We start from the raw sequence: 69,232 nt of genomic DNA, 5'->3' as shown, positions 1-69,232 counted from the left end.
TTTAAGATTTCTTGCTTTGTTGTAAAACATTTATTATTTATATTTTCTTCAAATGTTCTCTTATCTCCATATACAAATAATGGACTGTGCTACTGTCTGTAGTTAACGTGGAACCAGGCTAAAATTAAATCATACGTAAAAACGTTTTCATCTATAAATAGCAGAGCAACGTTATTAATAAACATTTTTTTAATTATTCGGATATTGCTGTGCGGCTTTAAAAATTTTAATAGCCGCCTTCTATATAGTAAAGCGATGTGACACGTGTGTGTTTTCATTTCTATTTTGGTTAGATTTGGTAACGGGTCTGATGCCTTTAATAACTTTGATACATACATACTGTACGTTTATGCTCAAATTTGATTTTTTTTGTTGGTCATTTGCTTATTAAAAGTTATCTTTTTAATTGGGATAAAAATAAAGATGTCCAGGGCATTAGGATAAACCATTACGAGCGTGTCAGCTCTGTCTTTTTATAAATAAGATACATGATGTCGGATTCCTGGTACAGTACGACATTGACTAAAGAGTATCCGTCATGTCACAGATAAAACGAACTACTGCATGGTACAACGTAAATCGTTATGCTCCCCCTTTAATAGTAATTTTATGTAGTAAAAGTATGCAGTGCACAGCCATTTTGCGCTACATCCGCGTGACTAAAGCCCAGAGAGACCAAATGAATTCAGTGGGTTGGTTCGAAACACTGTGGACCATTTTTCCTTTATCCTAAAGTATACCACACAGACTGTCATGCAGAAAATATGGACATAGACATAAAAGAACACATACCGGTAGATTAAACTAACAAGAACAGAACTAAGCCAAATTATCTAAGACTGTATCACGGTGTTTTCCATGCTTTTCCAACCTCTCATGTTGAACGTGCGTTCGTAATAAAAATGAAAAAGAATGTAACGGTCTTTAGCTTTCTGAAACACATTGCGACAATACTGATAATAGATGCCGATTAAAGGGCCAGCTGGTAAACCCAAAAATGTTATTACCCTTTTTTGTGTTTTTTTTTTCTGGTGCCTAGTTACGGTTTTCAATACTAGCAAATAACTCATTGATAATACAGCTAAACAGCTCTTTCTTTTTTTGTATTTAGAATTATTAAAGTCAGTTGTAGTGATTAGATATTTTGTATGGGAGTCAGAATACCACTTTGTATACATTTTACTACTTTTATGACAACATGTTGCTTCATTCATCAGGAAATAATCGTCAAAAAGCTCTAAAGCAATTATGAAACACACGTTTGCCCTTACTAAAGCAGAAAAAAGTACTCGTTTGTTAGAGTGAACGTGCCTTTAAGATTTTGTTTCCATAATACATAAAGAAGATAACTCTTAATAATTAACAAACTCCTCACAATGATTACCTTCCTTGGCAAATCTCTGTACTAACGAGGGGAGATCACTGCGTAGGAGATTGGATCATGAGATGCTTGAGTTGTTAACCTTGTCATACATGATGTGGGTGGTGACAACTTTAACGATAACTTTTCAAACATGAGTTAGAGCTATAAAGTTTATAAACCTTAATCACTTATGATATGTGACTGGTGTTATAAGAATAATATATTCCAATTAAATTCAAGGTAGTCAGTAAAAAGGAAAAGAAGACAAGGGGCAACATTTTAAATTCAAAGGGAAGATATTTTTTTTAGAAATATTTGAGGCAGTACTAGTGTTATGAACAATAACATTTATAATGTAGGTGATGATAAGGACAATGTACATTGTATTTGTTTTATGTAGATCACCTATGCATAATGAAGTTATAGTAAAACATATCAATTTAAAGGACTATCCTTAGAATAATGGGGGGGGGGTAATTCTAGAAATATAGGTGCTTTGATTATAAAAAAGAGAAAAATAGAATCCACAAAGAACGCCCAAAACGGGCAGAAATGAAAATGTTACAGGTTCTTTCCATATGTGCTTAATTTAAGTCGGCAGTCAAGGCGCCCAAAACCCTCCCTTTGCGGTAGTCCTGGACCACTCGGGCCCTATGGGGACATACATTATTGTCCGTTAAAATCAACTGATTGTCCACTGTCCCGGCATACAGCCTAACCTGGGTGTCTGATATCTCACCAATGTACCGCTGACCACACAATGTACCTCTATTTAGCACAAAGAGGACACTCCATTCGTCCATTCTAATGCCTCTTTAAGCCATAACTGACCTACCAACGTAGCGGCCGTGCTCAGCAATATCAAGATTTCCGTTTTGAAACCTTTCCAATGCAGGGTTTCTCTAGATGTTCACACGTCTGTCAGTAAAGTCTTAGCAACACTTAGACATCATTGAAGTGAGCATGAGTCCAGTTTTGTCTGATCCACTTGATATGCTTCATCGTTCATTCCAAACCGGCCCGGCAGTGACGACGAGTCAATGGAATTTTTATACAAGGTCTCCTTGATCGCAGATTAACCCCCGCGCACCCTTCTCTGCGCCGTTCGAGTGCAAACATTTACCCCAAACACATTAAAAAGGTCATTACGGAGATGCGTTGGTTTTTGCAAACCGTTCTCGACGAGACTGGATACTCAAGAATTGGTCTTGTCAACCTACGGCATGTATCTTGACAGGTATATCATACTGATGCCATGGCTCTGATGATAATGGTGTGGTGAACACTCAGCGCCACACTAACCTCACGGTATGTGTCCCTCTGCTTTACAATCCATACAGCCCTAACCATCTCTGCTTCACTCAAATGCCGTCGTCCTTTAATAGCATTTGTCATGTCAAAGTAACCAAATATAAAGTCTGACATTGAATTACCATACATTAACATATCGATTTATAAGGATCTCAGCTCCCACTGAAGAAAACAAGAGAAAACGAGGGGTACATGCTCTTAGTGGCCATGCACTTGGCGAGATCTACTCGATATCTAAACATCGTTCATTTAGGTTTGGCCCATTAGGATAGGCTGAATCAAAGTATGCAAAATAAGTAATGGAATCCCGTTTATACTTTTCATAATAAAGTGAGAAACTTTTGGTGCTTAGCAAAACTTGAGTTTCATAGTATAAATGTATTTAAATGGTCAAAAAGATTAAATTGAACCGTCCAATTAGCAAAGTAGGTAGAGCGTTGGACTGTGAATCGGAAAGTGCTAATACTTTTTTACAGTCATTCGCACAGTACCTCTGCTCTGGCATATACAGAAGTTGTCTGTTCCTTTCTAAATTGAAGGCACTCATACTAGTAAACTGCACGACAGCCTGTCCTGGAACTGTGCTCTAGTGAATCCAAAATGGTTTAATGCCGTGATCCGGAGGGTAAACGACCAACACCATCACCACCTGTCTTTGCAAAAATTGAAATATTTTAGCTTTGTGAGAATACGTATTTGTTGATTTTGTCTGTTCGTCTTATACAAAATATGATATATATTCTTTAAAATTTAAACTCCTGTTTTGGGATGAATGAGTGAGTCAAATGAATATCATAACCTGTATAATCAATTTCTGAAGAAAACTTAAGGAATTTTCTATCATCAGATTCCGATTTCATTGTCCTTTGTTTATCATTTTTACCACGGAGCTGTATTCGACAATGCGAATGCTTTTCGCCATATATTACATTTTTCCATTCACTGCTGTAATACAATGTTTTTTATGCAGGCGTCACACTGTCCCGAAATTGGCACCAGATAGACAAACTAATAAGGAAACGTTCAAATTCGGATCTGATCGTAATAACATCAGGGCAGTCGTGAGGGCATCTTGTGCCATTTTGTGAACCCCAGCTAAATTTTTCAGGCTTCGGCAGCAAATTTGTCGCAAAATATTTGCATGCCAAAAAAATTGCCGGAAGACATTTCGAAGGTTCATTTTCGTGTTGAATTCGTATGCCAATTTTGCGCTTCGTAAGGCCGTCGTGAAATCATCTTGTCAAATCGTGTAGTCTTCGTCTTTACTTCGTGTGATCATCGGTGCAATCTGGCATTTTACGCCTTACGAAGACAATACGAAGGAAACAAGAAGATGCCTGATTGTCTTAGGAAGACAACACGACTTGGTGAAGCCCTTGCAAGACCGTCGTGTCGCCATCGTATTTTGGTACGATGACATTAAAATAGTACTACGATGTGGACGAAGAAATCAAATTTGAGTGGCTCAAGCGTTGCAAATGTATCATGGGGAGACATGTGATATATAAATGGCCAACCTCGGACCATCTTCCTCATCAGTCAGTCCAACACATCTCTACAAAGACTACAAAAGCTACCGTTATTTGCAACTAATTAACAATTATTTTCACTTTATTTTCAGCAAAATGGCATACTTCGATGATGAGTCAACCAATAAAAAGAAGGAAGTACCATTGCTACTTCTGATACTCCTTAGAAAACATAATGAACAACTCTTACAGGCCCAGCACCGTCTCTTACAGGAAAAAATATAAATACTGTCTGATTTCCTTTAGTCATTTCTTGCTATTTGCCTTACCACCATTCGACAATGTACTTACCTTGTTTTGCTTTTTATTTCCTAAGGCAGGGGCAAACCAAGGCGAAGGAAGAAAACGAGGTCTATGTGGGTCAGGAAATGGCTGTCGTAGAAAAGGAGAGAAAAAAGTATGGCCTCTATATCACTCTATAAAATGAGTTGAAAACAGAAGATGAGAATTTCTTTAATAACTATACAAGACTTCCTAGAGACCTCTACGATGAGGTCCTGCAAAATATAGACGGCCTAATACAAAAGGACACATGTCTCCAGCTGTCAATATACGACACCTGGCCTGCGGTGACAGTTATCGAAGCCTCTCTTACAACTTTAGAGTAGCTCCAAACACCATCTCCCTTATAATACATGTTACTGAAGTTTGCGATGCCATCAAAGCCGAATGTCATTAAAGATCACCATGACCTTGATCTTTGACATACTGACCTAAATATTACAAGGGGACATTTACCTGTTACCTTTGTATGAACTTTGAAGAAGGAAGACTAAAGGGTTCTCAAGTCATTAAGTGACTACAAAAATGTTTACGGACAGATAGACGGAAAGACACAGTGATTACTATAGGATACAAGCACTTCCAGTGCGGGGCCCTAATAAAATCTGTGACATCAAATAAATGAATTTCCAATTGATGAAATTTCATATCCTTACTAGTTAAGAAAGGTGGTGATCTTGTCATACGCATGTTCCAGACAGGCATCATTCAGGCTATCAAATTCCGCTTCTAAGCAATTGCATTATTGCAGGAAGAAGTGGCTCTGCTAACTTGCTGTTTTCGAGTGATAAACTAAACCAGCCTATCTTGAAGATCATGGGATGTTCCGGTAACGCTCATCTCCATGGTAGTAGACTCAGGTCGGTCCTCATTACAGCTTTTTTTGTCCTGAAATTTTGCCGCGGTTGGCCGAAGGTTTTATACCACAAGGAGGTCTCGTGACGCCTTTGTGACCACGTTTGAACGCATAGTACTTACAATACGACGTCGTGTTCCCATCGCGTGGCTTTCGCGTGTCCTGCGGGTAAACTACTTGGAAAATTGCATCTTTGAGATGACTTCGTGTGTGGATCGGATGCCATCGCGTGACCTTTGGTAGCAATCGTTAGGGATCAGATGCAATCGCGTGATCTTCTGTAAAAATCGTACTTGCTTCGGTTGTTGATTGGCTGTTGACCAATTTCGATGCCATCTTCGTGCGAACTTCGAAAAGCCTTATTCGTTTGCCCGTCTGGTGTCAATTTCGGGAGAGTGTGACGCCTCCATTAAAATACACAGAAATTCAGAAGATAATTATATGTTAAAGACACAATTTACAACTGCACAATGTACAATTTGCACTGACTCGAGAAACATAATGTACATACACTTACATGTAGATGAATATTAATTTCCTACTTGGAATACAGTTAAAAAAGTTAAACTTAGGAATGCAAAAAAACAAGCCCATAAAAGCTTACTTCTAATTTGGTTCATTGATTTTTAATTACATAATTGTAGATGCCAATATATCAAAATATACCAATGATTAAAAAAAAGATATTAACAAAGTTTTTACAATGCTCTAGATACATATAGTATATGTATATACTAGTACGAGTTATCACGTCAATGAATACATATCGTCGCCCTAATTCCATAATGATGTAAGTCGTATTTTACCATTTTGAGAAAATCGACTTCAAAGTTTTAACAGGCTATATCTTCACACTAACTCAACCAATTTTAATATAAAATATATCATAGTATGCAGAATTATTTTAACTTTTACACTTTTAATTATGAAGAAGTTCCTGTAGATAGTTTTTTTGAAAATCAAAATAAAAAAAATGAAAAATCACTGAAAAATAAATTTTATTGACAAAAATACAAGAACCAGAATGCTGTATTCAGTTACAGCAATGTGACCCTAAAATATCATTACATTTAGGAGTTACAACAGTGTGAAATAACGACTTTTGAACTGTTTTATACTGAAATTATATTAAATTTAGAGGTAACTAGAAATTGAATTCTTTAACGAATAGTCTGAATCCACATTTATTTAGGCACCACAGAGCATGGAATGTGATCAGGATCAAAACAGTAAATTTAGTCTTAAAAGTCAATAATAGAAATCCAAACAATGCGGCGAAGTGTGAATAGCCACGAACAGGCAATTTAAGGTTGAAATAGATCTCGGGCTTCATTATCTTATAACCATTTACATGAAATAGTGAGCCTTGCAAATGAACAAAAAAAATAAGATGTTACTGATTTTGTAAATGTATCACATTGAGGTAAACAAAACGAAAACAAAATTTAGAAACATCGTCCTTGTATTGATATTTACCACATAAAATAGCAAACTTTTTATCATATGATATGCTATTTTTACAATAAGACTGTACAATATAAAATATTTGGAATTCAGATTTACTTTTGGTTTCGTTTATTATATCATTAATTCATTCCAAATTCAATTCTGAATACCTGTAGCTTGCAGACAAACAGCATGTTGAACATAATTTGACTTACAAAACACACAAAAATGTTTGAAAGATGTAACTGCTTAAGCTTTGAAAAACAACATCAACAATGAGTTCCTTTCTCTGTAACATAAAAAAGAATACTCCTATGTATTTTACTTTTCTAAGAACAGCATTACTTGATGTTTTGTTTTAAAAAAAATGAAAAATATGAGACACAACTCAAAGCTCACAAATGTTCAAAGATGCTACAGATCTGGATACGGTGTTTCAATGAACTACTGTGCTTCAATTACTACATGTATTTTTATATATAAAGTGGCATACAACTTCTTTACATACAATAACAATTAATTATACGTTTGCATTTAATGTTTTTATCTGAACTGTTAACATCAATAACTCATTCGTATAAAAACAATGCTCAATATCTAAGAGTTTCAGACAAATATTAATTCTATTTTACCTCAACAAACGTTTGATGAAACAAATATGACAATTTAAAGAGTTCTTAATGTTTTATATGGTCTTAAGACTTTGTAACATTTCTTCACAAAATCATTCTTTTTTACGTTTCAATCGAATGAAAATTTTTAACCACACATTTTTTTCTTTTTAAAAAATAGTTTTCGTAATTGATAATTTTCAGTTCAATGGTTCAAATCACTTGATAATTACAGGTAGTATTACCTTACGAGTTGGAAGTAGATGTACAATAATTATTTTTAACTTAGATTAATTTTGCTTTGCATGTTCCAATTACATAATAAATTTCAGCATAAGATTGAACATGATTATGTTGACAAAAAGGTATAGACTGACACCCTGTTGATGTTATGCAAAATAGCTGAGAAGGTGGCATTTTGTTTAATAAGTATTTGTTGTGCAAATGACGTCTCTTATTCAACGCTAAATGGTGCATCTGAGACACCTCTCAGCTTTTAAACTTTTTTTATAGGGATATTGTCAACTTTAACCCACCATATAGCCTTTGACGTTTGGATGTACTGTTTTAAGAACACAAACGAGTGATGTAGGACTGAACATTTTAAAAGTGTTTTGTCTTTCTTTCTATATGATAGTGGGTATTGTTAACCAGTCTAGATTTCATAATGCCTTGGACAGCAAAACTTTTCATATTTTTGTGATCGTTATATGAAAGTGCATTATTTTGAAATTATGAAAATAATGAAATTATGAGTTATGAAATAATCATGAAGTAAACACCACCTAATTTAACATCAGTTATGAGTTGTTAAGTTATATGTGTAAATTTTATTAGAATCACTTAGCACCAGTACGGTAATTTGTCTTATATAGTTAAAGACAAAATGTAACAATGGCAGTAGTATGTTTCCCATTTGATAAGTTTTGTTTGTAAGTTAAAAGTATAAACAATCTAATGCAAAACCTAATTGTACGTATTTAATCTGAATATGTACAAGTTAGCATTGATCAATCAATCATATAATCATTCACATATCAAGTTATGAACAGCTGATACTTGTGAATATTGAAAGTTTGTATCATTTTATCCGATTTCCATGCTATCCGAATTTCATAACACAGCATGGTGCTTTGAATTTAGCTAAAGTGTAAAGAGTAGTTATTATTTATTTTTAAGGTTTGAAACAGTTCATTAAAATATTAAGCTATAGATAATTAGATAACATCAAAAGCAAAACACTTACATGTTATCAAGAAATATAAAACGTAAAATGTCATTCCCGATACCTTGAAAAATCTGCCATTTTGTCAATACAGCATCACGTGACTAGAATCTCAACAAACTATTGGTTCAGAAGTTACGATATTATGGACTGTATTTTTATCACAATTTTTGGACTTACAGCACTCTGATCCATTCAATATATTGTTACAGGCATGAACCAGAGTGATGTTGTTCTTACCATTAGATAGAGCAAAAAATTACGAACATTTTGATACCAAACACTCATTTTTTTCAAAATTGGAGTTACGACACTCTGGAATTAGGGCGACGATATTATATTTTGGCCATGTTTAACAGCCATTTTGAATTCACATTGTTAATGTTTCTTAATCTATTTTCTTACTTGCATCTGGTAATAAATTCCAATCCCTAATTGCACTGTAGTGACATTCTCTTTTGTAAAAGGGACTTCATTGAGGCCGAAGAGCCTAAATCATGAAATTTTAATGTCCTACATAGATCACAAGGCGAATTTAAAACGGAAAGATCTACAAAAGATAAGTAAGAAATAAACGTGTTTTTCTGCTACACGTTTGCACTCAAATTATTGGTTAAGACCTATATCAAATGGAACATTCATCTAAAAAAAAATCCTAGTCACGTAATGTCAAAAAAACCTCAGTGAAGTCCCTATAAAACCAAAATAAATGCAAAAACTGTACGTTAACAGAGCTCTTCGTTTCTTTTTCGTGAGGCGAACATATTTAACAGAAAAAGAGTGTCAGCAAATGATCAAATTGAAATGGTGAGTACGAAACCTAAAGAATTGAGTATGGAATAAGCCTCACGTGCATTTTTTTACTGTTTCCATTGTTTGTTCTAGAAAGGAGACAACGAGTAAAAAAACATTATGCCGATTCTGGTCTTAATCCATTAGTAGTTCTAATAACTAATTGTTTACAAGAGCACTCCAAACGCTATCTTCCACACATTCATATTCACTAATATTGAAAAAGTAAATAATGTTTGTAAAAGTTTAAAAAATAAGAAATCCCGCGCGCGCCACTAATAAAAGCGTTTGCGGTACCACACCCTTATGTTTCAAAAAATACATGACATATATGTTTAACATTAAAAGTCTAAAAAATGTTTCAAGTATAACAATGATTTAAAAAAATGTTAGTCCCTTCATATACAAACCGGTATCAACAAATATCAAAACGTTATCCTCTTTACAACAACCGTTGTCAAGTAACAGAAGAGAAGGGTTGAGGTCACATAGATCCCCCTTGACCCTTTAGAGTTACAGAGATCTTCACTGCAAGCACACATTTGTGGAGTCTTGCATCCATCCCAAAGCGCCTCGTTTGATTTGTCACGATAATAGTCTGAAATTAAAGATGAATAAAAAATACAGTGTATCGCCAAATTTCATTTACTGAAGTAATAAGCCTATCAACTGCCCCTATAAATTTCCTCGGCAATGACTGCAAATCGTTGATCTGATTTTTTATTTGGGTTCTTATTTTTATTCGTTTGTCTGATGGATCTAATCATTTACAGAATTTCTACCCTTACAAAAGTAGGTTTTAAGTATTAGAAGCTGTAAACGTTGTCCTGTGTTTTATCTTGAAGTATTGTGATTTTTTTCTTACAGGTAACACTGGGGCGTTAAAGATTGAATACGGTAATGACGAGGGAGAAGCGCAAGGTATGTTACACCACACCACTTCCATTCACAAAGAGACTCTATAAATCTTTGCCTGTCACCAAATATATTCATTCCTTTCATGTGATCTCCATTGCCCGGAATGTTTGTTGCTCTTCATCAAATGAAAATAAAATCTAGAAATGGGAAGTTCCCACGGGAAGCATTCAAAAAGATTATATGAACTTTGAAGACTCGGTTTGATTGGGTCAATTTATGAGTGACAGTGTTAACGTGCAATAACTTTCCCGCCCCCTTTTACAGGTCAATCTACAAATGAATGTGTTGGAATCTATGATCTCAAACGACCAAAAAATATGATACAAAAGTGAAGAACAGGACAAAACGCTCGCATGCTGCTGAAACCCAAAGCGCTTAGTCCTGCCACCAGGATAAATCTATACCATTTACTTATTTTCATCTTAATATCACTTTCCAAAAATAGAAGCTAGAAAGGTTTATGTAAGAAGATCAGCAGCTCAATATTTTTTTAATTAAAACAAAAAACTTAATTTTAATTTTAACAATGTCGCCCGTCTTCAATAGGGATAAACTGGTGGAAACTCACACATTTGCTGCTTTGGTCGGTTTACCTAGAGCATCAGAAAAAAAAAGATCTTTATAAACTTTTAAAACTGTCTGTAAAATCCCGATTTTTATTTTATGCATCGTAATCTTTACAATGCATTTACTTATACATATGACGGAAAAAAAACTTTTTTCAAAACAAAAAATAATCACTTAGTACACATTAAAATTCGTTTATCAAAGAGAAAGAAAGAGAAATCAGAAGCATCATAATAGTACATTGTAAGCTGCTTACATATTCCCTTGTCGTTGACAGCATAGCCACGTATACAACTGGTTCCACCATTATGTGGAGAAATAATTATGGTGCTTCCGCTGACTGTAGTATCCTTGTGGGCATCAGCATTAAAGTTTTTCTCTCCACACGTAGTTGGGGAATCCTGAGAGTTACACTGATAACACTTCAAACGCCCACAACCTTCCACAACTTGCAAATATATTCCCAAGCATCTTCATCAAAAATCATTTATCTATAAAAATATGGTGTCATCAGATATAGAGGGTATTTGTTTGTGTGTAAGATGAAATTTGATTTCATCGAGTGGGCTTTAAAAACAGTATTCTTTAATATTAACTTTAATATAAAAAATCTGTTTTCCCCACTGGTAGCCCCTATTAGTCGAATTTGTCATAAAATACAAGAAGTCTTGGGCTGAAAATAAATTCGACAATCAAAGTTAAATGGCAGTGATATTATTCATTTTATTAGAAAAATATGAATGACCGCTTGTTTTAATAATAAAAACAACAATTCTAGTAGCAGAAAAGGTCACACCATCAAACCTCATTTCCGTTACATACTGCGAATTTATATTAGATCTGTCTTTGGGAAATGAAGCGGCCGCCATTTTTAAAAGTTGTGTAATTCAAGGGAAGAAAATAATTGTGTTTGATGTAGGGATATCGTTTGGATTTGTTAGTCATACATCCTTTTATAAGAAAGAAAACATATTTGAGGATTGTTACAGACAATAAATAAGTGTTAACAGATGTGCAAACATTAAAAAAGCGACTAGGAAATTGGAAAACATGGAATCTTGAAAGGCTGCCTTACGAACGCTGTGTTGTTTAACTTATTCTTCGGCTGTTGGCTGCCATTGCTTTTCAAGTTTTCATATTGCATTAGGCAGGTATTGCTCGTAGGATACTTTAAACATGCCAAAATGTCATCAAGAGTAGTTTTGCATGTGGAAGGAATTGTATTTTTCATACTGTGAAAATGAAACAAAAAATTAAGAGATGATATTTGGAGATTGATATTTAAATAAATTAAAGTGAATTTTCTTCATCTTATTACTTTTGAAATTCAAGTTTATTTATCAAGTTTAGCTTTGCATTTCTCTGAACAGTACTTACAATGTCAGAATTGTAAGCAAAAATAAAATTAAGGTACCACATGGGGAAACATTTTTAAAAAAGAAGTTTCGTCATTGAAAAGTGTGAAATTATATTTTTGTGAAATTATCAAATCTGACTTTCACGGATTAATCAGTAATCCACTGTAAAGCATAAAATAAAAGTATCTGTATAACTAAATAATTTTTCAGTTAACAGATAATTTGGAATGTTTCGGATTTAGTCCTTGCAATTGATAGTTTTAAACAGTTCAAAAAGAGCAAAGAAATCACTTTCAAATGCAGGGTAATAAAAAAGTAGTATTATTTTATCAATTATCAATTTGTTTCAATCAAGGTAATATTTTATCTTGAGAATAAGACGTTTCTAGATACGCTAGTTTAAATTTTGTAATTTTAGAAATACTATAATTTCCCATTAGGCTACAGTCGCATCTACGTCGCTCCTTTTTGAACTGTTTATATTGTTTGACTTTTTACTAGCCCCTTCTTAATTATGACATAAAAGTTAATTTTTCAATTTAGGTTTTTTTATTTTTATACGAAATATAAAAAGGTTGGAAGTATTCTGGTGGCTCCAATATCTGTTTAAATAAATTTATTTCACATTTCCAAAAAAGATTCCAAGTTTTTACCGATATATACAAAACTATTTAGTGATCTTGTACGTTCTCTCATGTAGACATTTACCTCAAAAAACTTAAAAATAAAGCATGATAAAATAAATCTTTAAGTCAACATTTAGATAACATTAAATTTTTAAATCTTTAAAAACAATAACAAGAATTGTGTAACTTTTTTACTTCTTACCTAAACAGGGGGGAAACGTGGAAAACAAATCAACCGAAAAAATACCTTTGTAAAAACCATTCCTATACGTTATACCGCTTCTTTTCTTATGACATCAAAAACTACCTCCGTCTCTGCCAAAATTTTAATCAAATAATCCCTGTTCAACAAATTGTTTATATACCCTAGTATGATACTTTGTAAAATTTAACACGGGATTTATTACAACATCATTTATGTTAATTAGGATCAACCCCCCCCCTTTTTCTATGGGGAATAACGTGTATTTAATTTATTTACTCAAAAACTTCAAAAATTGGCGTTCTGTGGTCAAAATGACGAGTTCGTCGAAAGTACATGGGACCGTCCCTCATTCTACATTGCTATTGAAAAAAAGTTAGAGGGTAGTTACAGTTCAACTCCGGCGTTGCCGTCCGCAAACTTTTTAACCTTGGTTCATTTAACTTTTTTTAAGTTCTTGGTGGTATTGCCTTCATACTTGGCCACAAAAAACCATTGGTTGAACTTCAAGTAGACCAGACTAACCCTTGACCTTCAGTTTTAATAAATTGGACATTGAAACCTTCATGTCAGATGTCTTAATTTTGCTTGTGTGTTTTGCTGATTTTTGCTATTAGCGGCTATAACTTTCTTATGTTTAAATGATTGTCTTCAAACTTCAGCATAATAATATTTGAGGATGGACCTTAATGATAAACCAAACAAACCTTGACCTAAAAATCCCTAGAATGACCTTGACCTTGAAAGCCAATTTATTGAAACTTCATTATTTTTTTTTGTTGTTACTAACTATAATTATAATTATAACACAACATTCTTTAGGATTAGACCTTCATATATATCAACTAGTCGACCTTGGCTTTGTTTTTTGACTTTGAAGACTAATTTATTGAATTTTAATTGATTTTTGCTATAATTGACTCTAACTTGGTAGTTAATAGATGGATTATCTTCATACTTTAATAAAACAACATTTTTGGACAAGACCTTCTAAAGGTTGAACTGACACTGAAGGTCAAATTATTTAATTTATTATTGTTATCATTATTGTTCTATATATGTTTTGTTTTGATTTATTTTATGGGCAAAACAACACTTTTGACCAAACAAACATTTTTGAATAAAATATAGTTATGACATTAATCTCCACATAATCTTGATTGTCCAATGAACTCTGCTGATATTTTTCTTAACTTTGTTTTATTAATGGGAATAATTCATATGGACAAAACAATGAGTGTAACTAGACAAGACCTTTTTTAAATTGCGTTATCCCAGCCCGTTGGTGGTTCTTGTTATATTATATATCTATATCAGTATATATTTAAAAGCAATAGTCTTTTTGCATGTATATAGTTACACAATTGATGTTATCAAGCTGCTATCAATGATATCTCCGACACATTGACACATTTGTTAGTTATAACAAAGGTTATCGGGGTAATATAGGGCGAGTTTTGTCGTATATTTGAAAAAATTATCTTTTTGCATGTATATAGTTATAGTTTTTAAACAATTCAAATTTGATATTATCTAGCTTTGGCTATCAATCATATCTGGACCCTCATTGACACCTCCCAAAATTGCCATTGTCAATACATGTACATTTGTGTATGTTCAAACGGTTTGTCACACGCGGACCTATATTCATGAATATGTAGCATCACATGATAAGAACTTTCTGAATGTCGGGTAAAAACATTCAGCCGAAACCTCATATTTCTTAAGAAATACAAACAGGACATGGTAATGCCAACGTGTTCTCACGTTTGTTTTTTGTATTGTTTGATATTGAGTCACGCCGACATTATAATGACCTTACAGCGCCGACGACGTTCGAGCTTTACAGGTGGAGGAAGACAAATGTTTATCAGACTTTCATTGTTGTTGTTGTTTTTTGTTTTTTGTCTCAAGACCAAGTCTGGCAAAAAAACTGTATTGTTTGTAATTATACCCCACAAAGGTAAGCGGGATATATAGGGGTGAGCCTGTCCTTATATCGGTAGGTCAATCTGTTTAATGATTTCCGGATGAACGAAAGAATAAAATGATTCAAAATTGACTTTAAGTTATAACCATCCTAATGCCTTACCTCCGCTTTGAAGAGTATTCAAATAGGCTAGAACTACTGTTAACTTCATCGAAACTGGGGGCCATGGGTTCAAACCTCAGGTGGGTTAACTTTTCTTTTTTTCGTTTTTTTTCTTTTAACATTATTAATATGTATCTCTCCATCCATTTTGGGTAGAAAATAGTGTTTATTTTTAATATTTAATTTATATAGGTATTTATTGGCTAAATAATGCTAAATCTAGTAATGAATATCGTACCATATATTTTCAAAGTGTAATGAAATCAAAACTAGACAGTAAAAGTATTTAATATTTTACAAGATCAACCAATATACTTTTCTAAAAAATCAGGCACTCATTTGGATAAATTTTAAGTTTTTCTTTAAATTAGGCTCCCTTAGTAGGAAAATAGTCAAACATGTGTTAAAAATGGATGGGGTAGGGCAACATTTTTATACATAATTTATCAATTTTAAATATAAACCATCATTTTGTGTATGTTGATTGTGAGCTAAATAGTACTACAATGCATTTGTTTCTTACCAAAAATTAATGGGAAAACGTTTTTCATTAGAATGTTATTGCATATTATTTAAAGGTTACTCATTTCTGAAAAAGGGCCCTCATACACCCTAGCTTCGGTTCATTAAAGTGGCCATAACTCAATTTCCGCAGTGTTAAGTTATGTTCGTGAAGTTAGCCAGACAGTTGGAGCAGCCGGAACAAAATTTTGTTTCGTCCGGCTGTTCCGGCTACTCCGGCTTGCCGAAATACGGTTCCGGCTGAATCGGCTAGCCAGAGAATATACAGTAAAACCTGTGCAATAGACAATTGGTTAATTCCATAATGTAGTTTCAAATTATTTATCAACTCGATCTCTGGCTATTCCGGCTGGCTAGAACAACCAAAATGAAGGCTATTTAAGGTGAAAAAATAATCCAGGAACAATTTTATGAATATTTGTGTCGTGCAAAGTGTGGCCGCGGGTCCGCTGGTAAAGCTTCGCCGTCGGGAATGCTGTAGCATTTTGCCAACGTTGAGCCGAAGATCGTACTATACATGGTCATTTTAACTTATATCTGGCCATTTGCGGCTAACCCCTGTGAGACCCGGCCTTAATTGCACAGAACCCCACATGGTCGGAAGGTTAGGGGGTTTAACCGTGTGTCCGCTGGCATAGGTGTGTTGGTCGGGAATTTTTGGTATTTTGCCGACGTTGAGCCGAAAATCGTACTATACCTGGTCATTTCAACTCATATCTGGCCATTTCCGGCTGACCCCTGTGAGGCCCGGCTTCAATCGCACAGAACCCCATATGGTGGGAAGGTTAGGGGGTTTAACCTTGTGTTCACTGCCAAAGGTGTGTCAGTCGGGAATACTTTGGTATTTTGCCGATGTTGAGCCGAAAATCGTACTATACATGGTCATTTCAACTCATATCTGGCCATTTCCGGCTGACCCCTGTGAGGTCCAGCCTCAGTTTCGCAGAATCTCATATATTTGGTAGGGTAGGGGGGGGGCGTGCGTTCGCTGGTTTATTTGTGTCTGCCAGAAATACTCTGGTATTTTGCTTACGTTTAGCCAAATATCAAAATATAAATGATCATTTTAGCTCATATTTTAACATTTTCCTTAAGTGGCCCATGTGATACCCAGAACCAATTCCACAGAATGCCATATAGTGGGGTTTTTATGGGACTGACAATACATGGTCATTTCAGCTCATATCTTGCCAATTCCGGCTGACCCCATTCTCTTGTTATCCCAAGGTTCAGTTCAACCGAAACCCATAAACTTTTATTCTTAGGTACGAAAGACCAGTGGGGACATTTCAACTACATGAATTCCCGATTATATCTTCGTCAATTCGTTTTCAACATACGGAAATCCCGAAAAATACGATTTAAACTTCAGGAATTCACAACTTCAACTTCATGAATTCACGATTTCAACTGCACGAGTTCATGATTTCATCTTTCAAATATCGAATTCACGATTTTAACTTCATGAATTCACAATTTCAGATTCATGGATTCACGATTTCAACTGCACGAATTCACAATTTTATCTTCTCTAATTCACGATTTCAACAACAGGAATTTTCACGAAAAGTATAAAGCGTTGCACGAATAAGTCAGGAATTACAAATAATTCATGTTATCCTTACGCAGCCATGTTAAGTTTTTTTTTAAATAACAAAGAGTTATTTCTGATGATAGTTTGAAATGTTTTCTTCTTAATTTGTATTTTTTTAATGTCTTTTTGCGGATGAAGAGTAAAGGTAAGGTGAATTCACGGTTTCAACTTTAGATGAATCCGACATTTCTTTTTAGATAGTGGTATGTTTTAAGTCATTTACATGAAGAAGTATGTGGCCAAATAATTATCAGCACAGTCAATGCCCAATCATTTTTATACAATTATATAGCATGCTCAACTTATTTATTGTGGTAAATCATATTTTCTGGGTTTTTTTTCACTATCAAGACATCCAACTGAAACTGTATATGGGAAATGTCTGTAAATACAAAGGCTTGTTATTTATTAGATTCTGGAGGGGGGGGGAAGGGGGTGGTTGACATTTAACAGTTAGTATATGTTTAGGTAAAGTATATCAATGATAACGAGTCTTGCTGTAAGATGAAGTTACAAACTTTTAAAATGAAATCAAATACATGTACGATGTAATTCTATTTATTTCAAGCTGATCTTATTAACGTTTTCTGTTTAGCTTTTTTCCTATAATTAATTGCTAATGTTCATTTTTTTAATATTATCAATAGAAATCATTACAGGCATATATTAAACGTGTACTTTGTTATTTGTGTAATTTTTCAATAATATTTTTTATGTGGTTTGTTACAATTTCGTCGAAGTCAAGAGCACCGTGAAGAAACTAAAAAGGAAAAATCAAGAATACAAAATCGATTTTTCAGAATTAAGAAAAATTCAAACGATGTTATATAGAGGACAGAAAGGGGTGGAGTGGAGATAAACTAAGGTAAAAACCCTCAATGAAGACAAACATAGAGACTGAACCAAAGTGGTCGTAATTCAGGGTTGGTCGCAATTGTGGATATTCTTAGCATTGCTTAAATACATTATGGACATGACTTTATAACCTACATATACAATATTAAAGTATGTTATAATATTTAATCTGATTAGAGCTAAACAAATTTTGAAGAAAAGCTAATACTTTAGACCACCATCGGGACTGGACCAAAGTGGTCTTAATTGCGGGGAGGTCTTAATTGTGAATATTTATTACACACTTTATGACAATGGTCTTTTTAGTCATTTTGTTTGAAAAAACAGTATGTATCTTAACCTGAAAATAAATTTAAAAGTTTATAATGTTACATCTGATGAGAAGAAAATATATTTCTTAAGAAATTAAATATCAAATTCTATTTAGCCTGATTTCAATATTAATTATTATATGATGTACAAAGTTCATTCATCAAATAAAAAAACACATTCTTCGAAAAATCGATATGCTTAAAGCAACATTAAACCACTTTTAAATCTACTTTCTCATCTTATTTCATACAATGTCCCCCAAAATATAAGGTGTTTTTGACACCTTGTGTAATCAAGTGTCATGCCCAAGAACATTCACGCAGATGGTTACAACATAACAAATTTTAGGTCTATGTGGGTGTTGATTTTAAATCGGTGCTCTCAATAGTAGTGGGGTCAAATAAAAAACAAAACAAATAATTTGGACTTAATTTGGAGGATCTTAAAAATGGATAAGCGGTCATAATGCTAGATTATGTAACCATTGACAGAAAGAACAGAAAATTCCGTTCTTATAAAAATGGTCTTAATAGCGGATTGGTCTTAATTCCGGGGTGGTCTTATGTAGAGATCCTACTGTATAATTTGGTCTGATTTAAATATTAATTGTGGTATGATGTGTATAAATTAACTTTCATATAAGAAATGAATTCTTTACACATATATTAATGTGCCGAAAGCAAACTTAAACCACAGTGACGCAAAACAATTACTTTCTCACCTTATTTTATATAATAAGCCAATAACAGTTGTTAACACCGTCATGCCAAACAGCATTCAAACAGAAAGTAAACTTATACCATATGGGGAGTATATTTTGAATATCATTGACGTGTATATTTGGATATCGTCGTTAATATTGATAAAATTTCAAGTTCCTGTGGAAAAAAAGTAATATTCTAATCTCTAGCATGTCTACCAAAGTTCATAATGAACAATGTCTTTCGTCCGCTCAATTATAAGTGATATATACAATTCTGGTAAAAACCAATTAACCATTGAAAAGTTTATAAGAATATATTGTCATCATATATATGTCTACTAGTTCATCGTCACTTGCTGCATTTCTTGCTTGGACGCCCTGTGATGCTTTGCATCAATGCTTTTCTTGTTCAGTATTTGTAGTATTTGACTTTTACTTAATATTAAGAGATTTTTAGTTTTCAACTTGGGCACATAAAAATATGTAGCCAAAAAAGATTATTTGACCTAGAGACATAAGATTGACAAATTGATAAAAGGTGGGGGCACTCGTGTCCTATGGACACACATCTAATCGTCAAAAACAATCAAGTTCCTTTTACGGGTATTGATGTACTCTTGACTATTCAAGTAGTCGTGGATACCTCGTACACATTCTATCCAGGGTATTCTATGTTGAAATTCTTCGTACAAAGGTTGCCATGGTCCATAACACCATATAATGCGCTCTGGTGGTGGATTTACTAGATTGAATAAAAGCAGTGGTTAAGTCCATTCAGTTTTTCCACTACTAGGCCCGGAAACGACTATGGAAAATGTGTGTTGAAAATTCATCTTTTCTGAAGTGTCCATATGAGTGATTTGTTGCGATAAAGAATCACTTTTAACAGTGTCATCACTCCCATGTACATAACGTTGATGTCTCAGCATGACGTCATGTCTTGAAAAAGACTGCTGTCAAACAGAACACTGATTCGTTATTAAAGTGGTTGCAGAAGTACACTGTGGTATTCTTCCATATATTGATATGATCATCCTTCTTATGATGTAGACAATTTTCTTTGTGATGGCGGCGGCGGCGCTGGTGATGGCGGCGGTGGGGTGGCGGTGGTGGCGGTGACTAAAAGAATTACACTCTTAATTCATGTTATCTCTCCATACATAATTAGCCTGATTGCACACTGTAGCATATAAATTGTCTTGAAGATGAAACTGCTTAATGTAAGTGCATACAGTTTGGTTCAAGTTTAGTTGTATGTCTTCATCGTTGGCTGGTACACCACAATCAGAGTACACGTAAATCAGGAAAACAGGTATAGTACATGTCAAGGCAATCACAATAATCCCTATCCATTTGATAAAGGTTAAATAATAACGCAGGGATGAGCTTCGAAAAGAAACACTTTCCTCAATGTCAACATCTTCCAATATTTGACGCATTGTCATAGCCAATCACTACGTGATTCTGGATGCCAATCACCGCTGCTAGAGTTGTAAAGTCAAAATAACAAAGAGGGCTAGAGCGTTCTCTTATAAACCCTCCGTTGCGCGAGTCATATCTATTTTTGGTAAGAACGTCATTGTTCTCCATTTTGATTGGTTGATGAAAAAGAGTGGGTTCAAAACGAGGCTGTCTATTTTTAGACGTCATGCTTCTCCACTTTTCATTGGTTCAAACCGACGCTGTCTAAGTTAAGTAAAAACGTCATCGTTATTTAATTTCATTGGCTGATCAAAAATTGCAATTCCGGTTTAAACCTGTCGTTACTGGACCGTTTAACGATAGGCTTTAGTGTATTGTCATAAACTGAAACTGAAACTGAAACTGTTCTATTTAATTAAACGCCTATTTCTATATACATATTCAATGGCGTTGTACAAAAGGATAATAAAAGTATGTACATATAGATAAAAAAACATATATGCATGGCAAATGAACTACAAAAAAAAATATGTTAAAGATATCAGCCGTGTAAAATATAAAGTATTAAAAACTTTAAAAAAAAAAAGAATATTTAAAAAATAACAATAAAAAATAATTTAAAAGAAAATAAAAATTAATGGTTATTTCAGTAAAATTTCAGACACATTTCCACATCTCTATTAGTTTACAGCCCAATCACAATCTTAAAACAATGCGTAAAAATCTCTAAAATAGTAGGTTTTGACATTTTTCTTGAACATGTCCAAAGTCGAAGACTGTCTTATATACAGAGGCAATTTATTCCAGAGAGTTGGACCAACGGTACTAAAACTTCTGTCGTTAAATGTTTTCCTTTTGTTAAAGGGGACAGCAAAACAATAATCCATATTATCAACAGATCTGAGATTTGGTCTTTTTATGACAGGCTTGTGTAACAGTTCTGTTAGATAAACCGGAGCATTGCCCATAAAACAGTTATACATTGTACATAGTATTTTAAAATTGATCCTAGCTATAATTGGTAACCAATGCAGTTCCAACAAAGATTCTTTGAAACTATCATATTTTCCGCGTTGCAAAACAAGTTTAGCGCACATATTCTGGATACGCTGTAATTTCTGTAACTCACTTTCTGAAATGCCAAACAATATAGCGTTGCAATAATCCAAATGTGAGATTACAAGCGACAATACTAGGATTTTTGTGGCGTCCTGAGTCACATATTTGCGAATGCTCTTTATTCTCAAATAATTTAACATAGCAGTTCTACACGTGGTCTTAACATGTGTTGAGAATCTTAGGCCCTCGTCTAAGTAGGCACCTAAATATCTTATGACACTGACATTTTGAATTTTATCACCGGCGATATCAATTTCTTTAATTGAACATTTACCAAGTTGGGTTTTACTACCAAACATAATGAATTCCGTCTTAGTGGTGTTCATTTTGAGTTTATTGGCAATAGTTTGATAGGCAAGGAGTAAAGACTGGGGTAGGCTTATTTTAGTTATTTTAATGATTTTTATGCATGAGTGATTTCACTTCCGGTTTAATAGTACGAGCTTGTAGCATATGTCAAGACCTTTCGTTTGATATGCAACATGTCTATGTTATGTCCAGTAACGAAAAACGTTACGTATTTATACGCATGAGTGATTTTGTCTGTCATATTCAAACTCTCCTATGTCAGAAATGGTAAAAGATAGATCCATATAATAATACGTTTTCTGTATCTACTCACAGAGATCTTTACATTGGAACATAAATCTAAGATGGTTTAAAAACCACTAAAGGGTCATAACTCGAAAACGGATGAAAATCGAATCGAGAACATAGGGTTTATTTCGAAGCATTCTGGCAGGTCTATCATTTGATGCGAAAAAAAATCAAAATGTATATCGTAAAATGGTGCACAAAAGACGAAAAAACGCATTTTTTCTGTTAAAATTTTATGCATGTTTTGCTGAGAAAAAAACTTATAACTTTCCATCCATGTACAAAAATGTAATTATCACGCCTCATTGCTGTACTGGCTTTTTAACGACTTTTCCAATTATGAACGCAATTTGATTTCTTTGTTCGACACGCACCAGGTAAACCATTTACGCCTCACTGCCATTTAATGACTTTTTCTAACATTGATGGATGACCGTATACACTTGTACGCAATTTAATTACTTTGCGGGGACATCAAACAAAAATAATTGACAGTCAGTTCTATTTATCGTTTGTGATAAGCGGACCGAACTCTGATTAATGAAAAGCTATATTTAGTAACGAAGAATAAAGCATTTTTGTTCAAAATAGTTCCGCTAGGTATTGTGAATCTAGATTTAGCGGCGACTGTACTTAATGCCCAATGCTTTTTTCTTTCATTGACACCTGCGTGGTGCTGACGAAATAACTCCTGGTGATTATGAAATACCTTGACTAAAAATAGATCGGCACATGCGCAGTCTACAAGGACGCTACGCCATTACAGTCATTTCCTTACTAGATGTTGGAGAGTAAACAAGTTATATTTTACAGATATTATGTTATAAATATTATATATTTTGAACATATAAAAAAACTATTTGTGTTTTTTTTAATTTAACTCTTTAATAAATTAAAATTTAAAATGTTAAGCACGTATCTATTTACAGACATTTCTTTTATCTGTAAAGATGATAATTATCTCTCCGTGTAGGGCCGAGGAACTGACCTACAATGTCCCCGATTCAAGCCCTAGATCGCATATACGAGTCAGCTCCGTATACTTCCGGGAGATTAAAAATAGATTTCTAAAAATAGACGGATAATAACTTTCTAGAACTAGAACTATGATGTCATTCTAAATATAGAATCCAATATGGAACAACGCATGCGCAGTCGTGGCGCCAAACCGACGGCTATACTACTTATACAATTAAAGATTGTCATAATGCATAGACCTATCTTATTCTTATTATCAGATAAGTGGTTAAATCTATTGTTATTCAAATAAAAGATCAGAGGAGAATCTATCGATGCAGTTGAGTCTATTGAATTTGGTGGTGAAGGTTATATTTCATATGGCCAAAATTACATGACCGGATATCAAAGGAAAACGCAGTAAGACACTATGCCAAAAACTATGCCAGCTGATATCAAAGTTCACTTTACATCTTAATCTGTGCACGTGGTTCAAATTTCATAGCTGCACATCAAAGGACAAGAAAGTAGATCACATCATCAAAATCTTTATCACCTGATATCAAAGTTCAGTTTTACATTCAACTAAAACTATGCACATGGTCAAAATTTCATTGCTGTACATCAAAGGACAAGAAAGAAGGTCAATGTCCCCTTGGGAAACTTTTGAGGCAAAATTTTGACCCAAGGGTATAATTCAAAGCTATCTAGATACAGATCAATGACCCCGGGGCCAATTTTGACCCCAGGGCTATAATTTGGACAATCATGGTTTACTACGCAATGTCTCATGCAAAATATCTAACCTCTAGCATTTGTCATTTTTCAGAAGATAATTGTTTTAACTTTTTACTATATACATATAAGGAAAACCTCTGACCCAAGGGGCGGGGCTAATTTTGACATCAGAGGCAAAATTTGATCAACTTTGGTAAAGTACCTATAGATGATATCATATACCAAATATCAAACCTCTAAGCCTTGTACCTCCAGACAAGAAGGTAATTAAGTTTTTAATATATGTACATATAGTGAAAATCAATGACCCCCGGGGCGGGGCCAATTTTGACACTAGTGGCAAAATTTGAACAACTTTGGTAGAGTACCTATAGATGATATCATATAACAAATGTCAAAGCTCTAAGCCTTGTACCTTCAGTCAAGAAGGTATTTTTAGTTTTTACTATATGTACATAGTAAAAATCAATGACCCCCGGGAAGGGGCCAATTTTGACCCAAGGGCTATAATTTGAACAATCTTGCTAGAGGTTCACTATACAATGTGTCATGCAAAATATCTAATCAACATTTTTTCATAAACATTCTAAGTTCAAAGGAACAAATTCTGACATTTCTATTTTTGCTTAAGTTGTAAACCTTGTCACATATAATGTGGTTGATGCAAATGACTATATTTAAAGTTTGAAGTAAATACCTTAAGAAATAAAAAACTTGTAGTGAAAAAGCGTAAAAACTAGAATCAAAAATCTTAAAATTCAGGCTATTATTGCCATAGCAACCAGAATTTTCAACATTGGAATATAATAAAAAGATGAGCATAATCTCCAGACTGTCATCCTGTACATTTTGCGTTATCACTGGATCCAGTTTATGTGTTATATTTGCAATATATTAGTCTATTTTTATTGTTTTCAACATAGGAGTTTCCAACATAGGAATATTGCCATTAATCCATATATCAAGTTTCATTAAAAAATATTTTTATACTTTTTGCGTTATCGCAGGATCAAGTTTTGTGGACGGACTGACAGACAGACAGATAGAGGGACACACAGACGGACTGACGGACGAAGGGTAAACCTAAAGTCCCTTCCGGCAAAACCGGTAGGGAACTAATTACAACGGAATTTACTTGCACCGTCCGTGAATAGAACTCGGGTTGCCCGGTTCACAGTCCAACGTTCTACCAATTAAGATAACCGGACGGCCTCGTATGTAGTCTTTGCTTGAAAAGGGTCAATCCGCCCTTTCGGGCACAAAATGCACCTTTCGCTATAGAGTACGGACCACGGACATGTCACCAGTCATGCCCGTAAAGAGTCTTTGCTTAAAAAGGGTCCATCCGCCCTTTCGGGCACAAAATGCAGCTTTCGCTATAGAGTACGGACCACGGACATGTCACCAGTCATGCCCGTAAAGAGTTAATTTTGAAGCACAAAGTGGTGATAATTTACCTCCATGCAATTTCCACGGAGCCAAATATATGAATTTTGAGCCAAAAGTAATATCCCTGTACGGCGGTCAATGAGAACCTCAATTTACAGTGACCTATGACAATATGAAAGAGTAGCCCTTGAAACGGCTGTTGGTGCCAGAAAAAGACCTGCCGTTCAAGCCGTCTAACCGTGCTAAGGGCTCACGCACCTTAGCCCACCATCCTCGCCTTCAAATCCATCCGATGCCGATGCCCAGTGTCTTCTCAACGACGTTCACGTACCGAGGGGAAGTGAGAAGCCCGTCGGCCTCACAGACTTTCTTGCTTTATATACTGCAGCTATTTGTTAAGATGATGAGATGAGGAAGATTTATAAATTTATTTTCTATTACATCAATATTTTTCTTCATATCTAAAGTATCAATAAATTCAAAATAATAATTAAAAAATCTAATTTATTTTCTTGGTACGAATACAAAACTCTACTTATTCTTATTAGAGGGAAATAATTAAACCAGAATGGAATGCACTATAATGCCTATATGTATATAGTCAATGCTAAAGTAGATTTTGATCCCAGGGCTTTTATTTGAACAAACTTGAAGGCGTTTCATACCAGATACATGTATCTAAGTCCTAGCTATTTTGGTTTTTCTGAAAGAAGTTTTTATTTGTTTGGGTTGTCAGACCAAACAAATAATGGTAGCGAAATTTCCGACTCTAATGCTGTTAATTGCAAGTGCCGAAAGTTGTCCGCTTTTTTGAAGCGGTTACTTCCCTTTATATGTAACACTTAGGCCGAAAAATTAATCACTGCGTAAATATGGTCACATGACAGGCGGATTAATTTTCAAGCAAAATAATTCCCGAATGGTCGAAGATTTCTAATATTGTTTTATTCTTTATTAATATACATGCTTATAGTAAGCACCATGGTTATTAACAACAGTTAGCGTCGTTACAAACCCTAAATAGAATAATATATGGTTTTCCCCAGGCGATAAACGTATAAATTCAACGTGGCCGAGGGGATTGCGCGCTCGCTTAGGTCTGGAGTTCAAATCTTAGGTCTGGAGTTAAAATCCCAATTACGGCAACCAATTTTTTTCTAATTGTTTAAGTCAAATAAACATTGGATGGAATATCAGTGTTGAAATTAGTCTTATAGCCAATCTACTACAATTAAAACGCTGGAAAGCACTGGTAGCACTATACAAAAACAAATTGTTTTATAATCTCACAATCTTCATCTTTCTGACATTCTGAGACCCAAACAAATTCAGCGCCTTCTGTGCTTTGATTTTTTAAAGTTTTTTCATTCGGTTGCCATGACAACCAGAATTTAGTATGGAATAAAATTCTATAAACAATTTTAAAGGGCTGTATGCAAGGAACATTGCTGCTTAGTTTTAACAATATTGGCCAAATGCTGTAGGAGGAGTTGTTGGCATCAAACATGACGCACGACAGAGGCAAAGTAATCACAAAAAAAAATCACCATTCACCACTTTATGCTCAGTGAGATAATAGAAAATATATTTTCATTTTAAACGCGGATGGGGCGAGTGGAGAAGTCCCAGGGTAGAGAGTTTGATATAGAGGATATAGATATATAGAGGACTAAATTGCTTGAAAAAAGGTATATTTGTAGTAATTACATGAAGCTGGGATCCGCCTGAAAGAAAGAGGATGCGAGTGTCAGGTGTCACGGATGGAGGACAGAAAATAAAGGGATATGGGCACTGCAACCAATCCGTCCACAATTTTGTAAAACATTAGGTGCATGTCATCAATTTTCCTTTATTCCAGAGAACACCAACCTAACTTATCTAACATAAGGGAAACACTGCTGTATGTAGAATAGTCCCTCGTAACCCATCACCGAGCTCTGCAACCCCAGGGCTATAATAAGAACAATCTTGGTAGAGGTCCACCAGACAATGCCTTACGCATAAATCAATGCTCTCTTAGCCTTGTCGTTTTCTTAAGAAGAAATATTTCTTTACATTTCTACATATAATTACTTTTGGTTGCCATAGCAACCAGATTACTGTATGGAGTCAAATTCTATGAACCACCTTGGACCTTCACCCAACACACAATCGTGGAAACTTTGGTTGAAATTGGACCAGCAGTTTTTAACAAGAAGATTTTGAAAAAATCACTTTATTATCTATAATACGCACGTACAAGCACGCACCCATACCCACCCACACACGCGCACGCACGCATGCAGAAGCTGCGGAGCATAATTAAAGATGCCGGTATGCCTTTCAAAATATTTCGAAATAAGAGTAAAAATGGCGCCTAATTTGTGAGAAATTCCAAGGAATTGAAAAAATACAAACAATACATGAGATGAATAACGATTATGAATATTATAAACAATTATAAGACATAGGGCAACACAGTTACGTATTGATTTACAATTGAAACCTATATTTTATCTAATAATTGGGTATATGCCTATAACAATAAACAACATTTATTAGCAAAAATTATATTCATAAGCATTTTTTAATAGTGATCATGTTTATGGTATTGACAATAACCATATCATAAAATAATACAATGACAAGAAACTAGTTTATTTGTGCCCTCTTTGTTGTATTGGTGTTGATGCTGATAATGCTCTTCATTTATTTTACTTTGTTTTTGTTGATGCAGATGATTTTTCTGTTTTTGCTGCGGCTGTGTCCGTCGTTTTTCCTGATTCTGCCATTGCCGTTGTAGCTGTCCCTGTTGAACTTGTGATTGCTGCCGTCGCATGTGACGTTTTTGCTGTCCTTGCTGTCGTCGTTCATTTGAAAGTTGATTTTTTTGTTCCTGCATTATCTCCTCTTGCTCTTTTCGATGTTTCTGTTTAAACTGATTTTTCTGTGTATTCTCGTGATTTTGTTGATGTTGCTGATTTTGTTGTTGGTGTTGAGTTGGTTGCTGCTTTTTATTTTCTTCTTGCTGCTGCTTACGTTTAAATATCAACCGATCTCTCCGTGATTGTGTTTGCTGCTGTTTCTTTAGAGGTTTTGATAATTTTTGTAGCTGAAAACCGAAATTGTTATAAACTCGTGTATAAATAATTTTTGCTGGACCAGAACTGTACCCAGATATACTTGATTTTTGACTTTCTCTGTCAAATTGTATTTTCTTTGATAGCGTAATTGAGGCTGTACTTGAGTCGCTTGTACAATTCTTTGATAGCGTAATTGAGGCTGTACTTGAGTCGCTTGTACAATAAGGCACTTTTGAGAACTTGTCTTCATATTTTTTGATTTTATACCACAACCAATTCAAAATTGCCGGTTGATCATCTCGTTCAAATTTGAAAATCGATCCGTTAAATTTGCATAATATTCTATGATCAAAGTTATTTTCGCAAAGTATAAATAGAAAATTTAAAATGTCTAATAAACATTGTGATTCTTTTTGGTACCCTGAACATGAGAAATGATGCTTTATTGTAGCCACTTTTACAATATACGTTGAAATCCCAGCGGATGGAACATTGTTTCGCAATTCCTCTCCATCACCATCTCCATTGATTATATATTTGAGTACTCTATAAACGCTGCGGTGCTCGTCAGACAAGGTGTATTTCATACATTGTAATTCTGCCTCAGTAAAAGAAATCTCATTTGTTATTAAATATGTTTTGGTCTGCATAACTTCATTTACAAATCCATTTACCTTACAAACATCCTTGACCTTATCTCGGAGGTAATCATCAAATATTTGGAAAGCTGGTACAATGTCTGTTGATACTAACCTACTGTGTGTTACATCGTTCCTGTTTTTATATATAAAAAGAAGCTGAGATGAAGGTCCTCGGTGTTTGTCATAATACTTAAATTTGAGACAATGATATTCTGATTCAAATACTAACTTTTCGGTACTGTACTGTTCGAAAATAACTCTTTTCATGTACTTGTGAAACTTATTAAGAGTAAAATAATGTGTCTTCCAGTCTATCTGTGGTTCTTTCACTCTGAACGCCGATATAATATAGATAAAGTCAAACTCATCAGGAAATATGATCTTTGTATCTTCATAGAAACTTCCAACTTTTAGCATTTTCTGTCCATGTACATTACAACGGTGAAAATTGGGATTTTTAAAAGTAAATTCATCACAGAGACTTTCAATTGAGTCTTTTAGTTCACAGTCAAGCTTCTCAATTATCTTTGTCACAAGCGTTTCTATTCCAGATTTAATAAATATAGTCGTTTCATCATTCATATCCAATTTTTTATCCAACTGACTGATATCGGAGAGAAGTAAATTATTCATTTTTTACAGAAAAATGAAATGAAAACAGGCAGTTACTTATTCGATAAAAAATCAACTTTCAAACCAATGTAATATTGACACTATCTTATCATACACGTAAATGGTCTCCTCAAGTAATTCTTAAACAAATAGATCGATCGTATTTTCAGTGTATATGTAAAGCTTTCTTGTGCGTGAAATTACTCGTAGAGGGGTGGTTAGTTTTCATAAAATTGAGACTTTATTTCCAAACTATATTGTTAAATAGTCAAATTGTTTAATTGGTAGTACATGAACAATAAATAAAATAAATACATGGCATTTTCAATTTTGCAATTGTTTTAAAACTATTGTACATTGACAGTAATGAGAAAATGTGAGAAATATTTGAAATGAAACAGTATTTGTATAAAAAAGTATGTATTGTTTCTGCCATATTGTAGGTGTATATATTTTTACCGTATTAAGGAAGTTCGCCAACTTAAGATTTATAAATGTACAAACACAAATATCAAACAAATAAGAAGAAAGAAAACGAAAACACAATAATCGGCTAAAAATAGTAAAACAGTATTAACAATATGAAATTAGAGGTAAATAAAAATAAAGTACACACAAACACAAAAATAGATAAAAAAAGTCGCACATAGTATTTTACAAAAGGCCCTTTCAATTATATCTGCCAACAAGGCTAGTAACGAAACGTATTTCATAACTGTTTAAAGAACAGACGGACACAATCGTAGATCCAAAATGTTGAACGCCTTTTCGAGATAACCATTCTATACTGTTCATCCCCATAATTCAAAACCATGTTAACGTTTTCTGTTAAACATTTGACGTTCAGTAAGCACTCCTTGTATAATTCGTGTGTTCCTCTCTGGAACAGCCTTACTGGCCTTTTTGAATCTTTGATCCGTCTTCAGGAAATAGCATTAAGGGGGAGAGCACAACCAAATCCAATCAAACGTGACCAGGAAGCTTGTTTGTGTCATCTCTCAAGGGATCTCTGTCTAGAAGGTTGAAAAATCGAACATTGTATTTCCTGTACCGGTCTCTAAGGTTTGGCACACCAGAAATCTTAAGGTCAAAAAGCTTTCCGTGCTGTCTGTATAAAAATGTCACTTTCCCATCCCATGGCCAGCTTTTAGAGGTCTAAAATCGTAGAACCTACAGTGATTGGCTTATTCAATTGGCTTAATCAACCTAGTCTGTGTAAGTAACATGGAATGGGGTATATACATCAATGTGACTTTATTTTATGATCAAGCATTCACACATTCTAGTCTTTTACCAGTCATGCATTTAATGTTAGTCGTAAAAAAGTGAATGCAAGAGTGTTTTAGGGAAGTAGTAACTTGTCTGTTATTAAAGCTAAATAAGTTTGAATTTCAAAAAAAAATCAATGATATATGAATTTACAAAGCTAGAAAAAAAACTTAAGATAGCTGCACAGGCTTAATATTTGAAACTAACAAATAAGCATTGATTGTAATTTCTTTCTGTGTTCAAGGGTGATTAACTAATTCTTTGTTCACATAATAAATATCAAGTGCTACAGCAAATATATAAGACGAAATATGAGATCAAGTAAAACCAAATAAAACCTGTAAGCCTTAAGTGCAAAAGAATAACAAAAGCACCGCTAGGCGGAGCATGATATGCCCGAAAGAGTTTTTAGTAAGAATGAAGCATTTGTAAGACATGGAAATTAAATAAAGTATTACCTCCTTCAAAAAGCAATCCTTTGTACCTGACAAACCTTCATATATATTTCCAAAGCACTGCCATCAAGTTGTTATCTTGTAAAAATGCTGCGACGGATGGACGAAAGGGCACCAGGGGTATAACATTATATAAGTAATACAAGCAAATTATTTAGGGCATATAATTAATGTACTTGATATAAGTGATCATCCTATGAAGTTTAACAGTTGTAAAACTGTTAACAATATTAAGGTCATTTGATATTGACCTTTGACTTTGTGGTCCCAATATAGATTTAGATCTTTTATTTAACATAGGCAATCATCCTATGAGGTTTGAACACTGTGGGTCAAATGGAACTTAAGTTATGCTCCAGAAACCACAATTTTCAGTGTTCAGGTTCATCGTGACCATGATCTTATGACCCTAAAATTAAAAGGGGTCATGTATTGGACATGGCTGTTCATCCTATAAAATAAAATTTTAGAGCTGTAGGTTGATTAATACTTAAGTTATTGAGCGGAAACTGTTTTCAGTTTTAAGGTAAAAGTGACATTGACCTTTGACCTTGTGATCCAAAAATTACTAGAGGTCTTTTACTCAATATTGACAATCATCCTATGAAGTTTGAACATTGTGTGCGAAATAGAACTTAAGTTATGCTCCGGAAACCACGATTAATACTTATACGTTATTGAGCGGAAAATGTTTTCAGTTTTCAGGTTATAGTGACCTTTGACCTTGTGACCCAAAAATTAATAGGGGTCTTCTACTAAATATTGACAATCTTCCTATGAAGTTTAAATATTGTGGGCCAAACAGAACTTAAGTTATGCTCCGGCAACTGTTTTCAGTTTTAAGGTAATAATGACCTTGCCCTTTGACCTTGTGACCAAGAAATCAATAGGGGTCTCCTACCGAATATGGACAATTATCCTATGAAGTTTGAATATTGTTGGCTAAATCGAACTTAAGTTATACTCCGGAAACCAAATTGCTCACGGACGGATGGACGGACGGACAGACGGACGGAAGCCAGGGGGTATAACATAATGTGCCCGAAATTCTGACTCGACTTTCTTTGTCATTTTATTTTATTAGACAATTTTTTTAAAAATCCAAATCATAATGTTTTATCTGTGTGTTAAACAAAAACTATGTATCCGTTCATGTAAAAAGTTTATGTTGTATCGTTTAAAATGTTCATGCTAGAAACCATAACATATAACGGTTGAAAATGTTTGTATCTTACTACCTTATTTGAATCTGGGTAAAAAAAACTGCCGACTTATATTAATCGATCATCTTCTTATCATATTTTCCTTGTTCAATATCGCGTCAAGCCCACCGGCCTAATCACATTTACGTATATGCATGGATCCTTAAAGGATATAGAGGATATTGAATGAACGTGTTGAATAAAGTTAATATTATGCGAGCCTCTGGCGTGCATAATATTATTCTATTCAACGAGTTCAATAAATTCAATATTGAATTTACACGAATATAATATTCTATTTATCACATATCGATATATCCAAAATAAAGAGTGTTCAAAGTGAAAAAGAATCACTTTTCAATGACCCGTCTATAGTTTAACGCTAACACTTAGCGCGTCTTTAAACTATTATTGTATAACGAAAATGACGTCACGTCAAAATATATGCACGACCGTGCAATGCCGTTTTAACGTCGCAAAATCGGCACGGGTATGTGATAAATAGCGTTATTACATTGCTCAACTGATCCAATACGGTTACTAGTAAAAGCTGACATTTATGTGTATATTATATTTATATAACTGTATATGAATATCGCTTATTTTCTCAATACTCTTTTTCCATGATAATATTTTATGTTTCTCCAAATGCTCTTCATTGTACCATGTAAATGTTTAACAAAAGACATGTTAACTAAAAAACCTCTTTTCGCCAATGGGGCTGCCTTATAGAGTTGAGGCATCAGAAATTAAGCCACCTTTTACTCCTGCTTTGAAGTCTAAAATCCAAGGTTAGCCAATCTTTTCTTTCGCGTTACTGCGCCATATTACCTAAACTGTATTGGTGCGCCGTAAAACCAAACAAACAGTATAAAAAAAGAATTCACTTTTCAAGTTTTAGGGAAAGTTTATACAAAACATTATGTTCTGAGTCTGTGAATTCAAATGTGTCTTGCGAAGAGGAGCTAACAATAAATCCAAACAAGAATGTGTTTGTTAAACACAAAAGCCCCCATCTAAAAGTCTTTTCGGTATCTGTTTTTTAAAACGGTTTACCTAGTCACTTAACTATGGACAGAATAATGCCAAAAAATGTAAACAGTTATAGAACTCGACAGAGTCATGGCACTTTTAATTGTGAAAATGTTCACAAGTCATTGCTATATATTGTGATGAAATTTAAAAATATTCAACTTAACAATAAAACTTTATCAAATATATATGAATGCAAGACATTGACCTTGAACCCAGTGACACCAAACTTAAACATAAAAATACCAAGGCTATATACAAAAGTGTAAAAAAATATAGTGCTAACACAAATGACCTTGACTTTGTGGCTTTCAATAAATAAATGGAGTAATTAGTAGAAATCTAAGATATATCTAACTTGCCGTATTTTAGGTTAACAATACAAAGGCATATTTTCAAAGTGATAAAAAGAGTAATTACTGGGGGAAATGGAAACGGTCAACAACTTAAAATATCATTTCTTTGTATTGATAAGTAACTGTTGAAATTATGGAGCCATTTGACATAATTGCCCTTACCATGTCTAAAGTACCTTGATAACTGATAACACTTACGGGTTTACAGTAAACTATCTCTATACAGGTTAAAGTGAGAAAATGTAAACATCTATACCAGTGTATAATTATATGTATATATAATCTTGCTGTTAACACTGAATGACAATTATAAATTATTTTCTGAATTAAATTATCTTTCCAATGGTATATTTAACATGAAAATATGATAATTTGAGGCTTTAAACCCACAGTTTGCTAATTTATAAAAAGTTAGCTACTTTTCAGATGTTTGTACTACTTTCGACACTTTTACACAATTCTCGTGCTTATTATTATTATTATTATTATTATTATAATTATATTATTATTATTATTATTATTATTTTAATTGTTTTTATTATTAATATTATTAGTGTTGGCAAGCAAGCGAAAGTGTATAAAGAAAATACTTTACAAGGCAAAAAATGATCAAATCATACAATATACGAACTTTAAACTAGTGACCCCATTATGACCAATCAGTATATTAGATATAAAAACTTTGTGATAATAGTCTTCAAGGTAATAAGAGAAACCATTATTACATTTAAGGCCACTTTGACATTGACCTTTGAACTAGTCATCCCAAAAACAATAGGGGGTCATCTACTACATATGGCAATTCAATATGTGAAATATAAAAGACTTTGTGATAAAAAGTTTTCAAGATAATGAGCGGATACCATTCTAACATTAAGGCCACTATAACCTTGACCTTTGACATAGTTATACCAAAATCAATTTGTGTCATCTACCAGTAATGGCCAATCAGTATGTGACATATGAAGACATTATGATGAATAGTTTTCAAGATAATTAGCAGAAACATTTTGACATTTAAGGGCCCTGTGACCTTGACCTTTGACACAGTGATCAAAATATCAATAGGGGTAATCTACTAGTTTGACCAATCTCTATGTGAAATATGAAGAATTTGAGATAAATAACTTTCAAGATAATGAGCGGAACCATACTTACATTGAGGCCACTGTTACTTGACCATAGATCTAGTTATCCAAAGATCAATAAGTGCCATGTACTAGTTATGACTAATCAATATGTTAAATATGTAGACTCTATGATAATAGTTTTTAAGATAATGGGTGTAAACCATTCTAACATTTAAGGCCCCTGTCACCTTGCCCTTTGGCCTAGTGATCTTTAAATATTTAATGGTCATATACTGGTTATGATCAATCAGTATGTTAAATATGTAGACTTTGTGATAAAAGGTTTTTAAGAAAATAAGCGGAAACCATGTTGTCTACCGACGGACTGACAGACAGACCGAACATCCGACCGACCGACCAAACGACATTAGCAAACCAATACAACCCCTCTTCTTCGAAGGTTGGCATTGAAAATAATAATAATAGAAGATATATATAAAAAAACGCACATATCCAAAAATAAAATTATTCACAAATATCTGAAACATGTAAGATGTTTTCTGCTAATTAAAAAACTGCTCATTTAACAGCAAGTGTATGATTAGTGTGAAAAACTTTTTAGGGCTTATCAGTTCACAGCTTTCGCCCCCACTAAATAAAACATAAGTGACCTGAAAATAACCCACGATTTTGCAAGGCGTCTACTGTATATCAATTGACATCGGGCGGAGAAACACTCGACCTTAAATATTTTCTATAACCAAACAAATAATCGGTTTAAACAAAACTTTAAAAAGAAAATTTAAGAAAATATAAGTTTCTCTTTTTTTAATTCTAATATGTCTGTCTAGTCTAACTTGTTGTTTTGTCCAAGTATGTATCATTTCCATAGAAATGACAAAGTTAAGAAAATATAAGCAAAATTCATTTGACCGTCAATGTCATTTAAAGGTCAAGATCATATGTAAATTATTCAACATGTCCCTAAAGCTACAAAAGTTGTTTTGTGAACAGATGAATCAAATCTGTGCATAAATAACAAAAGGGTGTTGTACAAGTATGAAGAAAATACACCAAGAACTTAAGGATCAAGGTTAAACTTTGCGGAACCGGCAACAACAACAGCAACAGCAACGTCAACGCCTACATAACTATAACAACACATTTATTTTTAGCTTTTAAAAATAAATAAGAGCTTGAAATGTTTGTCAGACATTTGTCAGACATATTTTCAATCATAATTGTACCGAAACAGACTTTCCTTTGGATACCAAATATGTACATTCGTTTTGCATTATCTTTCGATCCTGTTAACTACGAGGTTATTAAAGATAATAACTGAGGACGTTTCTATTTATCTTGCATATAAGTACCTCTTGACATACATATTTCCGATAAAAAAAATCAAAATCAATTCTTGTTTTCTAAATATAAATGTGCTAATATATTGATTTTGTCATTTAAACTGGGACATCCTTAGCTGCGGAAAGTCACGTAGTTCTTTTCCACTCGCAAGTTCGTAAAGTTTACTTGAAAGGGGCTTCAACATACTCGTCTTTTTACTGCAATTATTGAAAGCAAGAGTTATCTGCAGTTAAAACATGGTGATTAAAACTTTTCCTTCTTCCTGCCCAAAATGAATCTTTCAATATAAACCACACAATTTTACATCAGCAATGGTTGAACTTTATTTACAGATTACATACCAGTAAATAAACTTATTGGATTCAATTCATTTATACCTTATTGATAAATTGCATGAAGATCTACTTGTCGTGTGTCGTAACGCGTACATACGGAGATAAGCACAGTTGCGGTGTATCGGGCATACAAGTATATGGTGGTCAAATGAGATTATTATAAGTATCTCAGTAAAGAGTAATGGGTAGTTGAGTCAAACGCCTATCTATAGAGTAAAGGAATACAAGAAGATAAAACTTAAGATTTATCCAACTTGCCTGATTCGATTAACCATATCCAATTTCAAAGATATGAAAAGGGCAATAACTTGGAAAAATGGAAACCAGAGTCGTAACGTGCTCAGATACAATCTCCTACGCAGTGATTTCCCCTTACAGGATTAGATCTCTGCCATCACAACATTTTCGTTTAAATTTTTGACGATATGAATTTTTTCAATTTTTATATTTATTTTAAAAAGTAAACACGGCTTTGCTATAGTTTCAAGACCGATAGGTGTTAGATGCGAACTAAAATAAAAAATAATTTCGTAAACATAAATATTATGAAAATAAATTTTAAAAATTTTAATACCGCACCATTTGTTTCCAAAACAATGACCCCTCTTGAAAGAGAAATCTTTCAATAATTATTAATTTCGACTCTTGACTTTCGAATTTCGCTTTACAAAATCTATTTTTTTTTCAATCATATCGACATATTTGAGGCCAGAGTTCAAGTTTTAATATCGCTTTTTATTACAGATAAAACATTTTTCCAACGATTTCATGGCATATACGCCATTTTTACACAATCATGTGATAAGACCATCATCACGTGATTTGTGTGAAGGCAGTGGTTACTGGCCGTAGCGTAACCGGTGCGCGGAGTTTGGCTCAGCTAATGGACTTTGTATTGATCGTCAACTGGTACAGGTAGAACTTTAAAAAAAATCCAGCTTGCCGTTTAAATAGACGCCCGGACTATGGAATAGCATCTTACGATTTGTTTTCTATAATAAGTGACTTTATTGTACATGATATGTTTCCGTTTTCTACACATGTACCTATTCAAATCAATACTGCAGCTCACAAATAGTATGTTTTTAATAATTCAAATAGCACGCGCCAATTGAAATCGGATAATGTTCATGTTGACCAATTTAAAGATTCTTGATAGAAGAAACAGGTATATAAAATGACATTGTCTGGTCAGATATAACATTTGATGATGGTATCATCAATTTTGAAACGTACTGTACAACAATGCAATTAAAATTTTTGGTGTAAACAAATTTGTAAATACACGGGACAAAAAGGTGTCTAATCCGTGGTTTTTACGTGCGATTATAAATCCGCTAAGTCTGAATTAAATCGTGCAAACAAAGTGTTTCACAGTCAGAGAACACTAGAAAAGTATTGTTTGGTTTTAAATGAAAGACGTTATTGTTCTGATATGGGTTGTACAGAAAGTTTTCAAAATTGATGATACCATCATCAAATGTGATATAATAAGTCATGGAAAAAACCACTTCACTTAATAACTTCTTTCAAGCACAAACCAACTCAGTTAAAAAAACAGTTACCTTATAAATTTCCAAACCACCAACTCGGCACAATTTAGCACCATTAACATAACTCTTTTTGAGGTATCTGATGCTCTTCGACTTCTCAAAATAGGAAAAGCTACAGGTTCAGATGATATAAATTATTTTGTCCTGCGAGAAGCGGCTGTTGAAGATTCAGTTCCACTATGCACCTTTTTCAACTTCTCCTTAAGCAAAGGGAAAGTTCTTACGCAATGGAAACTTACACATGTTTGTCCAGTGTGCAAAAATGACTATCAAGATTTGTGTAATTATAAACTTTTCTCTCGCATCAGTGCCCTTAAAAAAGGTCTTGAACGCATCATACATATACAGCATATCTACAACTTTTATAAGGATCTTATTTTTTCTGTCCTTTACAGTCAGGTTTTATTACTAAAGATCAACTTACGTCTATTTATAACTCTTTCTGACAGCAAGGAAGTACGAGCTGTATTATGAGGCATACCCAAATCGTTTGACAGAGTCCGGTATCGTGGTTGTCTTTGCAAACTCCGAATAAGTGGTATTTCAGGGCAACTACTGGCATGGTTCCAGGACTATCTATCAGATAGAAAACAGTCTGTTGTTCTGTCTGATGTCTATTCTGATACAGACTAAATTTCTGCGGGAGTTCCCCAAGAATCCATACTTGGGCCTCTTCTGTTTCTCGTCTGTATCAATTGCATAGTCTCCGATATATCTTCTCCGATTCGACTTTTTGTTGATAATACTACACTTTATATTACTGTTGATAACCCTGTCGATGCTGCTGACCAACTAAATGCAAATTTGTGTAAAATTTCCTCTTTGGCTGATAAGTGGTTGTTACTTTTAATCCGTCAAGACAGAATCCCAGATTATTTCTTGCAAAAGAATTAAAACCGTGCATCCCAACTCCCAAATTATTTTCATATACACAAAAATAATGAATGTTACAATCCACAAACATATTGGTATTTCTTTCTCTAATGATGGCTCATGGAGTGCCCATATAATGGATATCAAACACAAAGCTTGACAAAGAGTTAACATTTTTAAATCATTAAAAGTTACTCTCGATCGAAAATCACTTGAAATTGATTTTATGTCCTTCATTCGCCTTAGTCTTGAATACGCGGATGTAGGGTAGGACTGTTACAGAGACTGAAGAACTCGAGAGCATTTAAATAGAGGCAGAAAGAATTATCACAGGGCAACACAATGGGTTTCATTCGAAAAACTCTACAAAGAATGTTCACCCTTAGGGTATGTTAATTGCGTTTTAAATTTGTCTTTCGGCATCTTGTCTGTGATATTCCGGCTTCATAACCTCCGATCACCTTTAAAAATTCCATTTCATTAAGTTTAGCCTATTGTTTTTTTAGAACACAGAAATCTTTTGAATACGCAACTTTTCATGGAATGGCACTTAAGTGTCACGTTGAAGGTTCCATGAAAATCGCCTTAAGAACACATCTACGGATGTTTCTTCAATCAACATTTCACTATTTTCATGTTAATGTTGAATTCTGCTTAGGCTGGTGCTGGGGGGGGGGGGCTACTTGCACTTTCCAGTACCGTCCATAAATAGACTTTCAAGCCGAGCTTGCATATTTACAATTTTGTCGTTTTGGGCTTCTTTAGGGATTCAGATTTTCTTTATTCTACTCGCATGCACTGTAGGTCACTTTAGGAACATCTGTACTCAACAAGAGCTGTCAGCAGAAATAACAAGCTCGACTAAATGAGTATTTGATTGTAAAAAAGGATTAGTTATTCAAAAAATGAATTTCATTCAAGATATGTAGACAAATTGACAAGAGTCTTGTCCATTATGGATGTCACAATGTATTATCATTCTATTATTTTATTATATTATTTTTGGGAAGGCTATGCCTCCCAAGTGTTAAGACCGTCTATCAAGGCTTACAACGGCGATGAACTTTTTATTGAAGCGGGTTCATCACTTATCACCGACATTCACAGGTTAAAACATTTTTTTTATTCTTAAACATCACACTTGCTTTTTGTAAAGTTTTTATTTTTCAGAGAAAGGCTTGGTTTTAACGTTTTCTAAATATTAAAATCCCTTGTAAGGCTTACTGCGACGGTAAATTGGACATGCATCCGTCATAAATAGTTCTGATATTTTTACCCTTCTAATTTTAAGTACTATATCGGGAAAATGAAAAACAAAAGACATGAGTGTAAAGAACTGAATAGATGTTTAAATTATTTGGCAACATACTGTTATATTTCTATTTTTGAAAACAATTGTCCAACTACTAGGCAGCGACCAACTTTGCATGACTGCTCATTAACTCCTTCGCCATGTTGATAATGGTAAGCGAACAACGTAGTCTAAATATCATAAATATTTTCACACTTACATTTTCATTTGTTATTTTAAACCATTTATAGTCCTTAAAATATTTTTTTAAAAAGACAAATATTTACTTAAATTATCTATTAAACTGTCGCTTACATCAGAGACATAGATCATGTCTCTCTACGTACAACCAAGGAGTCTGTACGCGTAAAACGCACACAAAACCGCTATATCATACAGATGTTAGTAAATATTTTGCATACATCTAATTATGAATTCACTGATGGCGATCCACATATAGTTTGAAAACATTATATCATTGAACCCTTGTCGCCGAAAAATTACTTTTTAACTACAAAATAGATAAATACAGAATCCCTAAAGAAAGCCCAACACGGCAAAATTGTAAATGTTGCAGGCTCGGTTTGATTGAGCCTGTTCATGGACGGTACTGGAAAGTGCAAGTTACCGTCCACGCCCCCTAGCACCGGCTTAAGCAGAATTCAACCTTTAATCATTAAATAGTAAAATTTTGAATTTAGAAACATCCGCAGATGTGTTCATACGTTGGTTATCATGGAACCTTCAATGTGACACAGTAGTGCCATTCCATGAAAAGCGGCGTATGGTCCCAAAGAAATAGAAAGCGTGTGCCCTAAACGAGAAAACAATGGGCGGAACTAAATAAAATGGAATATTGAAAGGGGATCAGAGGTTATGAAGCCTGCGTATCACAGATAAGACGTCAAAAGACAAATTTAAAAAGCAGGCAACATATCCTAAGGGTGATTCAACATTATTCAAGTAGGAATACTGGAACCACCCAACTAGAAAATGCCGTAAAGTTGAAACTAAAAATACCAAAAGCACAACAATAATGTCGTGCTCAACGATCTTCAAGGATTGAAAATATAACATCATTGATTAAATGTACGGGGAGACTTTTTACAGCCGCCACACGGCACAAATAACACTGATGTGATCATAAAATAGATAAATACAGAATCCCTAAAGAAAGCCCAACACGGCAAAATTGTAAATGTTGCAGGCTCGGTTTGATTGAGCCTGTTCATGGACGGTACTGGAAAGTGCAAGTTACCGTCCACGCCCCCTAGCACCGGCTTAAGCAGAATTCAACATTTAATCATGAAATAGTAAAATTTTGAATTTAGAAACATCCGCAGATGTGTTCATACGTTGGTTATCATGGAACCTTCAATGTGACACAGTAGTGCCATTCCATGAAAAGCGGCGTATGGTCCCAAAGTAATAGAAAGCGTGTGCCCTAAACGAGAAAACAATGGGCTGAACTAAATAAAATGGAATATTGAAAGGGGATCAGAGGTTATGAAGCCTGCGTATCACAGATAAGACGTCAAAAGACAAATTTAAAAAGCAGGCAACATATCCTAAGGGTGATTCAACATTATTCAAAACCTGGAAGATACATACAACCCATGACTTTGTCCTCCTTCAACATTTCAGCACAAGAATACATTTACATTTGAAAAATAATAAAAAAATAATTATATTTTCATCCGTAATAATTTATCAATGTCAACATAAAAATGTTTTATTTTTTTAGTCCCCTACCGGTTTAACCGGAGGGGACTTTAGGTTTACCCTCCGTCCGTCTGTCCGTCTGTCTGTCTGTCTGTCTGTCCGTCTGTCTGTCAGTCCGTCAGTCCGTCCGTCCACAAAACTTGATCCCGCGATAACGCAAAAAGTACTGAAAATATTTTTATGAAACTTGATATATGGATAGATGTCAGTATGGAGATTATGCACGTCTTTTTTTTTCTTCCTATGTTGAAAATTCTGGTTGCTATGGCAACAAATAGTCTGGAAATATGGCAAATTTAACACATAAACTGTCCCAGTGATAACTCAAAAAGTACTGAAAATATTTTTATGAAACTTGAAATATGGGTAGATGGTAGTCTGGAGATTATGCACATCTTTTTCTTTTCTTCCTATGTTGAAAATTCTGGTTGCTATGGCAACAAATAGCCTGAATTTCAAGATTTCTGATTTAAATTTTTCAGCTTTTTCACTATATGTTCTTTATTTCTTAAGGTGTTTACTTCAAACTTTAAATATAAGTTTCTGGTCATCAACCACATCATATGTGACAAGGTTTATAACTCTAGCACAAAAAATTTCAGTATTACCTCCCTTGAACTTAGATTTTTTTGGGGAAAAAATGTTGTTTTTTTTTAAATTACTTCTTTAATTCCTAATGTATCTACTTCAAACTTCATATATATGTTTCTTATTATCACTCGACATTTTTGAGAAGGTTAAATACTCTAGCAAGACTATTTCCAGAATTATTTCCCCCTTGAACTTAGATTGTTTTCGAGAAACTGGTTTTTTCACTACAACTTCTTCATTCCTTATAGGATTTACTTTAAAATCCCACATCGTAATAATATGACAAGGTTGTATAAACATAATTTCCTTACTAAGCATTGAAACTTAACACATTACTGTGATATAGACAAACTTATTTTATTATGTTTTGTGGTCGATATTTTCAAATACAGACTTCATCCTCAAATTCATTATAAATGACAATACACAGGAGTGTATGACAATTAAAGAACTTAGTGTATGACAATTAAAGAACTTTTTGAGGGACCGGTAGGGGACTATTGTATTGCCCGCAATACTATCAAATGCTTGTTTAAATAAATATGTCTGGCAATTATACTGTTGTTTACCCAACAAGTACAAGTTCACTGCGCTTATTTTAATCCCAACAGAAACGATTAAACATTCGGGGGAAAACATGACACATAGTTCCTAGTAGTCGTTTAAAACCCGTTGTGATCTCATTTAACTAATTATAGTATCAAATTTAGTAGAAAAAAAACAACAAATAAAACATGTGTTTCTGTACAACAACAAAAATCGGAGGTAGAGAAACTTTTATGATAAACAGTCAGATCCTTTTGTCTACATTGGTCAAATATGTTTTCTAACCAGAACAGAACAAAGAAATAAATTTTTATAAGAAAGGCGTTATTTGATCAGTCTTTAATCAAATAAATGACCCCGTATTGTGTATTTAGAAAAATAATTCAATTCTAAGACAACGCATCATATGTTGATAGTACATATGAAATAGATTTTTTTAAAAATTTGGAGCCGTTAGATAAAAAAGAAATGCATGTAATATGCTTACAAAAAAACAAAATAAACAATAAAGTAAAACGCATGTATACGAATGACTTTAAGTCGAGCCTCGTTCAATTTATTTGAATCAAATATAATTGTGCTCTAAAAATAATCGGTGACATCAGAGACAAATTGTATTCATCTACAGCACTTGATCAATTACCAAAGATTGTGTTTTGCCCCACAAAGCTTCGTTTAGAACAAGATCTTCCAAAAACACGCTATTTATAATACAATTCCTAGAAATAAATATTCGATGGATGTTTTCATTTATTTGCAGAAATGGAACATGATTGATAGGGATAACACTTCTAAATAACCCGAAAGAGTGGCGAAAATTACAGATTCCACTTTCTGAGTTTACAGCGAATTTCCGCAGTACATATTTCAAGCAAGTGAGCTTTAAAAATAGAATTTAATGAAAATCTGCTGTATACGGTGTTCTGTTTGGACAATCGTGATTTTTGTTCCCTCACATTAGGGGGGGGGGGCATTTAGATTTACCCTTGTCCGTCCGTCCATCCGTCCGTCCGTTCTCTTTTGTGTCGCATGTAACTAAAGACGTATTTGACTCTGAGTCATAAAAATTAATTGGAATGTTGATCAGCATGTGCAGTTGTGCACCTGGGTATTTTCGTCTGGATTTATTAAGTATTTTTTACCGCCTCCGTGGTCGAGGGGTTAGAGTCGATGACTTCTAATCCAGTTACCTCTCTGGCGTGGGTTCGACCCCCGGGAGATGCTTTGGTAGTTTAGCACGGAGGAAGGTAGTCTAGTACAAGTGTAACTCTCCAGGAACGATGGTTAGGAAACTACCCGCCTATATGACTAAAATACTGTTGAGAAAAGGCGTAAAATGAAACAAACAAACAAACAAACAAATTAAGTATTTTTAGAGTTAGTGCCCTTGACTTAGTAAATCTTTGCAATTTTTCAACTTGTGTCGCATGTAACTAAAAACAATTTGACATAGAGTCATGAAACTTTACAAGAATGTTGATCAGCATGCGTAGTTATGCACCTGGATATTTTCATGTGGATGTATATAGTATTTTAGAGTTACTGCCCTTGACTTTGCAATTTTCAACTTGTGCCGCATTTAACGCAAAAAGGATTTGGCATAGAGTCATAAAACCTTACGGGAATGTTGCTCAGCATATGTAGTTGCGCAACTTGGATTTCTCTTGTGGATTTATCAAGTATTTATTGAGTTATTGCCCTTGACTTAGTAAAAACCGTTTCCTTATGTTGTGTTATTTGTTCCTTAAGTGCTTGAGTTAAACAAGAGCTAATAAAACAACTTTACAGGAATAATGATCAACATCACTTAATTACATGAATAATGATCAACATCACTGTGAAGCTGTGAGTTATTGCCCTTGAATTACAGTAGTATAAATTTGCAATTTTCAACTTGTTCATGCATAGCTCAAAAAGTATTTGACTAGTAGGCCTGAAAGTTTACAAGAATGTTGGTCAGCATGTGTACTTATGCACCTTGGGGTTTGCTTGTGGATTTATTCAGTATTTGTAAAGTTCTTGTTCTTTACTTAGTAAAAGATTTTTAGTTTTCCACTTGTGGCACATGTAGTCCAAACAGTATTTGACCTAGAATCATTGACAGATTGACAGATTGACAGAACAGTGGCGTGTTGGGGGACCCGTGTCCTATGGACATATTACTAGTTTATTTCTCATTACCCGCGATGCACGATAGTACGATGGTGAAAACGCAATGGTATGATGGCACTATAATGAAAAACACGATGGTACGATGGTGAAAACACGATGGTACGATGGTGAAAACGCGATGGTACGATGGTGAAAACGCGATGTTATAACACGTTTACACCATCGTACCATCGCGCCATCGTGTGCGATGGTACGATGGTGAAAGCACGATGTTTCGATGATAAAAATGAGATGGTACGATGGTGAAAGCGCGATGACACGATGGTGAAAACGCAATGGTACGATGGTGAGAACGCGATAGCACGATGGTGAAAACGCGATGGTACGATGATGAAATCACGATGGTGCGATGGTACGATGTGGAAAACGCGATGGTTATATGGTGAAATCGCGATGGTGCGATGTTGAAAACGCGATGAAACATCGCATTTTCAACATCGTGCTATTGCGCCATCGCGATTTCACCATCGTACTATCGCGTTTTCATCATCGTACCATCGTGTTATCACCATCGTGTTATCACCATCGTGTCATCGCGTCTTCACCATCGTACCATCGTGCATCGCGGAAACGGAGTACGAACGAAATTAAAATCACGATTGTCCAAAACGGAACATCGTAGCTGAAAGCTGGTTGAGTGTTGGCGGCGTAAAACAAAGGAAAACAACGTTGACATGTGCAGAGTTTATAAGTGTGTTGCATAAAATATTCATACAAATTTCTGATCAATTTTGAATAAGCTTTGGAGATATGTTATATTTTTTTCAAGAAATATTTAGCTTAAACAAATTTTTGAAGCCGTCAAAGTCAACGACGAGTAATGACAATTCAAATAGGATTGTTTTAAGAAAACAATGAACACTTCATGGATACCCTTGGGAAGGAGTCCCTTTCCTTCAGCACTGTGAAAAAATGGGCCGCTGAATTTAAGAGGGGCAGGGAGAGCATTGGATATGATGAGTGGCCTGGGCGGCCAAAAGAGGCCACCAACAATGAAACTGCCGAAACTGTTTACGATCTGGTCTGTGCGACAGAAGGGACCGGCAAAGCATTGCTAGGGAAGTGGGTATACGATTTGGTTCAGTTCATGCAATTCTAACTGATGTTTATGACATGTCAAAGATTTCCGCAAAATGGTTAATCAGACAGTGACTGACGACCAAAAAACGGACCAGGCTTGACATTTCAAGATATCTTTTGTCTCGCACCTGATTTTATCTACCGGATCGTAGTTCAGGATGAAACACGGGTCCATCACTTCGATCCAGAATCCAAAAATTAGAGCATGCAGTGGAAGCCACCTGGCTCACCCTCTCCAAAGAAATTCAAGAGTGTGCCATCAGCAGGGAAGATGAGTGCTTCAATTGTTTTTGGGATAGGGGATAATAATGATTGATTTTTTTATCATAACCATAAACGGTACGTACAATACAGACGAATTGGGACGTCTGCATCAGGAAATCGCGCGAAAAAAGGAGGGGCAAACTAACTCAAGGCATTTTGCCTCTGCACGACAATGCACCAGTTCACACGTCCCAAGTTGCAATGGCTGCTGCATCTGGTTGCGGTTTTGAAGTTCTTCCTCATTCCCATATTCCCCGGACTTGCCCCCCTCTGACGTCTACCTGTTTCCGAAACTGAAAACTAAGCTTCGTGGTAGACGTTTTGGAAGCAATGAAGGTGTCATGGAGGCGGCCAATGAGTTCAAAATGGCTCTCCGTTTCTTAACATAAAATGCAAATAGCTCAAATGAATAACTTAGCCGCTCTGACGCTAAAATGGCAAACTTGATTTAACGTGAACTTAGAAAATTCACCATGGAGTGCGCACTTGGAATGTCGGTCCTATTTTATAGGGTTCAGTTTATTATGCAGGTCATTGACCAATAAAACCAGTTTAACCGATTTACGCACATCTCGTGAGCTCAATATCCGGCCAAAACTATAAAGTATCCCTCATTTAGAAATGACCGAACTTTTGTGCAAAATAATGCTGACGGGGTTGCTTCTTGGTCAACAACTGTGCAGAAGGCGGAAATACACCAACCCTCCCGGCCACAATATGTCATGAATAACTTACATGTATGAAATATGCGCTTTTGCATGACCAGTTCAACTGTCCGAATATCGACCTATTACTTATAATAAACATGTATATACATGAGGCATACCGTCATAGTGTTACATAAGTAATAGGAATGGATTTGAAATTGAGTCTTTTTCTTTCTTTTTTCTTTTCTTTTTTTTAAACACTTTTTTTTTAAATTAGACACTTGTTGCTTTGACATGACTGTATTCCTAAATTTGTCAAAATACATCCTGTACTATCTAAACAATTGAAGTGAATCACGCAGATACATAATGAATGATGAAATATTTTATCAAAAGGCATGTGAATTATTAAAGTGTTTTCAATCCACATGAAGATACAGATGAATAACATATCAATTTTTTGTAGACATTACAACTTATAAATTTTGTATAATCAATGATTATAATGTCCTCTATATAGTTACTGGTTAGCATGGGTAGAGAGACGGACAACGTAATTCTCGTTTTGTAAATTTATCCATTTATGATGTAAAGTTTAACAGTGAGGTGATACAAGGTGATTTTATGCGAGACTTTTTGGAAAGTGATTCTCACACAGCCTTAAGATAACAAGTTGCCGCTGCTACCTTTACCGCGACGCCGATGACAACGATGGCGACAGCGACGACTGCTTCTCTACCATTGCCGCTGCCTGACAGCTACCTCTACTACTACTTCTACTACTGCTGCTGCTGCTAGTGCTGCTGCTGCTGTTGCTACTTATACTACCTACTACTACTCCTACCTACTGCTACCTACTACTACTACCTACTTTTACCTACTACTACTACCTACTACTACTACTAATTCTACCTACTTCTTCTACTACTACCACAACAATGTCAATCACTATTATCACTACTACAACTACTACTTTGACTACTTTTATTACTATTATGATATATAATACAACTGATTTCTTGCCCTACGCATCCTTCTCTTATTTCTCAGTCTTCTGCTACTCCTCCATCTACTTAAAGTTCCCCGTCTACCCCTACTCCCTTGCCTACACGTTCGCTTTATTCTACTTCTCCGCCCAATTTTATTCATCTGCAAACTTCTTCTCTTATGTCTTCTCCTAATTTTCCACCTAGTCCTGTTTCTTTAACCTTATTACCACTCCACCTATCTCTACTCCATCATCTACTTATAATACTCCATCTATTCCTACTCCTCCATCTACTGATTCTACTAGTAATCCATTTATTCCTATTTTTTTGCCTACAACTCATACTTCGCTCCTTTCCCCTCCTTCTCCTCGTTATACTTTCCACTTACTACTACAGCTCCACCTTACCATACTTATCTGACTTCTACGCCTTTGGCCACAATTACTTTATCGCCTTTTCCTCTGAGCTTTTCATCTCCTTTTCTTCCGTCTATTCCTACACCGAACCTCTCCCTTCTGGAGAACATGTTTTACTCCTCTTTGTACTTCTAATTTTCTATCTTAACCTTTCTTGAAGCCATGGTGTATGAATAGAATTTGCTGCTCAAGTTAGCATACATACATGTTTTCACTTTTTGTGTAAACAAATGTATTTTATCATACCACCTGTTTTAAATTACTTTTATATTTTTATATTGGCAAAAGAAGCAGTGGTATATTTACTTACATGCAAGTCTTCAGAGGAGAATAAAATAGAAAATATAGGAAATCCAATTAGATTAATTTATGTCTTTTTTATTTGTATAATATAATCGTTGTGTCAAATAATTATATCTCAAAAATAACAGAATTTTTCAATGTCAATTGATCGCAGACGTTATTTGTCTCTCATTGCTGATTCAGAAATCATGTCGGATAAGTAGTCAGTCACATGCGGAGGAATTACTGCGCTTAGTTATCCATCCTGTTAGATGGACTGACTGCTGATATATAACAAAAACAATGGAAAACAATCGGCGTAAAACAGATTAAGAATCAAACAACTTTTTCAATCTTATCTAAGTTTGATGAAAATTTTCAAAATTTGATCACTAAAGTCGGGAAAAGAATAGGCAAACAAAGAAACAAGTCTTTTAAGAAGAGCAAATTATGTGGCATTCGTATTTCCTCTTGACGTACATGTACTGGCAGTGACCAATTTACCAGTCAATCGCCTCTTGGGTCTGAGGGTTGTCTAAAAGGGTTCAGACATCAGAATTGTAGCCACTGTTCATCCCTGTGTGATCGTAAGAGGCCACTGAATGAGTAAACTGTGTTTATGCATCTCTTAGTTCCGGCGGCTGAGTTGTTTTTGATTTTTTGTTTTGCTTTAAGTTTGTAACAACCGAGGTAAGCCAAAACCATCTTTCCTATTTTGCCACCATATGATGCAGATTGTGTAAGTGCGCAAAAGCCTATATGACTGAAATACTGTTGGAGAAAGACGTAAAATGACACAAACAAAAAGTGCGCAAAACAAAAACAAAAAAAAACAGTCAAAGAATACTTTTAACAATCAATCCCATTTATGAGACATGAAATACAATCATGTCTTTTCGTATAAATTAGTATACAAGCAATTACCACAAATCATTATGGTTCCCAAAGAGTTGTAAAAAATTGAATATTTCCGACATGAAAACGTCTTGATTGTCAAAAGCTAGGCTCATATATCTTCCATATGTTTTTTATCAAAATGAGCCTCGATCAAGGAAGAGGGAATTCATCACCTTATTGTAGAGCCCTGCACGTTAATTTTATGCATACTTACCTTAAGACTGACACTTTGACATTTTATGCGTGCATTTCATTAATTCTTGAAAATCATGATTGGTGATAAAACCAGCTATGAAATAAGGCATATTTCGCTTTAGAATTGCAAAACATATACTCATATTGGTAGCTTATGAAATAGTTTTGCCAGTACATGCTTGTGAGGATCCTTGTTAATCCTTAATTTCAGTCTAAACGTACATCAACATTTTCTGGACATATATATTTAAAACTGTTTGTTTATTTTCTTCCGTTAATCCTTTAACATTCTGCTAAAGTGTTATTGCATGTTTCCTTTGAACCATGTTACTTAATTAAATCCATGTATTTAACACAAAATGTTAGAATTTTCGTAGGTACATTTCACTAACTTTAGTCATGTTGTTTGCAATACACCGTGGTATTTGTTTTTGGTAACTAATTGCAGCTAAATTATGTACTATAAAAATAATCGATAATTTAAACCTATCTAACTTAGATTTGCCGAGATGGCCATTTTTTCTTGTAAATCAGCCTCTGTAAATTCTCTAGCCTGCAACCGATTTTACGGGTGATCAACCATTGCTTTGGGTGCTCTTTGGTTGCAAGCAGACTATTTTCGGGGTGCATTTACCTGCAAACACTTTATTGGGATGATGAGTCATTTCTTTGGGTGCACTTTGGTCGCGGTTGCAGATTTTCTATAAATAGGCTGAGATTGCCGATTTCATGGAGTCATAAGAATTTGTCACATAAAGCTACACAAGAAGTCTTTAAAAGCATAGATTTATGCTAAAAGAAAGCGGGCTATTTATCTAAATTGGTATTTTTACTCACTTTGAGTTTTGACATGTTTATGTTTTATGCTGAATAAAATTTTGTATTGTATAATATATTGTATTATATTATCTTCTATTATTGTAACGCCTTTGTTTCGACTTTTATGATATTGTACTAGTATATCAAACAAAAGTGTCGTTAGTTCTAAAAATGGAAGCTTAGCAATCTCTTTCTTTATCTGCATTTTTGGAATTATTACAGTTAAAGTGATTAAATATTTTGTATGGGTGTGAATAAATTTTGTACATTTTGCTTCTTTTATGACAAAAATATGGTTTCATTCGTCAGGAATTTATCGTCAAAATGCTCTAAATCAATTATGAAGCACGTGTTTGCCCTTACTAAAAGCAGAAAAAGTACTCATTTGTGAGTGTTAATGTGCCCTTAAGTAACATAAGGAAGACAACTCTTGATATATAGATAACCTCCCTTGGCAGATATCTGCACTGATAAGAGGTGATCACTGCGTAGAAGAAGGGATCATAAAATGCTTGAGCTTTTAACCTTGTCATACATGATGTGATGATAAGGAACAACTACCTGCAATGTGTAAGGTCGACGATATTTTTTTTCAAATATGAGTAAAAGAAACCTAAATCGCATATGATGTGACTGATGATAAGAATAATATACAAGTATTCCAATTAAATTTCAAGGTGGTCAGTGAAAAAATATATAAAGGAGTCTAAAAAACTCTGGGCAAAATTTTAAGTTCAAAGGGAAGGTATTTTCTAGAAATGTCTGTACTAGTGTTATGAACAATAACATGAATAGTGTTGGTGATGATTTGTATTAGAACTTTGTATTTGAAGTTTAAAGTAGATGACCTTAACATATTGAAGTTAAAGTAAAATATATCAATTTTAAGGACAAATCTAAGAATAATGGGGGGGGGGGTTCTATAAATATAGGTGCTATGATTATTAAATGGAGAAAAATAGAATCCCTAAAGAAAAGCAAAATTGAATATGTTACAGGCTCTTTCCATATAATCTGTGCTTAATTGGATTAAGCCGGCGATCAAGCTGGCCAGTCAAGGCGCCAAATACCTTTCCATTGCCGATAGTCCTGGACCACTCGGGCCCTGTTGGGACAGACGTTATTGTCCGTTATAATCAACTGATTGTCCACTGCCCCGGCATACAGCCTAACCTGGGTGTCTGATATCTCATCAATATACCGCTGACTAGTTAATGTACCTCTATTTAGCACAACGAGGACAGTCCGTCCGACTTCTCGCCATAACTGACCTACCAACGTAGCGGTCGTGTTCAGCAATATTAAGAATTCCGTTTTGAAACCTTCCCCATGCGTATGTCAGTAAAGTCTTAGCAAAACCTAGACATCATTGAAGTAAACATGAATCCAGTTTTGTCTGATCCACATAATATGCTTCATCGTCCATTCCAAACGGGCCCGGCAGTGACGACAAGTCAATGGAATTTTTATACAAGGTCTCCTTGATCGCAGATTTACCCCCACACAACCTTCTATGCGCCGTTCGAGTAAAAAAATTTAGCCAAAAACATGAAAAAGGTCATTACGAAGATGCGTTACTTTTGCAAACCGTTATGGACGGGACTGGATACTCAAGAATTGGTCTTGTCAGCCTAGGGCATGTATCTTGACAGGTTTAACATTTTGCTGCCACGGCTCTGAGTATAATGGTGTGGTAAATATTTAACGCCACACTAACCTTACGATGTGTGTCCCTCTGCTTTACAATCCATACAGCCCTAACCATTTCTGCTGCACTTGAATGCTGTCGTCCTATAATAGCATTTGTCATGTTAAAGTAACCAAATAAAAAGTCTGACATTGAATTACCATACATTAACATATCGATTTATAAGGATAATGATTAGTCTCAGCTCCCGAGAAAACGAGGGGTGCATGCTCTTAGTGGCCATGCACTTGGCGAGATCTACTCGATATCTAAACATATTGCATTTAGGTTGAGTTTCATAGTATAAATGTATTCAAATGTTCAAAAAGATTAAATCGAACCGTCCGATTAGCACAGTAAGTAGAGCGTTGGACTGTGAATCGGAAAGTGCTAATACTTTTTTACAGTCATTTGCACTGTACCTCTGCTCTGGCATGTACAGAAGTTGCCAGTTCCTTTCTAAAGTGAAGGCACTCGGACTGGTAAACTGCACGACAGCCTGTCCAGGAACTGTGCTTAAGTGAATCCAAAATGGTTTAATGCCGTGATCTGGAGGATAAACTACCAACACCATCACCACCTGATTGTTTAGTTACGGTAAGGTTAGGTTAGGTTACCAAATTCCTAACAGTTACAACGTGCGCCGGTGACAGTTACCACTGGCATACTGACATATACTCTATGGATCCGTTCGAATAGAGCACAATGGTGTTCTTGCCATGTTCTTGTTTAACCCTTTAGACAGATTAGTTCTTCTCAATGTGACGTGGAGATGTATTCGGAGTAAGACTAACACATAACGAGAAGAACTAGTCCTGAACTAGTTTTCGTCTGTATCAAATTGCAATTTTGTCTGTCCGTCCGTACACCCTTTGTCGTCCCGGATGACTATCTGTCTTCTGTGTGTCCGTCAGTCAATATGTCTGTCTTTGCAAAAAATAAGATTTTTTATGCCCCCCGGGCATATAGTAATTGAACCGTCCGTCCGTCTGTCCGTCTGTCCGTACGAGGTTAACTTAGAACGGCAAGTTGGATTTTTCTTAAGTTTTACCTGTACCAATGGCTTCTCAGTTTACACACTTACTAATCAATACAAAGTACATAATCTGGGCAAGTTTCATAACTCTGGCTTTCATATTTACCAAGTTATTGCCCTTTTCAGCACTTAGAAAATGAATAATGGTTAACCTAAAACGGCAAGTTGGAAATATCTTAAGCTCTATCTATACTAATGGCTTTATAATTTCCACACTCACTTATCAATACAAAGTACATGATATTGCCAAGTTATATAACTGTGTCATCCATATTTCCTAGTTATTTCCCTTTTTTCACTTTGAAAATAGGGCCTTGTCTGGTTAACCTATTTCGGCAAGTTTGATTTATCCTAAATTTCTCCTAATTGCTTAATTTCTTTAATGATATCTTTCATATTTAGTAGGTTGATACCTTTGTTGGTCCTCTAATTTTTTGTGGAGTAAGCGGTCTCTAGGGTCAAGGTTGAAGTCACTGGTTAAAAAAATAAATATAAACATATTTGCTCATAAAGCCTTTATTTTTTAGTTGATGTCTTAGTTTAATACAAACATGCCAAGGGAGGTCCTTCTTCTTTAGGATTAGTAAGGGGTCATTTGGGTCAAGGTCAATGTTACCAATGTCAAGGTCACAAATGATAAAAATAGGTTTTTACATTTTTACAGGTGTTTTGACCTTATTCTATAGACAGATGTTATTTATAATTGATAAAGACATAAACTTTGATGGAGTTAGTGGTCAGTTGGGTCAAGGTCACCAGTGCTAAAAATAGATTTTTACACATTTGCTCTTACAGCCTTTATTGAGTGACATATATATTTTATATTTGGTAGGAAGATAACTTGCATGGTATTCATCCTTTTGATTGGGGTAGGGATCAGTAGGTCAAGTTCACGTGTGCTAAAAATAGATTTTTACACTTTTGCCCATACAGTCTTTATATATTGACAGATGTATTTCATATTTGGTAGGAAGATAACTTGCATGGTATTCTTCCTTTGGATGGAGTAAGGGGTCAGTTTGGTCAACGTCACCAGTGCTAAAAATAGATTTTTACACTTTTGCATATACAGCCTTTACTTATTGACAGATGAATTTCCTATTTGGTAGGAAGATAACTTACATGGTATTCTTCTATTGGATAGAGTTAGGGGTCAGTTTGGTCAATGTCACCAGTGCTCAAAATTGATTTTTACACTTTTGCCCATACAGCCTTTATTTAATGACAGATGTAATATTTTTCAACTTCACAAGTCAGAGCAATGACTTGGCAACTTATATTTTTCACAATTACAAAAAATGCCATGACTTTGTAAAGCTATATAACTTGTGTTTACAATTCTTTTTGCAATTTTTCTGTCCGTAACTGAGTGAATGGGTAAATATTTTTTGAAATATTGCTACTGACAAGAATCTGAGCCGGGGCATTTGTGTTTAACAAACACGTTCTTGTTTAGCTTTGTGAGAATACGAATTTGTTGATTTTGTCTGTTCGTCTGTTGTCCGTCCTGAATTCATCCTATACAAAATATTATATATTCTTTAAAATTTAAACTGTTTTTGGGAGAATGAGTCAAATGAATATCATTAACTGTATAATCAATTTCTGAAGAAACCTTAAGGTGCTTTGTTCAATAAGTCAAAAGTGAAAACTTGACTATGGAGGAAACAGCACACGAGGCATTTTCTATCATCCGTGTTCATTGTCCTTTGTTTATCATTTTTACCATTCATTCGTAAGAATTCCTATGTGTATCCGGAACGCAGGAATTATGTGAGCATGCACTTATATGATTTTCTTTAAAATATGTGTGTCCATTTACTTTCTGCTTTGCTCGTTAGGATTATATATTGCACAGATTCAGCGTTACGATTGCACAATTAAGTACTGCATTTCTTTTGTTCTTCCCATCGCATCTGTGTTCAGAAGACTACATTTTACTATAACGACTTGTTCAAAAGTTACACTAAATTTGATTAATTGATTGGTTGATTTTTTTTTATCTGAAAGACCCTGCTAGCACAAAAAAGTAGAGATTTAACAATATTATACATGTCAAATTATTATTTATCACAAATAATTATCACATCTGCTTTAATGCAATATTTTTTATGCAGGCATCACACTGTCCCGATATTGGCTCCAGATAGACACACGAATAAGGAAATGATCAAATACGGATCTGACCAACTTTGTAATGCAGGCGTCACACTGCCCCGAAATTGACACCAGATGGGCATACGAATATGATTTTTTTTAATTTCGTGCGACGATAGCCCCGAAATTGGTCGACAGTCTCTCAACAGCCGAAACTTGTACGATTCCTACAGAAGGTCACGCGATTGCATCCGAGCAACACACGATTCCTACCGAAGGTCACGCGATCGCATCCGATACACACACGAAGTCACCTCAAAGATGCAATTTTGTACAAAGTAGTTTCCAGCAGGACACGCGAAGGTCACAAGATAGGTACCCCCGACGTCGTATTTTGAGTACGATGCCTTAGTACGTGGTTACGAAGGCGTCAAGTGACCTTCACCTCCAGGTGGTATACAACCCACGGCCAACCGCGGCAAATTTCAGTTGCAGATAGTATTGGGAGCTAATTAAATTAAACAACGTTTAAACTTCATTAAACTCAATATCGAAAAAATCCTGTTCAAATACATTGTAATGTCAAAAAACCCTATAAAACGAAAATAAATGCAAATACTGTACGTTAACAGAGCTATTCGTTTCATTTTCATGAGGCGAACATATTTAACAGAAAAAGCGTGTTAGCAAATGATAATTTTGAAATGACGATTTAGAAACTTAAAGATTTGAGTATGGAATGTGCCTCACGTGCATGTTTTTACTGTTTCCATTGTTTGTTACACGATTCTAGAAAGAAGACAACAAGTAAAAACTATTGTGCCGATTCTGCTCTGAATCCATTGGTAGTTATAGTAACTAATTGTCCAAAAGAACACGCTACCTTCGACACATCCATATTAACTAATATTGAAAAAAGTAGATAATATATGTCAAACTCATGGAATAAAGAAACACACACGCGCACACTAATACACGAGCACGCACATACCTAATTTATTAAAAAAAGTACATGTACATATAACGTAATCATTAAAATTCTTAAACTAGTCTTCAAGTATAACAATGATAAAACTATGTTAGTCCTTCATACCATAACCGGTAACAACAGGTATCAAAACGTCATTTTCTGTACAACAACCGTTACCAGGTAACAGAAGAGAAGGGTAGAGGTCACATAGATGCCCCTTGACCCTTTAGAGTTACACAGATCTTCACTGCAAGCACACATTTGTGGAGTCTTGCATCCATCCCAAAGCGCCTCGTTTGATTTGTCACGATAATAGTCTGAAATTAAAGATGAATAAAAAATACAATGTATTGCCAAATTTCATTCACTTAAGTAATTAAGCAATCCAGATAGCATATAAACTGCCCGTATGAATTTTGACCGACATTGTTATTTCATCGGCCATTTTTACTGAAAATTGTTGATCTTATGTTTATTTGGTTCATATTTTTAATCGATGGTCTGATGGATCATATCATTTACAGAATTTCTATCCTTACAAAGTAGGTTTTAAGTATTAGAAACTGTAAACGTTGTCCCGTGTTTTATCTTGAAGTATTGAGATTTTTTTCTTATAGGTAGCATTGGAGCGTTAAAGATTGAATACGGTGATGACGAGGGAGAAGTGCGAGAGATGTTACACCACACCACTTCCATTCACAAAGAGACAAAATAAAATCTAGAAATGGGAAGTTCCCACGGGAAGCATTCAACAAGATTATATGAACTTTGAGGACTCGTTTTGATTGAGTCAATTTATGAGTGATAGTGTTAACGTGCAATAAATTTCCCGCCCCTTGCACCGGGTTAATCGTTTATCATCAATCTACAACTGAATGTGCTGGAATCTATGATATCAAACGACCAGAACAAATATGATTCTATAGTGAAGTACGAGGCAAAACGCTTGCATACTGCTGAAACCCAAAGCACTTAGTCCTGCCACCTGACCAGGATAAATCTACACCCTTTACTTATTTTCATCTTGATATCAATTTCCAAAAATAGAAACTGGAAAGGTTTATTTAATTAAAACAAAAAACTTGATTTTAATTTTAACAATGTCGTCCGTCTTCAACTTCGGAAACTCACACATTTGCTTCTTTTCCCGTCCACGCCTCGGCTAACATTTGCAGCTGGAGCATCAGAAAAGAAAGATCTTTATAAACTTTAAAAACTGCCTATAATATCATGATTTTAATTTATGCATCGATATCTTTACAATGCCTTTAGTTATACATATGACGAATAAAATACTACTTCCAAAACCAAAAAGTAATCACTTACACATGAAAATTCGTTTGCAAGAAAAACAGAATCATCATTATAGTACATTGTAAGCTGCTTGCATGTTCCCTTATCGTTGACAGCATAGCCACGTATACAGCTGGTTCCACCATTATGTGAAGCAATAATTAAGGTGCTTCCACTGACTGTGGTATCCTTGTGGGCCTCAGCATTAAAGTTTTTCTCTCCACACGTAGTCGGGGAATCCTGCGAGTTACATTGATAACACTTCAAACGCAGACAACCTTCCACAACTTGAAAATATATCCTCAAGCATCTTCATCATACATCATTTATCTATACAAATTTTGTTTTATCAGATATAGAAGATATTTGTTAGTGTAAGATGAAATTTAATGTCATCGAGTGGGCTTTTAAAACAGTATTCAGTGAGAATACTGATTTTAAAGTTCACGAAATGAAATAAAATTATATCTTACACAACAAACAAACAAATTTTCTTTTTATTTTATGCTTAATAACAACACGGTGCATATCCATATCGGTTCAGAGAGGGTACCGTTTGAGCAGATTTCGCAAAGAGGGTACCGATATGGATATGCACCGTGTTGTTATTAAGCATAAAATAAAAAGAAAATTTGTTTGTTTGCTGTGTAAGATATAATTTTAATTATTTAAGAGGGTACCGATATGGATATGCACCGTGAACAAGTTAAAACGAAATTTTCTTAATATTAACTTTAATATAACAATCTGTTTTTCCCACTGGTAGCCTCTATTAGTCGAATTACTCATAACATACAAGAAGTCTTGGGCTGAAAATAAGTTCGACAATCAAAGTTAAATGGCAGTGATATTATTCATTTTTTAGAAAAATATGAATGACCGCTTGTTTTAATAATAAAAACAAACAATTCTAGTAGAAGAAAAAGTCACACTATCCGACCTCATTTCCTTTACATACTGCGAATTTATATTAGACCTGTCTATGTGAAATGTAAGCGGTCGCCATTTTTAAAAGTTGTGTATTTCAAGGGAGGAAAATAATTGTGTTTGATTCAGGAATATCATTTGGATTTGTTAGTCATACATCCTTTTAGAAGAAAGAAAACTTATTTGAGGATTGTTAGAGACAATAAATAAGTGTTGACAGATGTGCAAACATTAAAAAAAGCGGCTAGGAAACATTGAATTGTTGAAAGGCTGCCTTAAGAACGCTGTGTTGTTGACTTATTTTTCGGGCTGTTGGCTGCCATTGCTTTTCAAGTTTTCATATTCCATTAGGCAGGTATTGCTCGTAGGATACTTAAATATGCCCACATGTCATCAAGAGCAGTTTTGCATGTGAAAGGAATTGTATTTTTCATACTTTGAAAATGAAACAAAAAATTTAGAGACGATATTTGGAAATTGGTATTTAAATGACTCAAAGTAAATTTTCTTCATTTAGGTACTTTTAAAATTCATGTTATTTATCAAGTTTAGCTTTTCATGTCGCTGTACAGTACTGACAATGTCAGAATTGTAAGCAAAATAAAATTAAGGTACCACATGGGGAAACATTAAAACCAAGTAGTTCCGTCGTTTAAAAGTGTGAAATTATATTTTGTGAAGTTATCAAATATAACTTTCACGGATAAATCAGTAATCCACTGTAAAGCATTCAATTTAAATAAAAGTACCTGTAACTAAATAATTTTTCAGCTAACAGATAATTTGGAATGTTTCGGATTTAGTCCTTGCGATTTATAGTTTTAAACATTTCAAAAAGTGCAAAGAAATCACTTTCAAATGCTGGTATTAAAAACTAGTATTATTTTATCAATTTGTTTCAATCAAGGCAATCTTTTAGCATGAGAATAAGACGTTTCTTGATACGCCAGTTTAATTTTTTTAATTTTAGAAATACTATAATTTCCAGTTAGGGAACTATTACCTTTAACAGCTACAGACGCATCTACGACTGTTTATATTGTTTGACTTTTAACTAGCCACTTCTTATGACATAAAAGTTAATTTTCAAACATCTGCGAAATTTATGTGTTTTTATTTATTTTATACGAAATATAAAAAGGTTGAAAGTAATTTGATGGCTCCAATATCTGTTTAAATAAATTTATTTCACATTTCCAAAACAGATTCAAGTTTTTCCGATATATACGAACTATTAAGTAATCTTGTACATGTACTTTCTCTCATGTATTAAACATTTACCTCAAAACTTAAAAATAAAGCATGATAAAATGAAATCTTTCAGTCAACATTTAGATAACATTTAATTTAAATCTTTAAAAACAATAACATGAATTGTGTACTTTTTACTTCTTACCTAAACAGGAAAGCGTGAAAACAATCAACCGAGTAAAATCCTTTGTAAAAAAACATTTCTATACGTTATTCCGCGTCTTTTCTTATGAAATTAAATCTTTGCGTCATAAACTACCTCCGTCTGTGCCAAAATTTTAATCAAATACACTTAACGAAACTTATAAGTACTCCGATTTCAAACTTGCAGGAAAACTCCGGTTTTTAAAAATATATACTAAACTTGAAGGTATTTGATTTTTTTACAATGGTGTTCTCAGTTACTGATTTTCTGTTAAGTTTGAGTTATTGTAAAATGCATTTACTATTATAAAATGATGATACTATCATTAAAGTTTATACAGTATCGACTTAGACTAGTTATAGTTATTCTAACACAATATAATAAAAAATTGGTCGGAGTACTTATAAGTTTCGTTAAGTGTAATTCAACATTGTTTATATACCTATTATGTATTTGTAGTTTTACACGGGATTTATTACACATCATTTATGTTAAGTAGGATCAACCAATTTGAAACCAATTTATTCAAACTTTCATTATTATTTTTTTTTGTTGTTACTAACTATAATTATAATTATAACACAACATTCTTTAGGATTAGACCGTCATGTATATCAACTATCGACCTTGACTCTGTTTTTGACCTTGAAGACTTATATATTGATTTTTTATTGATTTTTGCTATAATTGACTCTAACTTGGTAATTAATAGATGGATTATCTTCATACTTTAATAAAACAACATTTGGACAAGACCTTCTAAAAGGTTAAACTGACCTTGACATTAAGTATTATATGACTTTGACCGTCAAGGCCAAATTATTGAACTTTGGTTAAATTGTCATAATTTTGTTATTTATTTTCGGAGTTTATTTATACTTGGACAAAAGAAGACTTGCTACCAGACAAACATATTGAATTAATGTGAGTGAAATTGACCTTAAATCAATGAAATACTATTGTGTTTTTCTGTAATTTGCTTTTATTTTGTTTGTTTACATATGGATAAACTTCATATTTAGAAACAACATCTTTGAGGTCATGACCTTCATGTATATTAAACTCAAATTGACCTTGACACATATATGAACCTGACATTAAAGGTCAAATTATTTATTTTATTATTGTTATTATTATTGTTCTATATGTTTTGATTTGATTTATTTGTGGGCAAAACAACACTTTTGACCCAAAAAAAATTGTGAATAATCTAGTTATGACATTAACCTCAACATAATCTTGATTGTCCAATGATTGAACTCTGCTGATATTTTCTTAACTTTGTTTATTAATGGGAATGATTCATATAGACAAAACAAGAAGTGTAACTAGACATACCTTTTTAAAAATTGTTTATTTGTGCTTGCTTTAGAAAAAGTAAAAAAAAATCGAGCGTTGTCCCAGCCCGTTGGTGGCTCTTGTTATATTATATATCTACTAGTATATATTTAAAAGCAATAGTCTTTTTGCATGTATATAGTTACAAAATTTACGTTATCAAGCTGCTATCAATGATATCTGGACACATTGTTACAAAGGTTATCGGCCTATATAGGGATGAACTTGTCGTATATTTGAAAATATTATCTTTTTGCATGTATATAGTTATAGTTTTTAAACAATTCAAATTTGATATTATCTAGCTGCTATCAATTATATCTGGACCCTCATTGACACCTCCCAAAATTGCTATTGTCAATACATATACATTTGTGTATGTTCAAACGGTTTGTCACACGCGGACCCTCATTCATGAATATGTAGCGTCACATGATAAGAACTTTGTGAATGTAGGGTTGAAACATTCAGCCGGAAGAAACACGAACAGGACATGGTAATGCCAACGTGTTCTCACGTTTGTTTTTTGTATTGTTGGATTTTGAGTCACGCCGACATTATAATGATCATACGGCGCCGACGACGTTCGAGCTTTACAGGTGGAGGAAGACAAATATTTATCAGACTTTCATTGTTTTTTTTGTTTTTGTTTTTTTATTGTTTTTTGTCTCAAGACCAATTCTCGCAAAAACTGTATTGTTTGTAATTATACCCCACAAAGGTAATCGGGGTATATAGGGTTGAGCCTGTCAGTATGTCGGTAGGTCAACCCGTTTCATGATTTCCGGATAAACGAAACAATAAAATGATTCAAAATTGACTTAAGACCACTATGTTTACTTTGTTACCATACCTTTTCTCTTGAATGAAAAGATCCATTTGAAATTTGGCTGCTGACCACTCATTCATCGCAAAATTGTAATCAATTCAAAGTAAAAAAAGAAAACCACGCTTTAGAGATTTCATTTATTTTGGAACTGATGGAACATCAAGGTATACCAGACTGATTTGAATTAATACTTAAAATACAATAAAAATCTTTTTAATTGACTATAAAAAATACTTTTTTTTTTTGACTATGCAAAAATATCTACAAAATTATTCATAACCCTTCCCCCTTTAAAAATGTTTTTTTCACAATTTTTTAACAAAAAAATACTTTTTTTCCCTCGGTTTCTCGATATTATTAGTGGTTTTGTTTAATTTGTGGCAAAAGGGTACTTTGTCTTAGTTTTTTTTAATTTAAAATACTTCAGTGATAATCTGGTTGAAAAGAATAGGCATTAAAATATTTTGTATTCCATTTTAAGTATAAGGTGGAAGTGGGAAAAGTTTTTTTTAAAAAATTAAATTAAAAGCAATGTTTCAAGGTTTAAAAAAATCTAAAAAACCTCAGGAAAATAAAATTTGCATTTTAAAAATAACGTGGTAATAGAATTTCTAAAAAAAAAAACGTGTTTAATGAACGTTTTTTATCTTCAAAAAAAAAAAGTGTGATAACTTGAAAGTCTTTCTTACTTAAAGTTTAGCCAGGTGGTCGTTTTTCCGGCGTATCAGTTTGACTTCGTGTAAAATAATTTACAGTGAAGAACTGAATATAAAGAGTTTTTTTCATTGGTTATTTTAAAATTACAAGATGGAATCTGAGAATCACATTGATCATTCTAATGTAAAAATTAATGTAAAGGATAGTTCTTGCCATTTTTTATAAAGATAATTGCCAACCGACTGCGCAGAAGTTTGTGTTGTAAGTTCAGTTCACTTACCGAATCATGACAGGCTCGTACAGAAACACATACATCTTAAAATGTTCCATGTTTCAAGATTAATAACCCTACAAGGAATTATTGTGTCATTTTTATGCAAGCTATGCTAACATTTCTATATGACTTGGCATGGAAAACTAAGAACCTACATACAAGTACAAGTATTAAATAGCCCAAGTATCTTTTTTTAAACAATTACGTTTAATTTCATCAAGCTGAAAGATGAGGGGGTACATGTGTCCTGTTTTAGTATTAGTTAAGGAAGTTACGATGTGATTATGTAATAATGTTTGAGAGATAAAAGGATCGCAAACTCTGTTTCGCCGAATACAACTCCCTGGGCGGCTTTAACCCTTGTACATTTTTGATATTGCTGCCCGGCAGACAAAAACATTCACACTTTGGATCGCGCTGGCATTTTAATAGGAAAAGTTTACCAGTATATCCATGTAAGTGTCTTCTGGCTGATCAAAACATTTTTTTCAATATCCACGAATAATTGCTCGTTACGGCTGAATTAAAAACAAGAAGAAGAGAAAATGCTTTGGAATTTTTCTATTAAACAAAGTTTAAATACATTGCTTTTGCCCCAAAAACAACGTCAAAGTAAAATTTTGATTTTTGTTCGTAAAAAGGGTTTTTAGGTAACCAAATTCCCACCGTTTTCAAGTGGGGGTGAAAGTTACAGCGCCCCTGACATATCCCAAAAGGGCCCCTTTGAATAGACTAAATTGTTTCTTTGCAATAGACCCCAAAAGGGAAAATTATTTGACCTTTAAAAAGATTTTCTCTAAAAGTGACGTGGGGTGTTTTTCGGATTGGAATTTACATGAAGAGAAGAAAAATTTCAGTACGTTATCTTTTCAAAAGTTTTTGTGTTGTGTAGTATTCTTTCCGTGATTGTCCTAACCTTGTTCTTGTTCAACTTTTTGTTGTTGTCTTCTTGTGCCCGTATCAATATTTGTCTTTGCAAACAAATGAGATATTTTTAGCTTTGTGAGAATTCGTATTTGTTGATTTTGTCTGATCGTCCGTTGTCCGTTCTGAATTAATCCTATACAAAATATGATGTAAATTCTTTGAAATTTAAACTCCTTCTGATTTGGGGATGAATGAGGCAAATAATAAGCATTAAAATCAATTTCTGAAGAAAACTTAAGGTGCTTTGTTCAATAAGCCAAAAGTGAAAACCTGACTATGGAGAAAACAGCACACGAGGAATTTTCTATCATCAGGTTCAGATTTCATTGTTATTTTATTATCATTTTTACCACGGAGCTCGATTCGACAATGCGAATCCTTTTCGCCATATAGTACAACCTTATTTATGTTTTGCCATTCACTGTTGGCGCTCTGTTTGAAAGAATTGCTATAACACCTTGTTTATACGGAACGCAGGAATGTGAGCATGTACTTAAATGATTTACATGTACTTTACAATAAATCTATTACTTTCTGCTTTGCATCAGACCACTCCACATTGTTGAGAATGATTGCTGGCCGCATACATTTTTGCGTATCAAAGTGAAGCTAATGCATCGCATTTTAAGCCTTAAATCATTAGATCCAGTCTACAAAAATGTTATGCGCATGCTCCGCTCCAAAATACGCCTAAATTTAAACGAAACATTAACATCGAAGTGAACAATTCGGTACAAAAAATCGCTTTTTCCATCCCAGCTGTGTTCAGAAGACTACATTTTAGTATAACGACTTGTTCAAAAGTTAAACTTAATTGATTGGTTGGTTGTTTGGTTGGTTGATTGGTAGATTGGTTGATTGATTGATTCAGATATTCAGAAAGTAATAATATGTTAAAGATACAATTTACAACTGTACCATACTGTATACATGTACAAATTGCAATTACTCGAGAAACATAATGTAAATACACTTACATGTAGATAGATACTAATTTCTTACTTGGAATACAGTTAAAAAAATTTTACTTCCATAATTATATGCCAATATACCAAAATGAAAAAACAATGGATTAGACCAATGTATACCAAAATATGTTTAGCATTTGGATGTTCCTATATGTACATTCTTAAATAACATGATAAAAATTATGTTTCAAAAGACCCAACAAATTTTCAATAAAAAACAAACTTAAGTGTTACAATGTTCTAGAAAGAATATAGATATCAGGTAAAGGAAATCATATTTTGTTTTGGCCATGCTCAACAGATGATTTATAACAGCCATTTTAAAAGAATATGGTTGTGTTTAACTATTTTCTTACTTGCATATGGTAATGAATTCCAATCCTTTATTGCACTGCAGTAAAACGCGACATTTTCTTTCTTTAAAAGAACTCCACTGAGGTCCAAAAGTCTTAAACATGAAGTTTCCTACATAGATCAACCTGGGGCACTTAATACGGAAAGATGTGCAAAAGATAAGTAAGAAATATACTCATAATTGTATTTCTAGTTATTCTTAGACAGATTTGAGTGAAAAGCGTTGCAACGCTTTTAAATTTTAAATTATTTTCACAATCTGGTGAAACGGAGTAAGCTAATGATCAGACATTTTGCACTAAAGCTATTTGTCAACTGAAACATTAATATCGAAAACTTATTCTAAGTGACGCCATTTAAAAAACCTCAGTGGAGTCCCTTTTAAACATGCCGACAGTTAATGCTGAATCTGCAAATGATCAAATAGAAACCTAAAGATTTGAGTAAAGAATGTGCCTCACGTGCATGTTTAACTGTTTCCATTGTTTGTTACACGGTTCTGGAAAGAATGCAACAGGTAAAAAATATTATGCCGGTTGTGGTCTTAATCTATCGGTAGTTCTAATAACTAATTGTCTACAAGAGCACTCCAAAGGCTTTCTTCCACACATTCATATTAACTAATATTGAAAAGAGTACATAATATTTAGTAAAACTAAAAGAATAAAGAAACACGTGCGCACACTAATACACGAGCACGCACATACTTAATTTATTCAAAAAAATATAGGTTTATATGATCATTAAATTTATAATACTAATCTTCAAGTATAGCAATGTTAAAAATATGTTAGTTCTTCATATCACAACCGGTATTAACAGATATCAAAACGTCATCTTCTGTACAACAACCGTTGCTAAGTAACAGAAGAGAAAGGTTGAGATCACATAGATGCGCCTTGACCCTTTAGAGTTACAGAGATCTTCGCTGCAATCACACATTTGTGGAGTCTTGCATCCATCTCAAAGCTCTTCGTTTGATTTGTCACGATAATAGTCTGAAATTAAAGATAAATAAAAAATACAGTGTATCGCCAAATTTCATTTACTTAAGTAATAATGCAAATTCGATAGCATATAAACTGCCCGTATGAATTTGACCGACATTGTTATTTCATCGGCCATTTTTACTGAAAACTGTTGAGCTGATGTTTATTTGGTTCTTATTTTAATCGTTGGTCTGATGGATCATATCATTTGCAGAATTTCTATCCTTACAAAAGTAGGTTTTAAGTATTAGAAACTGTGAACGTTGTCCCGTGTTTTATCTTGAAATATTGAGATTTTTTTTCTTACAGGTATCATTGGAGCGTTAAAGATTGGATACGGTGATGACGAGAAAGAGAGATATGTAACACCACACAACTTTCCTTCATTTACAGACTCATTTAAATCTGTGCCTGTCAAAAAATATATTCATTCTTTTCGTGTGATCTCCATGGCTCTGAATGTTTGTTGCTCTTAACCAAATGAAAATAAGATCTTGAAATGGCAGGATCCCCCGGGATTTAAAAGGATTATAATTATGAACTTTGAAGACTCGGTTTGATTGAGTCAATTTATGAGTGATATTGTTAACGTGCAATAAATTTCCCGCCCCCTTGCACCGGGTTAACCGTTTATCATCAATCTACAACTGAATGTGCTGGAATCTATGCTCTCAAGCGACCAGGACAAATATGATTCTAAAGTGAAGTACGAGGCAAAACGCTTGCATACTGCTGAAACCCAAAGCACTTAGTCCTGCCACCTGACCAGGATAGATCTACACCCTTTACTTATTTTCATCTTGATATCAATTTCCAAAAATAGAAGTTGGAAAGGTTTATTTAATTAAAACAAAAAACTTTTAATTTTAACAATGTCGTCTGTCTTAAACAAAGATAAACTGGCGGTAACTCAGACATTCTTCTTTTCCCGTGCACGCCTCGGCTAACATTTGCAGCTGGAGCATCAGAAAATAAAGATCTTTATAAACTTTAAAAACTGCCTCTAATATCCTGATTTTAATTTATGCATCGTAATCTTTACAAGGCCTTTAGATATACATATGACGAAATAAAATACTACTTTCAAAACCAAAAAGTAATCACTTACACATGAGAATTCGTTTGCAAGAAAAACAGAAGCATCAAAATAGTACATTGTAAGCTGCTTACATGTTCCGTTATCGTTGACAGCATAGCCGCGTATACAGCTGGTTCCACCATTATGTGGAGAAATAATTATGGTGCTTCCGCTGACTGTAGTATCCTTGTGGGCATCAGCATTAAAGTTTTTCTCTCCACACGTAGTTGGGGAATCCTGAGAGTTACACTGATAACACTTCAAACGCCCACAACCTTCCACAACTTGAAAATATATTCCCAAGCATCTTCATCAAAAATCATTTATCTAAAAATATACTTTACTATAAATTTATCTTTGTGTCATCAGATATAGGGGATATTTGTTTGTGTGTAAGATGAAATTTGATTTCATCGAGTGGGCTTTAAAAACCGTATTCTTTAATATTAACTTTAATATAAAAATCTGTTTTCCCCACTGGTAGCCTCTATTAGTCGAATTTCTCATAAAATACAAGAAGTCTTAACCTGTCCGTGCTCTGTCTTTGGCCTGTCCTGTTTTTGTTCTGGGTCCGCCTGGGCTCCTTGCCGTTGGTTCTTGTTGCTGGGTCATATGGGGGTTGCGTTCATTGAACGCCGCCTTTCCTTGTTGATCTTGTTTATCATATTTTGGGCTGAAAATAAGTTCGACAATCAAAGTTAAATGGCAGTGATATTATTCATTTTATTAGAAAAATATGGATGACCTTTTGTTTTAATAATAAAAACAACAACTCTAGTAGCAGAAAAGGTCACACCATCAAACCTCATTTCCGTTACATACTGCGAATTTATATTAGATCTGTCTTTGGGAAATGAAGCGGTCGCCATTTTTAAAAGTTGTGTAATTCAAGGGAAGAAAATAATTGTGTTTGATGAAGGGATATCATTTGGATTTGTTAGTCATACATCCTTTTATAAGAAAGAAAACATATTTGAGGATTGTTACAGACAATAAATAAGTGTTAACAGATGTGCAAACATTAAAAAAGCGACTAGGAAATTGGAAAACATGGAATCTTGAAAGGCTGCCTTACGAACGCTGTGTTGTTTACTTATTCTTCGGGCTGTTGGCTGCCATTGCTTTTCAAGTTTTCATATTGCATTAGGCAGGTATTGCTCGTAGGATACTAAAACATGCCCAAATGTCATCAAGAGCAGTTTTGCATGTGGAAGGAATTGTATTTTTCATACTGTGAAAATGAAACAAAAAATTAAGAGACGATATTTGGAGATTGATATTTAAATAAAT

General features: G+C 34.2%; 1 long non-coding RNA gene across 1 annotated transcript; it reads right to left on the bottom strand.

The window, feature by feature from the left end:
- Window positions 1–9,828: 9,828 nt before the first annotated feature.
- On the bottom strand, window positions 9,829–60,641 carry LOC132713515 (uncharacterized). Its single transcript, XR_009623456.1, has 3 exons — window positions 60,529–60,641; window positions 11,157–11,348; window positions 9,829–10,013 (listed from the first exon to the last, which is right to left on the bottom strand). It is a non-coding gene; the product is annotated as an uncharacterized LOC132713515 (long non-coding RNA).
- Between the last annotated feature and the right edge of the window lie 8,591 nt (window positions 60,642–69,232).

Source organism: Ruditapes philippinarum, unplaced genomic scaffold, assembly GCF_026571515.1.
Source record: "Ruditapes philippinarum isolate M1 unplaced genomic scaffold, ASM2657151v2 ctg3200_1_1_1_1, whole genome shotgun sequence".
Classification (NCBI taxonomy): Eukaryota; Metazoa; Mollusca; class Bivalvia; order Venerida; family Veneridae; genus Ruditapes; species Ruditapes philippinarum.
The sequence above is the reverse complement of the archived record's forward strand: the minus strand, read 5'-3'. Positions and strand labels throughout refer to the sequence as shown.